The sequence below is a fragment of the Heterodontus francisci genome, chromosome 15 (assembly GCF_036365525.1).
Source record: "Heterodontus francisci isolate sHetFra1 chromosome 15, sHetFra1.hap1, whole genome shotgun sequence".
In the NCBI taxonomy this organism is placed as follows: Eukaryota; Metazoa; Chordata; class Chondrichthyes; order Heterodontiformes; family Heterodontidae; genus Heterodontus; species Heterodontus francisci.
The window spans coordinates 96,451,864-96,523,952 of record NC_090385.1 but is presented as its reverse complement, the minus strand read 5'-3'; the positions used below and the strand labels follow the sequence as shown (position 1 = coordinate 96,523,952).

At 46.5% G+C, this 72,089-nt stretch overlaps 1 long non-coding RNA gene across 1 annotated transcript; it reads right to left on the bottom strand.

Annotated features, from left to right (window-relative positions):
• Window positions 1-15,429: 15,429 nt before the first annotated feature.
• Window positions 15,430-69,279, bottom strand: LOC137377947 (uncharacterized). Its single transcript, XR_010976530.1, has 3 exons — window positions 69,125-69,279; window positions 67,117-67,430; window positions 15,430-16,905 (listed from the first exon to the last, which is right to left on the bottom strand). It is a non-coding gene; the product is annotated as an uncharacterized lncRNA (long non-coding RNA).
• Window positions 69,280-72,089: the final 2,810 nt, after the last annotated feature.

Sequence of the window (72,089 nt, the reverse complement as noted above, 5' to 3'; positions counted from 1 at the left end):
TAGTGCAGATAGGTGGTAGGAGAATGGTGGGGATGTGGTAGGGAATATGGGATTAATGTAGGATTAGTATAAATGGGTGGTTGTTGGTCGGCACAGACTCAGTGGGCTGAAGGGCCTATTTCAGTGCTGTATTTCTAAATAAAATAAAAGATGAAATAATAAAATAAACTGCACTACCCTCATCAAACCTCATGTTCTTCAAAAGATTCAATCAATTTAGTCAGACAAGATCTTCCCTTAACAAATCCATGCTGACTATCCTTGATTAATTCAGGCCCTTCTAAGTGACGGTTTATTCCGTCTGTCAGAATTGATTCCAATAATTTGCCCACTACTGATGTTAGACTGACTGGCCTGTAATTATTTGGTCTATCCCTCGCACCCTTTTTAAACAAAGTTACATCGTTAGCAGTCCACCAATCCTCCGGCACCACACCTGTATCCAGTTCGGACTGGAAAATGGTGGACAGACTCTTCACTATTTCCTCCCTGGCTTCTTTGAACAGCCTGGGGTACATTTCATCCTTCCCTGCAGATTTATCCACTTTCAAGGATGCTAATCCCATTAATACTTCCTCACTCCTCATGGTTATCACATCCAGTACTTCATACTCCTCTTCCTTAACTACAATATCTGCATCATTCCCCCTCTTTTATGAAGACAGATGCAAAGTATTCATTAAGAACCATACTAACATCCTATGCCCCTACACATAGGTTATCTTTTTGGTCTTTTATGGGCCCTACTCTTTCCTTAGTTATCCTCTTTCTCTTAACATATTGATAAAACATCTTTGGGATCACTTTGATTCTGCTTGCCAATATTCTTTGATGCCCTCTCTTTCTTTCCTAATGTACTTTTTGATGTCACCCCTCCACTTTCTATGCTCCTCTCGGCTTTCTGTAGTATTGAGTTCTCGGTGTCAGACATTAACTTTCCATTTCTGCCTTATTTTACCCTGTAAGCTCCTTGGCATCCATGGGGCTCCAGGTTTGGCCGCCTTTTTCTAAACATGTTGCAGCATGTTTACTCTGAACCCCTTGAATCTCCCCTTTGAATGCCGCCCACTGCTCTGAGGCTGATTTACCTTCAAGTAGCTGTTTCCAGTCCACTTTCACTAAATCACTCCTCAGTTTAGTAAAATTGGCCTTGCCCCAATTGAGAACTCTAACTCCTGTTCTATCTCTGTCCTTTTCCATAATTATGTTAAAACTAACCGAATTATGATCACTACCACCAAAATACTCTCCCACTACCACTTCTTCTACCAGCCCAGCCTAAAACTAAGTTCAAAACTGTATCCCCTTTTGTGACATACTGACCAAAAAAGTTTTCCTGAATGGACCTCAAGAATCAATGGATTTACGAAAGGGAAATCATGCTTGACAAATCTACTGGAATTTTTTGATGGTAAGAGCCCATGGGATCCAGGGCAATTTGGCAAATTGGATCCAAAATTGGCTTAGTGGTAGGAAACAGAGGGTAATGGTCGAGGGTTGTTTTTGCGAGTGGAAGCCTGTGACCAGTGGTGTACCACAAGGATCGGTGCTGGAACCCTTGCTGTTTGTAGTCTACATTAATGATTTAGACATGAATATAGGAGGTATGATCAGTAAGTTTGCAGATGACATGAAAATTGGTGGTGTCGTAAATAATGAGGAGGAAAGCCTTAGATTACAGGACGATATCGATGAGCTGGTAAGATGGGCGGAACAGTGACAAATGGAATTTTATCCTGAGAAATGTGAGGTGATGCAATTTGGGAGGACTAACAAGGCAAGGGAATATGCAATGGATGGTAGGACCCTAGGAAGTACAGAGTGTCAGAAGGACCTTGGTGTACTTGTCCATAGATCACTGAAGGCAGCAGCACAGGTAGATAAGGTGGTTAGGAAGGCAAATGGGATACTTGCCTTTATTAGCTGAGGCATAGACTTTAAGAGCAGGGAGGTTATGATGGAGCTGTATAAAACGCTAGTTAGGCCACAGCTGGAGTACTGTGTACAGTTCTGGACATCACACTATAGGAAGGATGTGATTGCACTGGAGAGGTGCAGAGGAGATTCACCAGGATGTTGCCTGGGCTGGAGCATTTCAGCTATGAAGAGAGACTGAAAAGGCTAGGGTTGTTTTCCTTAGAACAGAGAAGGATGAGGGGGGACATGAGTGAGGGATACAAAATTATGAGAGGCATTGATAGGTTAGATAGGAAGAGACTTTTTCCCTTAGTGGAGGGGTCAATAACCAGGGCCATAGATTTAAGGTAAGGGGTAGGAGGTTTAGAGGGGATTTGAGGAAAAACCTTTTTACCCAGAGGGTGCTGGAATCTGGAATACACTGCCTAAAGGCACGGATCCTCACAACATTTAAGAAGTAATTAGATGAGCACTTGAAACATACAAGGCTACGGGCCAAGTGCTGGAAATGGGACTAGAATAGTTAGGTGCTTAATGGCCAGCACAGACACGATGGGCCGAAGGGCCTGTTTCTGTGCTGTATAACTCTATGACTCTATGGATAGAGAACTGGTTGGCAGACAGAAAACAAAGAATAGGAATAAACGGGTATTTTTCTGAGTGGCAGGCAGTGACCAGTGGGGTACTGCAGGGATCAGTGCTAGGATCCCAGCTATTCATGACATATATTGATATAGATGAGGGAATTAAATGTAATATGTCCTAGTTTGCAGATGACACAAAGCTGGGTGGGAGTGTAAGCTGTGAGGAGGATGCAGAGAAGCTCTAGTGTGATTTGGACAGGTTGAGTTCTTCTTCTTCTTCTTTGGCCTCCTTGTCTCGAGAGACAATGGTTAAGCACCTGGAGGTGGTCAGTGGTTTGTGGAGCAGCACCTGGAGTGGCTATAAAGGCCAATTCTAGAGTGACAGACAGGTTGAGTGAGTGGGTAAATACATGGCAGATGCAGTATAATGTGGATAAGTGTGAGGTTATCCACTTTGGTGGCAAAAACAGAAAGGCAGATTATTATCTGAATGGCGATAGATTGGGAAAGGAGGAGGTGCAGCGAGACCTGGGTGTCCTTGTGCACCAGTTGCTAAAAGTAAGCATGCAGGTGCAGCAGGCAATTAAGAAGGCAAATGGCATGTTGGCCTTCATAGCGAGAGGATTCGAGTACAGGAACAAGGATGTCTTGCTGCAGTTATACAAGACCTTGGTGAGACGACATCAGTATTGTGTGCAGTTTTGGTCTCCTTATCTGTGGAAGGATGTTCACTAGACTGATTCCTGGGATGGCAGGACTGACATATGAAGAGAGATTGGGTCGATTAGGCTTGTATTCGCTAGAGTTTAGAAGGATGAGAAGGGATCTCATAGAAACCTAAAAAATTCTAACAGGACTGGACAGACTAAATGCCGGAAGGATGTTCCCGATGGCGGGGGAGTCCAGGACCAAGGGTCACAGTCTAAGGATAAGGGGTAAGCTGGTTCGGACTGAGATGAGGAGGGATTTCTTCACCCAGAGAGTGGTGAACCTGTGGAATTCTCTACCACAGAAAGCAGTTGAGGTCAAATCATTAAGTATATTCAAGAGAGAGTTAGATGTAGTTCTTAGGGCTCAAGGGATCAAGGGATACGGGAGGAAAGCGGGAACCAGGTACTGTGTTTGGATGATCAGCCATGATCGTATTGAATTGTGGTGCAGTCTCGAAGGGCCAAATGGCCTACTCCTGCTCCTATTTTTCTATGTTTCTAATTCTGCTCCTTCAGTTCCTTTCGCACTAAAGCTATCCCAGTTAATATTGGGGTAGCTAAAATATCCTACTGTTACAGCCCTATTGTTCTTGCACTTCTCAGAGATTTGCCTACATATCTGCTCTTCTATCTCCCTCTGATTGTTTGAGAGTCTATAGTACAGTCCCAGCAGTGTGATTGCTCCTTTTTTGTTCGTTAGCTCAATCCATAGGGCCTTATTTAATGAATCTTATAACATATCATCCCTCTTTACAATTATAATTGTTTTTTTGACCAAAATTGCCAGCCCCCTCCTTTTTCATCCCTGTCCCTATTGCATGTGAAAACCCTGTAACCAGGAATGTTGAGCTGCTCTTCCTGTCCCTCTTTAAGCCAGGTTTCTGTAATAGCTTAGGCAATCCCTCAAGACTCAGGATAACTTGTTTCCGCTGCAGTTCAATGAGTTCCAACATAGCTAATGAGTGCAATGCATGAACCGTAGAGTCTGTCCCATGTGGGGCACATGGTGTTTGAAGAGTTGGATAGGTGAGTTGCTTGGGGTTTTTTTTTGTCCTCCTTCCGCTGCCTGGACCTGGCTTCCATGTGCTCCCATCGAAATCTCACAAGGTGCTCAGTACCTTCCCGAATGCACCTTCTCCACTTTGAGGGACAGGGACTCCCATGAGTCAGTGGGTATGCTGGATTTCTTCAGGGATGCCTTGAGAACATCCCTAAAGTGTTTCCTCTGCACTCCGGAAAGTTTTTTGTCATGGAAAAGCTCAGAGTAGTTGTTTCAGGAGCCGGGTGACAGGCATGCAAGTGACGTGGTCCACCCGTTGAAGCTAGTTTTGGGTAATTAGCTCCTCGATGCTGGGAACGTTGGCTTGGGACAGGATGCTGACATTAGACCGCCTATCCTGACAATGAATGTGAAGAATTTTGCAGAGACAACATTGGTGCCTGCTGTAGATTATCCAAGTCTTTGAAGCATATAGGAGCACTGCTGTCTGGTAAACCATGACCTTAGTCCTGGGTTCAGTGAGGGAATGAACAATGACTTGGAGCTCAGTTTCCGAGTGAGCTCATACACAAGCTTCACCCGCATATTGAAGCTCAATGATTGAAGTTGGAGTAACCTTTATTTTGGAGTGGAGGTGACGGAGGTTGAATAATTTTCATCCCATAGGTTATCTCCACTCCTCTGGGGAGCTTGCTGGAGGTGAGGGGCAAAATTGCAGTGAGGAAGACGGAGAAGTGGGTTGGTGCGATGTCACAGCCTTGTTTGATGCCAGTCTTCACTGAGATACTTGATCCTTTGACCTGTGAGCTATTGTAAGATTCACAGAACTACAAGTAATATCCAAAGAAAACGTGAGTTTTATTATAACTAAACTGGAGCGTATATAATCAGACAGTTATTGCACAAGCACATCGAAACACATCTCACTCTGTCACACTCCACCCACAACTCCTTGGTCATGTGTGACATGAAATCTTAGGGTCGTCTGCTCTTATGCTGGTTCATCCAAAGATAAAAACATGTGTATAATATACAATGATGTTGCGGTTCAGACTAACTGTACATGATAAAAACAAAACGTTATTTACAGGGAAGCAAATTTAACACTCTCTAAAACTAGTTGATTGATAGTACAGAACTTGAGAATTGCTGAAAATAGAGACATGAATTTCAATGCCAGTGTGATGCTAGGTATATAGGCCGTACGTCCCAAAGACTGGCGGATCGTATCAAACAGCATGTCCCTTCTGCTCTTCGCAAAGTACAGGCCGTACCCAACCAGCCCATGCTTGCAAAATTCAAAACACAGTGTCCAACATTAGATGTGATTCAGCGATTGGACAACATTTGCTAAATAATCCGCAGTGTGCTGAAAATTATGCTGACAACCAAATTAAAGATTGCCGGTAGAGCTCGCATTGTGGCACATTTGCACCTACTGGAAGCTACATATATTAATACACAGGGCCCTGTTCTTTGCAGACAGAAAGAACATGTACACACATTGTGCCTGTTTCAGCTGAACAAAATAAGTGACAGCCGTTCGCTGGTTCATTCTTTACCAATCAGCGTCAAGCTGCCTGGTTTAAATTTCAAACAAAGCTTGGCAGTTAACTAAAATCCCGTCGGAGCCGAAGAAGGGTCACTGACCCGAAAGGTTAACTCTGCTTCTCTTTCCACAGATGCTGCCAGACCTGCTGAGTGATTCCAGCATTTCTTGTTTTTGCTTGGCAGTTAACTGTCAGTCACCATAAACTTGTGCATTCTCCATGGCAATGCCTCTACCAATCAGAGTTCACTTGCCAACCAATCAGCACTGTCTTCTCATGCAGTATAAGTTGTTGTTTTCCCTTACATTGGTTATTCTTGCGTATTGTCCTGGTGAGTGCAAGATGAAAAGCTTCTATTTTCAGCAATACTCTCTAAAACATAGAGGAGCTTTGCTTATTTGTCCTGATTTTGTCATCGTGAACCTTTTCCCAGAGCTGAGCTCGTCTTGATGACTCATCTGAGATTCTGGTGACTCAGAACTCTGGTTAGCATGTTCTTCCTCTTTGCTCGTAGCCTCTGTACATTCATCTTAAGCATTTGTTTTTTAACGTGTCTGCAATGTCACAGGGTTGTCACATGTAGTGGGGGCGGCACAGTGACGTAGTGGTTAGCACCGCAGCCTCACAGCTCCAGCGACCCAGGTTCAATTCTGGGTACTGCCTGTGTGGAGTTTGCAAGTTCTCCCTGTGTCTGTGTGGGTTTCCTCCGGGTGCTCCGGTTTCCTCCCACAGCCAAAGACTTGCAGGTTGATCGGTAAATTGGCCATTATAAATTGCCCCTAGTATAGGTAGGTGGTAGGGGAATATAGGGACAGATGAGGATGTGGTAGGAATATGGGATTAGTGTAGGATTAGTATAAATGGGTATAAATGGTATATTATATTAGTATAAATGGTCGGCACAGAGTCGGTGGGCCGAAGGGCCTGTTTCAGTGCTGTATCTCTAAATAAATAAATAAATAAAAAAGCTCTGTGAGTTGACATCGGTTCCGTCTGAGAATCGTACCATTGCGTGTCTGGACCACATATGATCTGGGCTGGTCGCATATCCTAGCAATCTCTGCAGGATACCAAGTTCCCAACGCATGAGTGAGGACTCTGACCTTCTGTGCTACTCACAGTCGAGATAATTCTGGTCCTGCTTGCCTGTCATACAGTGCCTTCATCTTCCCTTGTTTAGAAAACTTAGGAAAATGATGACTGGCAACATCAGCAATCCCTCTGACCTCTGGGTACTTGCTGCAATGAACTAAAGCCTGAGGAGAGACTCCCAGTCATATCGCCTCTTCGTGTCAAGCCTCCCAACCTTTGTGTTGTCCTTTACATAGACCGAGGCGATACACTCAACCTGGATATTTTCTATCAATTTTGGTGTATTACTGACCTTATGTATCGTGATAATTCATAGACCTTGTCATACCAGAAGTCCTGTGACAGCTGGTCCAGCTGTGTTTACAATATAAAATATTTGTGGTCATCATTCGGAGCTTCCATAGCTGCACTGCAAGGTTATCCTTCCAATGCACTTGATTGGAGAACCATTGAAGGTTGTACCATATATTCCCATTTCTTTAAGAACACAAGAAATAGGAGCAGAAGTAGACCATATGGTCCATCGAGCCTGCTCCGCCATTCAATACGATCATGGAATCATAGAAAGTTTAAGGCACAGGAAGAGGCCACTTGGCCCATTGTGTCTGTACTGGCCGAAAAACGATCCACCTATTCTAATCCCACCTTCCAGCATTTGGTCCGTATCCCTGCAGATTACGGCACTTGAGGTGCACATCCAGACCCCTTCTGAATGAGTTGAGGGTCTCTGCCTCAATTACCCTTTCAGGCAGCGAGTTCCAGACCCCCACCACCCTCTGGGTGAAAAGGTTTTTCCTCATCTCCCCTCTACTTTTTCTACCAATCACTTTAAGTCTATGCCCCCTCATCACTGACCTCTCTGCTAAGGTGAATAGACCCTTCACCTCCACTCTATCCAGGCCCCTCAAAGTTTTGTACATTTCAATCAGATCTCCCCTCAGCCTTCTCTGTTCCAAGGAGAACAACCCCAGCCTATACAATCTTCCCTCATAGCTGCATTTTTCCAGTCCTGCCAACTTCCTCGTAAATCTCCTCTGTACCCTCTCTAGTGCAATTACATCCTTTCTGTACTGAGGTGACCAGAACTGTACACAGTACTCAAATTGTGGCCTAACCAATGAGTTATTCAGTTCTAGCATAACCTCCCTGCTCTTGTATTCTATACCTCAGCTAATGAAGGAAAGGATTCCATATTCATTAACCACCCTATCGACCTGCCCTGCAACCTTCAGGGATCTGTGGACATTCACTCCAAGGTCTCTCACTTCCTCTACACTTCTCAGTATTTTCCCATTTATCGTGTATTCCTTTGCCTTGTTTGACCTCCCCAAATGCATCACTCATGGCTGACCTTTGGCTTCACTTCCACTTTCCTGCCCAATCCCCATGTCCCTTGATTCCCTGTGAGACCAAAAATCTGTCTATCCCAGCCTTAAATGTATTCCATGATGGAGCATCCACAACCCTCTGGGGCAGAGAATTCCAAAGATTCACAACTCTTTGAATGAAGTAATTTCTCCTCATCTCAGATGTAAATGATTGGCCCCTTATCCTGAGACTGTGTCCCCATGTTCTAGATTCCCCGACTAGCGGGAATAATCTCTTAGCTTCTACATTATCAATCCCTTGCAGAATCTTGTATGTCTCAATTAGATCACCTCTCATTCTTCTAAGTTCCAGAGAATATGGGCCCAATTTACTCAGCCTCTCATCATAGGACAACCCCCTCATCCCAGAGACCGTTATAGAAAATCTTCACTGCACTGCCTCCAGTGCAAGTGTATCCTTCCTAAATGTGGAGGCCAAAATTGCACACATTCCAGGTGCAGTCTCACCAAAGCCCTGTACAATTTTCGTAAGACATCTTTATTCCTGTACTCCAATCCCCTTGCAATAAAGGCCAAGATGCCATTGCCTTCCTAATAGCCTGCTGCACCTGCATGTTAGCTTTGTGCGTTCCTTGTACGAGTACCCCCAAGTCTCTCTGAATATCAACACTTACCAGTTTCACACCTTTTAAAAAATATTTTGCTTTTCTATTTTTGCGACCAAAGTGAACAATTTCACACTTCTCTACATTGTACTCCATTTGCCTGTCTATATCTTTTTGTGCAGCCTCTCTACATCCTCCCCGCAGCTTACCTTTCCACTGAGCTTTGTATCACCAGCAAACTTAGATACATTACTCTCTGTCTCTTCATCCAAGTCATTAATATAGAATGTAAATAGCTGAGGCCCAGCTTTGATCCTTGCAGCACCCCACTATTAACTGCCTGCCAACTTGAAAATGCCCCATTTTTGCCCGCTCTCTGCTTCCGGTCTGTTAACCAATCCTCTATCCACGCTAATATATTACCCCCAACACCACGAGCCATTATCTTGCCTATTAATCTTTTATGTGACATCTTATCGAATGCCTTTTGAAAATCCAGGTATACCACATCTACTAGTTCCCCTTTATCTACCCTACTAGTTACATCCTCAAAAAACTCAAATAAATTTGTCAAACAGGATTTCCCTTTAGTAAAACCATGATGACTTATTCTAATCATATGATGCTTTTCCAAGTGCAATGTTAAGACCTTTTTAATAATAGTTTCCAGCATCTTCCCAATGACTGATGTTAGGCTAACTGGCCTGTAGTTCCCCATTTTCTCTCTACCTCCTTTCTTGACAAGCAGTGTAACATTTGCCAACTTCCAATCTGATGGGACCATTCCTGAATCTAAGCAATTCTAGAAAATCGTAGTCAGCTCATCCACTATCTCTGCAGCTATTTCTTTTAGAACATTAGGTTGTAGGCCATCTGGTCCCGGGGACTTGTCAGATTTTAGTCCCTCAAGTTTCTCCAATACTTTTTCTTTTTAAGTACATGCCCTTCAGTATACGGGTTGGCAGAATATTTGCACTTACTCCAAGCTTATGTTTGCTACTCTTTTGCGGACATATATCATAGTGAATGCCTCAGACTGTGTAATAGCATTGACATGTTGATCCAAATTAACTGTGTGAAATACTTGCTCGCTGTTCACATGAGTGCATTCTTTACCTGTGTCCTCCTAGCAATCTGTCTCTCTGCTCACCTGATGTATCTACTTGGGCTTTTGTTGTGTGTTGACATACCTTTTACTGCTTTTGCCATTCTGTCTTGCAGACGTTCTCTCTACATGTGACCTGCCACCTATGTGCAGTATCTGAGCTCAGCCTTCTGCACTGCCTTGCCCAATGTCCTCACATGCCACAAGCTTTGCACTGAGCCTGGTATGCCAGACAATTGTGACTTGGGTGAGCCAGGCCACATTTGCCATATGACTTAGCATGACTTCTTGGTTACCGTACCGATTGTTGTAGCCGCCCCAACGCTTGTAACTGTTGGCGCTCAGCCATGATGACTTCAAATCTCCTTCCATCATTAAGAATGCATGTATAGTGTGCCCTTCCTTCTTTTCTAGCAGATCTTTATGAAAGGGCTGTATTGGAGTAGCTACGATTACTAGCTCTATAATCCATTCTGACAAGTCGATATCTGTGAAGTTATAAAATTGAGCTTTGTCTTGGCACCTTGCAACAAACTGGTCAATGAACTCATCTTGCCTTTGCAGTCAGTCATAAACTCATGCCTATGTACTCAGAAATTTACCTTCAACTTGAGTTGTTGCTCCAGGAATGTTCATAGTTTGCTAGGGTCATTCTGATCCTCAGCTGCCAATCCTGATGTATTGATCCATTGGAGGCCCAGTGTGATCTTAATTTTGGTAGCTTGTTTCTCTGGTTCGCTTACTTCTTGATCCAGGAAACACAGCTCCATTCATTGTCGGAACAGCTTAAATTCAGATGCTAATCCCAATGTCTTGCATTCTACAACTGGATATCCGAAATCCATTGTCTTAATGTCCTGCTTTTTTATAAGATTTTTTACAGGTTTTCTTTTCACAGGCACACTTTTTTTCTTGTTTATACAGATTCATTTTCTGAAGGCATGCCCTTTTAAGAGTAGATTACAGGATTTTTTAAACAGAGAGTCAGCTGTGTTCACACAGACTGCTTCTTTCTTTGAACTCAGAGAACTGTTTCTTTTTAAGCAGAGGGAGAGTTTTTTTTTAAGAGGGCTGCAGCTTGCAGTAACAGCAGCTGCCATAGCCAGCCTTTTACTTTGTGCTGGACCACCAGTGGCACTGCTGGGTTGTTCCCACTCTTTTCAGCTTAGACCATGCCCATGAAGAAAAAAAAAACATGAAAACTAAAACAGTAATGGTTTCAGCTACTGCTTTTCAAGTTTTCAGACCCACTGCCAGATATGTGAAACCTCTGATCTCCTGGCAAATTGCCTACTGTACTCAGAGTTTCAATGCCTCCTGGGGCCCTATCTGTAGCCTAGCTAACTGCATTGTTGTGGGGATTCCTGCTGGATCTTCAGCCATTCCAGGTAGGCAATCAGCTGTTCCTTGTTCTCTTTTAGTGTAAGGATCAAACCTTACCACAATGTAATATTTGGTGGCCTTCAGAAAAAATATATCACAAATGTTGCCACCATGTAATATTACTTGATCCTTTGATGTGTAAACTATTGTAAGGTTCACAGGACTGCTAGTAATATTCAAAGAAAATTTGAGTTTTAGTATAACTTAACTAGAACGTATATATATATATACAAACAATTACTGCACATGCACATCTAAACACTTTGTCAGGTCCACCCACAACTCCCTGGTCAGAAGTGACATGACATCATTTCCTCTGGTAATCTGCACTTACAGCTCTTAATTTGGTTCGCTCTTAAGGTGGTCCTTTTTTAAAGTCATTCCACAACAGGATCTGCGGTGGTACCATTGGTAAGCATTACGGCTTGCATGTCATCATATAGTAAGCAAAGAATGCTGACAAATTTCTGAGGGCAGCCATCTCCCCTTGATGTTCAATGGCTGTTCCATTGCTGAATCCCACACTATCAACATCATGGGGGGTTACCATTGGCCAGAAACTGAACTGGACCAGCCATATACGTATTGTGGCTACAAGAGCATGTCAGAGGCTGGGAATTCTGCAGCGAGTAGCTCACCTCCTGACTCTCCAAATCCTGTCCACCATCTACATGGCACAAGTTAGGAGTGTGATGGAATACTCTCCACTTGCCTGGTTGGATGCAGCTCCAACAACACTCAAGAAGCTCAACACCATCCAGGACAAAGCAACCCGCTTGATTGGCACCCCATTCACAACTTTCAACATTCACTCCCTTCACCACAAATGCAGTGTGTACCATCTACAAGATGCACTGCAGCAATTCACTAAGACTCCTTTGACAGCACCTTCCAAACACATGACCTCTGCCACCTAGAAGGTTAAGGGCAGCAGTTGCACTGGGACACCATCATCTGCAAGTTGCCCTTCAAGTCACACACCATCCTGACTTGGACCTACATCACCGTTCCTTCACTGTCGCTGGGTCAAAATCCTGGAATTCCCTTCCTAACAGCACTGTGGGTGTACCTACACCCCAAGGACTGCAGCAGTTCAAGAAGGCGGTTCATCATCACCTTCTCAAGGACAATTAGTGATGGACAATAAATGCTGGGCTAGCCAGCGATGCTCACATTCCATGAAAGAATTTAAAAAAGCCAAACTTGTGGAGGACTTTCTATAACCCCTCACAATTGATGGACTCAAAGGCTTTCGTGAGATCAAAGAAGGGATTGAATAGGCCACAGTTAGCACCTCATGTGCAGTTTGGAAGCCCTGTAATAGAGAGTGTGTTAAAGTATAGAGTGCTTCGACAGAAGGTTCATCAGGTTTAGGCCAGAGATGGGAAACAATGAAGACAGGCTTGAAAATGTTTTTAAAAGGAAATTGAATAGGTGCAGAATAAATACAGCACCTAGAAATCGGTTTGCAATTCGAGAATGGTGGGAGGGGGGCTACGAATGGGGGAGGAGCCTGCGATCAAGGGATTGGGCTGCAATCTGAGGGCAGGCTGTGAATGGAGTGGATGGGTCTGTAATTCGAGAGAAGGGTTGCAATTGGGAGGGCGGCTATGATTTGGGGAGGAGCTACAATTGGGGAGGGGTACTAGGATTGTTGCAGTCGGCAGTTTTGATTGGGGGAGGATGATGTGATCGGCGGAGGGGGCTGCAGTCGGAGAGAGGGGGCTAGGATTGCAGCGGTAGGTGGCTTTGATTGGGGGAGGGGACTGTGATCTGGGGTATGGTGCTTCGATCAGGGGGAGGGTGTTGTGATCTGGGGAGGGGGCTGCAATTGATGGGGAGTGGGCTGCAAATGGTAGGGTGACAGTTGTGATCAGGGTTTCAATCGGGAACTGAAGAGGAAATTGAGATTGGGTGTAGGGGAGTGAGATTGGGAGGAGAAGAGGAGGTTGAGATTGCAGGATGGTAGTCTGCAATCGGTGGTGAAGACAAAGAGGAGGGGAGGGGGCAAGTGGTGTTTGGCAGTGGCCCATGGTTTCAATGTGGGGTCAGAAGGAGTGCTCCTCCACCTCTTCCCTCCACTTACAACTGTGGAATGTTTAATACTGTGCCTTTATGGTGCGGCCCTGCAGTGGGCAAATGATACAAAACTTGGCAATGTAATAAACAGTAAGGAGGATAGTAGCAGGCTTCAAGAAAGCATAGACAGACTAGTGGAATGGGCAGACACATGTCAGAAACAATTTAATGCAGATAAATGTGAAGTGATTCCCTTTGGGAGGAACAAGATGGAAGGGCAGTATAATTGCAATGGTACTATTGTGCAAGAACAGAGGGACCTGGGGGTGATTATTCACAAATCTTTGAATGTGACAGGACAAGTTAAGAAGGTGATTAGGAAAATGTATGGCACTATTTCGAAGAAGGGCAGGGGAGTTCTCCCCGGTATTCTGGGCAATATCCATCCCTCAATCAACATCAAAGAAACAGATATCTGATCATTATCACATTTCTGTTTGTGGGAGCTTGCTGTGTGCAAATTGGCTGCCGCATTTATGACACTACAATAGTGACTACACTTCAAAAGTACTTCATTGGCTGTAAAACATTTTGGGACGTCCTGTGGTCATGAAAGGCGCTCTAGAAATGTAAGTCTTTCTTTTCTTTCTTCTGGGAAATATGCCATAATAGGATTCGGATATTGGGTAACTGGGTGTGTCTTTGTGCCTTTTCCCCAGGAGGCTCCAGCCCATTGCTTTGTGACAAATATTCTCCTGCCTCTGATAGCCTGTGTCTTGCTGGCATGACAAGCTTTGGCATGCCTGTCTCAGCAGCAACTGCTGGCAGATCCGCTCCCTCTCACAAGGGCCTGCTGCAATCAAGAAATACTCAGAGTCAGTGTGATGGCATCATTATCTGGCCTCTGTCCTGCCCCTTTTCACATTAACATAAATTAGATGAGAGGCCAAGGCTCATATTCAGAGCACCAAGGTTGAACAGTGTAGGAGAAAAGATAAGGTCATTCAAAAAATGGTGCTGGATGCTGTGGTGAGATTTAAAAGCAAGTAACATTGCAGATCGAGGGAGGTAAGGAGTTCCACAGTTTTGAGACATTGGAAAGAATGAGTTAGCACTTGTCCGGTTACTGTCGTTTTTTTAAACGGTATTGGGCCTGCCTGTTGCTACTTGTTAAGTCTGGGTTACATAGTTGTAGTGATCTGTGACAGAGAGCATGAAACTGCTCGTCCTTAGTGCAATATATCAACAATGAACCGTGTCTTCTTGGCTGGCTAGCAGAGGTAGATAAATCCAGACATGATTTAAAGGAGTGAAAGCCCAGTGGGTATGTGTACGAGTCCCAGCCAGAACTCGGTTCATAATCACATTTCAGAGCAGGGATGGGCAGGCAGCAGCTGGAGAGATATTGATCAGCATTCCCACTAATGGCACTGGGCCAAAGATAAAACCACCGACTGACATTCCCATCAATGGCACTGGGCCAGATATACAACCACTGATCAACATCCCATCAATGGAATGGCCAGAGATAGAGCCATTGACCAACATCCCATCAATGGCTCTGGGTAAAATTCCTGTGTCAAAATGCAAGCTGTTTGTCATTTTGTGGATTAGGGCAAAGTGTGAATCACGTCCTCCTGATACTGCTCTCTGACGAGCACACCTTCCAATCCTTCCTTTGGATGACTGGTTTCCAGAGAGATTTCATCCCAGATTATGCTGAACTAACAGCTAGTCTTTTTGCCATGGGTGTGGACACACTGAATTTATTTATTTATATACATGACTCCATATTAAAAGTCCGATTCAAATTGGAGTCAGAATGACAGGGCCCAATCACTTGCAATATTTAAACTTTTACATATAAATCCTGTGATAGGATTTTTTTATGTTGGGCCAGGTGACATGTTTCTGAAGCCTCCACAATCTAAGTGTCACAACACCGAGTGTGAGAGGCAGTTCCTGACCTGGTTCCAGTCCCTCATTTAGCTCCGATATATCATCGGCAGAGGTTCCAGTTGAAATGTACATTCATCACATTCTTCTCGATCCCATAACACTCCACCTATCTCCACCACATCCCCTCTATCCCATAACACTCCCCCTATCTCCATCAAACTCCCTCTATCCCATCACATTCCTCTCTATCCCATCACACTCCTTTACAGTTTGCTAATATTCCTCTTCCTATCACGTGCACTGAACTACCTGCCCAGACAGGGTATGTGCAGCTCTGAACCGTGGGGATTTGTTCAGATTCCAATTTCTTGCACTGACTCAATATCTGCTCTTCTAACAGATGAAAGATTGGACCTGTGCAACTGGGAAACACATCCAATATGCGGCACTGTTTCAGGTTATTTCTGCACTTGCGAAGAAACATCAAACTCTCACTTTCCATTTCCTTAAAGTCAAGACATTAAGAAAGGTGAATTAGAATGCTGAACGATTAGGTTGATGAAGCCACCAAACATGTATTTATTCCAGGTACCCTGTGTGAGCTCCTAGCAGCAGCTGAGTAGTGCTTTGCCACAACCAGGAATCAGACTAATTTTTTCAACTTCCCAGAGGTCAGTCTGCTGACCCTCAGCTTGCTGACTGGAAGATACAGATACAGGAGGATCAGACTGCCAGTGTAAAAGTGTCCCCTTGTCCTGTATTCAGGATCACAACATCCTTTCACTTACCCTGACCCTGTTTATTTACAGAATTACACATTACAAGCCTACATCTCCTAAACCCACAACCACAGTTTTACTCTATGCCTATTTATAGGCAATCAAGTGACTGCCCTGTTAATGCCCACCACTTACATACAAACAAACACAATTAATATACAATTAACACTCCTTTTCCATAAACCCATGACAAAATTGCAGAAAGAGGCAGGAGTTACGGAACAATGGGCAAAGTAGTTAGTACAACAGGTAGGGAAACATATGGGCAGGTGGCAGGAGTGAGTGGTTGGAATAAGGAAAAGATGAATCCCTACTTAAATAAGGGCTCAGTGTTCACAGAGTATGAAGTCGGAGATTGAATGATGATTTGACAGATTTGTGGAAAGAAGCCTTTTCCCAAGTCTACATCGGAAGGCCTTGTGTTGCTGTCCAGAAAGTCTCAGTTTATCAAGTGGAATTGAAAGACAGCAAGTCAGGCACTGATAAGTGGCTGCACAGCATACAGCTGGAAACATTTAAAGTTTTCCTGGATTAAACTCATCGGGACTCTTGGAACCATCAATGGTATTGTTCTTTTACTTTTCCTGTTATCCATGGGAACACTGCTCGGCATTTTCTGGTAGATACCCGTCTATCTCTTCAGTAACCTGGACCCGCGAGGTCAGTATCTAAGTCTCCTGCAGCACCGTGGATGTGTGATCTCACCTGCCAGTGAGCTGGCACCAGCGGCGTCCAATCTCCCTGCCCTCGCTCCTGCACAGTTCTACCCAGTGAGTGACTACGTAAAGATTCTTCCCCTAGCCCAACCTCTCAGGTCCGTGTGGAGCCAGTCTCTGAGCTGGTGGATGTGCGAGTGAGATTGAGTGACAGTACATCTTCAGGAAAACTGGCCTCCTCTTCCTCCACGAGTGACGTGCGTCGACATTCTTAGGAGCTGGAAGAGAGGGACAAGGGTTAGCTTGCAGTGTGAGGAGTGAAGAAGGAAAGCAATGGGTGTAGGAAGGACCTGCAGCATGTTGTGCAGAATGGGTGGTGTGAGAAAACAGTAAGAAGAGACAAAGTGAATTAGATGTAAATAACTTATACAGTGTTTCTTCCAGTGTCACCATTGGCCATGGCCTCCACTCTGCCCTGATACACAATCGTCAGGACATTCTCTTCAAGGGTACGCAGGTAGGCTCAGCCTCCTGCAGCCTGCTGACTCTGAGGCGAGATTGTCACTACTGAACCATACCTGACATACAATCCTGCCAGATATGTAACCAAACATATTTTTGAAGTATTAGCCGGCCAATATTTATCTGTCAAACCACATCAATAAACAAATGATCTTGTCATTATTTCATTGCTATTTGGGATCTTGCTGTGTACAAATTGGCTGCCATGTTACAACTTTACAAAAGTGACTACACTTCCAAACTACTTTATTAGCTGTGACATGCTTTGGAACATCCTTTGGTTGTGGATGGTGCTTTACAGATGGGCATTTGTTCTTTCTTTAGAAGGATAAGTATTGATAAAATGTGAAATGCATTGATCTCAGAGTCACTTAGAACAAAGAAATATCACATGAAGCAAGGCAATCGATTTAAGATGCTTAATGCAGAATGTCAGTTTGGAATGATTAGTTTGGAACTTTAGCCTGGGGGTGGGTGGGCAGGATGAGGTTTGTTGAACCATTGCGTTTTTCAGTCTGCACTCCAAAGTTGACTAAATCCATTGTTTCATTTTAAAACAGAATGAAGTGCATTGATCTCAGAGTTACTCAGGCCAACAGAATATCACATGAAGCAGGATATTAATTTAGGGTGCATAATGCAAATCTACTTATGTAAAATTGGCAAGCAGCCAACCTTAGCACAAAAGGTTGTACATGGGCAATGGAAGGGGCTGGCAGGGTTGAATGGCCTTGTCCCCGGTACAATTTATTCCAAGGTTATATTGCAAGAGCTGCTTTGTTTACAGTGCAGGGTGAGTCCTGGCAAATACGGAATGTTTTTCTCACGTCTACTAATAAGATTTAAGTTCCACCTGTTCAGCTCAACAAGAGGTGAAATGCAGTAAGCTGCCTCCGGTTTCACAATGACCTTTAGTCTTGGTCGATTCAACACATGCCCTGTTTCCATAGTGATCGGTATCTTGGGAAAAGTTGTTCCTCTGTATTTACATGAACAAATAAAATAAGGTTATTGCCAGCGGTGTATGTTTTTTTCCATTAAGTGAGTAGAGTAGATTTTCAGATCCCAAATGTGCTGGCACTTCTTAAGGTGTTGGAAAACATATGACAATGTATGGCCTGGGTGATGCTGGATCACAGCAATCTTTATAGAGGCTGAAATAATAGACTGTGAGCTTTGGTATGCAAACTTTCAACACCTTCAATAAAGGAACTACTTGCATTTATATCACGCCTTTGATGTAAAACATCCCAAGGTACTTCACAGGAGCAAAGTATCAAACACAATCTGACAGCGAGTCCCAATATAAGGAGCTATTAGACCAAAAGTTTGGTCAAAGATAGGTTTTAAAAAGGGCCTTAAAAGGAGGAGAGCGAGCTGAGAGACAGGAGAGGTTTTAAGAGGGAATTCTGGAGCTTAGGCCCCAGGCAGCTGAATGAACGGCCGCTAATGGTGGAGTGATGGAAATCAGGGATGCATGGGAGCCCAGAATTGGAGAAACAAAAAGATTATGGAGGGTTGTAGGATTGGAGGAGGTGACCAAGATAGGGAGGGGCAAGGCCACGGAATGATTTGAACACAAAGATAAGAACTTTACATAGTGTTTACAGCACAGACACTGGCATTCAGCCCAACTGGTCTTATTTTTTGCTCAACCTGAATCTCACCTCACCCTGCTTCAGCTAACTCTATCAACATAACCTTCTATTCCTTTCATATGTACTTGTCAAGCTTCCCCTTAAATGTATTAATGCTGTTCACCTCAATTATTCCATGTGGTAGGAGGTTTCTCATTCTCACCACTCTCTGAGTGAAGAAGTTTCTCCTGAATTCCCTATTGGATTTAGTAGTGACTAGCTTAGATTCATGGCATCAAGCTTTGGATTCCTCCATAAGTGGAAACACATTCTCTACATCTACTCTATCAAAGCCCTTCATAATTTTAAAGACTTCTGTTCGGTCAACCTTAAGTCTTCTCTTCTAGAGAAAAGAGCTTCAACCTGTTCAGTCCTTCCTGATAATTATAATCTCTCAGTTCTAGTATCATTCATGTCATTTTTTTCATTTCTCCAATGCCTCTATATCCATTTTAAATCATGGTGTTTCTGGACTGGGAGTAAACTTAGGTCAGCGGGTACAGAGGTGATGGATGAACAAGACTTGGTACGAGCTAGGATACAGGCAGCAGACTACAGCACTATATTGTGTCGTAGTTACACCACACATTCAGCTTTCATTCCCTTGTAGTCCATCATTGTACTCGTTTACAAGGCTGTGATGTAATGAATGCTACAAGGTAATACTTTCATTCCAAAGTGACCATGTGATCTTGTCCTTGTGGAAATTCCTTTGCTGGGTGCACATGTCTACGATGATGAACAGTCCACTCATCCCACTCAGGAAGCTGCTGTGCAGTTACAGTGTCTCCTTGTGTCCTCGCTCCTGTCTTTGTTGTTGACTCATTTGCTCCCTTCACCCCACCACCAGTGGCCATTTGTTTAGCCTCGATGCTCCCACCCTCTGGACCTCCTCACATAGATCGCCAACCCTAATTTCAAAAACCGCCTTAAGAAGAGATGTTCTTCTGTCCCCTTCACTATCCCAACCCTTGTCACTTTTCCTCCTGCTTTGTATCTGTCAGTTTGTCTTCCTTAACATTTGGCATTGAGACATGTTGCTGTGTGTCAGAAGTGCTATAAGGATGGAAATTGTTGCCATTGTATCTCTAACCTAAATTTGAAATGATCTTATAATGCATAGCGCTTTCCATCTCTTCCCAACATTTTAAAGTCTATTACAAGGTTAATAAAGACCATTAGCTGCCTTTGTGGGAGAGCAATTAGTGGTTAAGAACTTGTGACTACTACCTAATGTTTCCCCTCTTTGCTTTCTTGCAATGCTCCGACTTGTCCTTGTTCAACCTTTAAATATGATTTCTCCAGCCTGCCCATGAATTATCCAGCCATTCCCTCTGTTTCACATCATTGCTCCACTGTGCCATTTTATTTCTCCTTCTTGCCACTTCTATATCTTTGGTATTTTTGTAGAAGGGAGGGAGAGAGTGAGAGCAGGAGGCTGAGGGAGAAGTGAGAGAGGAGAGCGGGAATGAGAGAGGGAGCGAGAGAAGAAGGGAGTGAGAGAGGAGGGAGGGATGGAAAGAGAAATAGAGAGAGGGAGGGCAGGTAGAAAGTAAGGGGGTGGTAGAGATGAAGTGAACAAGGGAGGGGGAGAGAGGGAGGAATGGATGGGAACAAGGGAGAGAGGGAAGGTGAGCACGAGTGAGAAAGGCCTTTTCTATAATAAAATAAGAAATAGGTGCAGGAGTCGGCCATACATCTCCTCGAGTCTGCTCCGCCATTCAATAAAATCATGCTTGATCTCCTACCAAACTCCATCTTCCCACACTATCTTCATAACCCTTGATTCCCATAGAGTCCAAAAATCTTTCTATCCCAACCTTGAATGTACTCAACGACTGTGCATCCATAACCTTCTGGAGTACAGAATTCCAAAGATTTACAACCCTCTGTATGAAGACATTTCTCCTGATCTCATTCTGAAATGGTCTTCTCCTTATCTGAGACTGTGCCCCCAACTTCGAGACTCTCCAGCCAGCGAAAACAACCTCTCAGCATCTAGCCTGTCATACCCTCCCAGAATTTTATATTTCAATGAGATCACCTTGCATTCTTCCAAATTCCAGAGTATATAGACTCATTCTGCTCCATGTCTCCTCAGAGGATAACCCTCTCATCCCAGGAATCGATCTAGTGACCCTTTGTTGCAGTGGTTGTAGAGCAAGTATACCATTCCTTAGGTAGAGACAAAATCTGTACACAATACTCCAGGTGTGGTCTCACCAAATCCCTGTATAATTGTAGCAAGACTTCCTTACTCTTGTACTCCAACCCCTTGCAAATAAAGGACAGCACATAATTTGCCTTCCTGAATGTTTGCTGCACCTGTACATTCGCATTCCGTGTTTCATGTACAAGCACACCTAAATCCCTCCGAACACCACTTTAAAAAATTCTGTTTTTCTATTCTCCCTACCAAAGTGAGTAACCTCACATTTCCCACATTATATTCTACCTGCAACATCCTTGTCCACTCAATTAACCAGTCTATATTCCTTTGCAGACTCTTTGTTTCCTCCTCAAAGCTTACTTTCCCACCTAGCTTTGTATCATCAGCAAAATTGGAAGCATTGCACTCAGTCCCTTCATCTCGTCAGTAATATAGATTGTAATTGGCTGAGCCCCAGCACTGATCCTTGCAGTACCCCAAGAGTAACAGATAGCCAACCTGAAAATGTTTATTCCTATTCTCTGTTTTTTGTCCTTTAACCAATCCTCAATCCATACTAATATATTACCACCAATCTCATGGGCCTTTATCTTGTGTCAGAACATTTCTTGTGTCACAACATTTCATGTTGCACTTCATTAAATGTCTTTTGAAAATCCAAATATACTGCATCTACTTATTCCCTTTATCTACCCTGGTATTAGCATCCTCAAAAAACTCAAATAGATTTGTCAAACATGATTTTCCACAAAGCCATGTTGACCCTGCCGAATCATATTGAAGGAAATACTTGAATTTATATAGTACTTTCATGACTATAAGACATCACAACACACTTTACAGCCAATGAAATGCTTTTGAAGTGTAGTCATTGTTGCAATGTAGAAAATGCAGTCGCAAATTTGTGCACAACAAGCTCTCACAAGCAACAATATAATAATGACCAGCTCATTTGTTTTGTGATGTTGATTGAGGCATGCATATTAATCATGACACCAAAGAGAACTCCCAAGCTCTTTTTTGAATTCGTGCTGTGAGATCTTTTACATCCACCTGAGAGAGTAGACGGGCCTGAGCTTAACATCTTATTCAAGATATCGCACCTCCAATAGTGCAATATTGTTCTGGAGTGTCAGCTTTGATTAGTGTGCTCAAGTACTCAGAGGAGTATTTAAACCCATAATCTTCTGATGCAGAGGCAAGATGCGACCAGCTGAGCCACAACTGGCACTAGCTTATATTGTGACTTTTCTAAGTGCCCTGTTACCGCTTTCTTAATAATGGATTACATGATGTCAGGCCAACTGGCCTATAGTTCTCTGTTTTCAGTCCCTCCTTTCTTAAATACAGGGGTTACATTTGCAAACTTCCAATTCACTGGAATCATTCCAGAATTTATTGAATTTTGGAAGATCACAACCAAGCCCTGCTCCATCACATTAACCTTTTGAACATGCTTCAGCCTTTGGGTAGTGTCTCACTCTACCACACATGAAGATCTTTTGCTGAGAAGAGCACTTTAATAGATGAAGGATCCCTTCTGTTTACAGTTATCAGTTTGGAATTGAGTTCATATCGAGGGAACAATGCATATCCTACAGCCATTACAATTTTTCAATCAGAATGGCTGAGGACATTGAGTTAGAGGACTATGAGTTGGAGCGGAAAACTGATTTAGAGGACGTAAGGTAGTGGGCAACGATGTGGGGGATAATAAGTTGGGAAAGGCAATGAGTTGGGAAAGGCAATGAGTTGGGAAAGACAATGAGTTGGTAGGAACAACAAATTGGGGGGAACAATGAGGTTCTCTTGATGCAGTGGGTTGAGGTGAGCAGTATTGGTGGGGCATTCAGTATGAATTTTAGTGAGATATAACTCCAGTCACTCATTTATTTGTTCATGGGACATGAGCATTGCTGGAAAGGCCAGCATTATGCATCCGTAAATGCCTGTGAGAAGGTGTGATGACCTTCTTGAACCACTGCAGTCCATGTGGTGTAGATACACCCATAGTGCTGTTCCAGGATTTTGACCCAGTGACAGTGAAGGAACAGCAATATAGTTCCAAGTCAGGATGGTGAATGACTTAGAAGGGACTTGCAGGTGTTGGTGTTCCCATATGCCTACTGCCCTTGTCATTCTAGGTGATAGAGGTTGTGGGTTTGGAAGGTGCTGTCTAAGGAGCCTTGGTGAGTTGCTGCAGGGCATCTTGTAGATGGTACACACTGCTGCCACTGTGCACCAGTGTGGGAGGGATGAATGTTTAAGGTGCTGGATGGAGTGCCAATCAAGTGGGCTGCTTTGTCCTGGATGGTGATAAGTTTCTTGCGTGTTGTTGGAGCTGCACTCAGCCAGGCAAGTGGAGAGTATTCCATCACACTCCTGACAGGGTAGATGGTGAGAGGATGTTTCCTCTCATGGGGGAATCTAGAACCTGGAAGCAGTTTCAGAATAAGAGATCTCTCACATAAAATGGAGGTGAGGAGGAATATATTCTCTCAGAGGGTCGTTAATCTTTGAAATTCTCTACCCCAGAGACCAGCGGAAGCTGGGTCTTTGAATATATTCGAGGCTGAGTTTGGGGAATCAGGGTTACGGGGGGGCAGGCAGGAAAGTGGAGTTGAGGTCATGATCAGATCAACCATGATCTTATGGAATGGTGGAGCAGGCTCGAGATGCCAAATGGCCTACTTCTGCTCCAATTTGTTATGTTCTTATGTTGTGCCTTGTAGATGGTGGATAACATTTGGGGAATTAGGAAGTGAGTTACTCTCTGCAGAATTCCCAGCCTCTGACCTGCTCTTGTAGCCACGGTATTTATATGGCTGCCCAGTTAAGTTTCTGGTCAATGGTAACTCCCAGGATGTTGATGGTGGGAGATTCTAATGCTGTTGAATCTCAAGGGGAGATGGTTGGATTCTCTCTTGTTGGAGATGGCCATTGCCTGGCATTTGTGTGGCATGAATGTTACTTGCCACTTATCAGCCCAAGCCAGTTCTTGCTGCATGCAGGCACGGACCACTTGATTGTCTGAGGAGTCACATCTGAGGAGTTGCGAATGGTACTAAACATTGTACAATCATCAACGAACATCCCCACTTCTGAAATTATGTTGAAGGGAAGGTCATTGATGAAGCAGCTGAAGATGATTCAGCCTAGGACACTACCCCGAGGAACTCCTGTAACAATGCCCTGGGGTTGAGATGATTGACCTCCAACAACCACAACCATCTTTCTTTGTACTAGGTATGACAACCAGTGAAGAGTTCTTCCCCTGATTCCCATTGACTTCAATTTTACTAGCGCTCCTTAATGCCATACTCGGTCAAATGCTGTCTTGATATCCAGGGCAATCACTCTCACCTCACCTCTTTAGTCCATGTTTGGAACAAGGCTGTAATGAGGTCAGGAGCTGAGTGGCTTTGGCGGAACCCAACTGAGCATCAGTAAGCAAGTTATTGCTGAGTGAGTTCCACTTGATAGCACTGTTGAAAACACCTTCCATCACTTTGAGAGTAGACTGATGGTGCGATAATTGGCCAGATTGGATTACTGTGAATAGAGAATTGAACTAAGTTGTGTGAATCATACAAATGAGGTGGTGCAGGACATAGTCCAGACAAGCAAAACTGGAAACAAAGTCAAGAACTTAGCTAAGCAGGTGTGGTTCACTGTGTACACAGCTCACCAATGTCACAGCAAGTAACTGATATAAAAACAACACATTGCTTTAACCCAGGAATCCTCCAACCTCACAATATGCCCCCTCCCCAGGTGAAACGGACAGACACTCCCACCTCCCCAGGTAATACTGACACACTCCCTCCTCCCAAGGTAATACAGACACTTTGTCCCCCTCCCCAGTTAATTACAATCAGAAAGTAGTGTGACCCAGTCATACACCATTCATTTGAGCTATGGTGCATGTATCCAAATATGTTCATAAACCCAAAAGTCAGTGAAGCAGTACTGAGAGAGAACTATACTGTTCGTGGAGCAGTACTGGGAGAGAACAGGAATAGTGAGGCAGTACTGAGGGACAACTGTAATAGGGGCAGTATAGAAAGTGTAGGGGGGTACTTAAAAATGTAATTAGGAGAGCGAAGAGGGGACTTGAAAAAACACTGGCGGGCAAGGTAAAGGAAAATCCTAAGGCACTTTATAAGTATGTTAAGGGCAAGAGGATAACAAGGAAAAGAGTAGGGCCCATTAGCTACCAAAGTGACAATCTGTGTGTGGAGCCGGAGGACATAGGTGAGGTTTTAAATGATTACTTTTCATTAGTGTTCACTATGGAGAAGGACGATGTAGGTGTAGAGATCAGGGAGGGAGATTGTGAGATGCTTTAACAAATTAGCATTGAAAGGGAGGAAGTATCAGCTGTTTTAGCAGGCTTAAAATGGATAAATCCCCAGGCCCAGATGAGATGTATCCCAGGCTGTTATGTGAGGCAAGGGAGGAAATAGCAGGGGTTCTGACACAAATTTTCAAATCCGCTCTGGCCACAGGAGAGGTACCAGAGGACTGGAGGACAGCGAATGTGGTGCCATTATTCAAGAAGGGTAGCAAGGATAAAACCGGTAATTACAGGCCAGTGAATCTAACATCAGTGGTAGGGAACTTTTGGAAAAAATTCTGAGGGACAGGATTAATCTCCACTAGGAGAGGCAGGGATTAATCAGGAATAGTCAGCATGGCTTTGTCAGGGGGAGATCGTGTCTATCAAATTTGATTGAATTTTCGAGGCGGTGACTCGAGGTGTAGATGAGGGTAAAGCAGTTGATGTAGTCTACACGGTCTTCAGTAAGGCTTTTGATAAGGTCCCGCATGCGAGATTGGTTAAGAAGGTAAGAGCTCATGAGATCCAGGGCGATTTGGATCCAAAAATTGGCTCAGTGGCAGGAGGCAGAGGGTGATGGTCAAGGGTTGTTTTTGCGAGTGGAAGCCTGTGACCAGTGATGTACCGCAGGGATCGGTGCTGGGACCCTTGCTGTTTGTAGTCTACATTAATGATTTAGACATGAATACAGGAGGTATGATCCGTAAGTTTGCAGATGACATGAAAATTGGTGGTGTCGTAAATAGTGAGGAGGAAAGCCATAGATTACAGGACGATATTGATGGGCTGGTAAGATGGGCAGAGCAATGGCAAATAGAGTTTAATCCTGAGAAATGTGAGGTGATGCATTTTGGGAGGACTAACAAGGCAAGGGAATATACGATGAATGGTAGGACCCTAGGAAGTACAGAGGGTCAGAGGGACCTTGGTGTACTTGTCCATAGATCACTGAAGGCAGAAGCACAGGTAGATAAGGTGGTTAGGAAGGCATATGGGATACTTGCCTTTATCAGCTGAGGCATAGAATATAAGAGCAGGGAGGTTATGATGGAGCTGTATAAAATGCTAGATAGGCCACAGCTGGAGTACTGTGTACAGTTCTGGGCATCACACTATAGAAAGGATGTGATTGCACTGGAGAGGGTGCAGAGGAGATTCACCAGGATGTTGCCTGGGCTGGTGCATTTCAGCCACGAAGCAAGCCTGCATAAGAGCAAAGAATAGTACAGCACAGGAACAGGACATTCGGCCCTCCAAGCCTGCGCCGATCTTGATGCCTGCCGAAACTAAAACCTTCTGCACTTCCGGGGACCGTATCCCTCTATTCCCATCCTATTCATGTATTTGTCAAGATGCCTCTTAAACGTCGCTATCGTACCTGCTTCCACCACCTCCCCCGGCAGCAAGTTCCAGGCACTCACCACCCTCTGTGTAAAGAACCTGTCTCGCACATCCCCTCTAAACTTTGCCCCTCGCACCTTTAACCTATGTCCCCTAGTAACTGACTCTTCCACCCTGAGAAAAAGCTTCTGACTATCCACTCTGTCTATGCCACTCATAACTTTGTAAACCTCTATCATGTCGCCCCTCCACCTCCGTCGTTCCAGTGAAAACAATCTGAGTTTATCCAACCTCTCCTCATAGCTAATGCCCTCCAGACCAGACAACATCCTGGTAAACCTCTTCTGTACCCTCTCCAAAGCTTCCACGTCCTTCTGGTAGTGTGGCGACCAGAATTGCACGCAATATTCTAAGTGTGGCCTAACTAAAGTTCTGTACAGCTGCAGCATGACTTGTCAATTTTAATATTATATGCCCCGACCGATGAAGGCAAGCATGCCATATGCCTTCTTGACTACCTTATCCACCTGTGTTGCCACTTTCAGTGACCTGTGGACCTGTCCGCCCAGATCTGTCAGCCTGTCAATACTCCTAAGGGTTCTGCAATTTACTGTATACTTCCCACCTGTATTAGACCTTCCAAAATGCATTACCTCACATTTGTCCAGATTAAACTCCATCTGCCATTTATCCGCCCATGTCTCCAACCGATCTATATCCTACTGTATCCTCTGACAATCCTCATCACTATCCGCAACTCCACCAAATTTTGTGTCGTCCGCAAACTTACTAATCAGACCAGCTACATTTTCCTCCAAATCATTTATATGTACTACAAACAGCAAAGGTCCCAGCACTGATCCCTGTGGAACACCACTAGTCACATCCCTCCATTCAGAAAAGCACCCTTCCACTGATACCCTCTGTCTTCTATGAACATGCCAGTTCTGTATCCATCTTGCCAGCTCACCTCTGATCCCGTGTGACTTCACCTTTTGTACCAGTCTGCCATGAGGGACCATGTCAAAGGCTTTACTGAAGTCCACATCGACAACATCCACTGCCCTTCCTTCATTAATCATCTTCGTCACTTCCTCAAAAATCTCAATCAAGTTAGTGAGACACAACCTCCCCTTCACAAAACCATGCTGCCTCTCGCTAATAAGTTTGTTTGTTTCCAAATGGGAGTAAATCCTGTCCCGAAGAATCCTCTCTAATAATTTCCCTACCACTGACGTAAGGCTCACCGGCCTACAATTTCCTGGATTACCCTTGCTATAGGGCTGTTAAGAAGGCATATGGTGTGGTAGCTTTTATTAGTAGGGGGATCGAGTTTCGGAGCCACGAGGTCATGATGCAGCTGTACAAAACTCTGGTGAGGCCGCACCTCGAGTATTGCGTGCAGTTCTGGTCACCGCATTATAGGAAGGATGTGGAAGCTTTGGAAAGGGTGCAGAGGAGATTTACTAGGATGTTGCCTGATATGGAGGGAAGGTCTTACGAGGAAAGGCTGAGGGACTTGGGGTTGTTTTCGTTAGAGAGAAGGAGGAGGAGAGGTGACTTAATAGAGACATACAAGATAATCAGAGGGTTAGATAGGGTGGATAGTGAGAGTCTTTTTCCTCGGATGATGATGGCAAACACGAGGGGACATAGCTTTAAGTTGAGGGGTGAAAGATATAGGACAGATGTCAGAGGTAGTTTCTTTACGCAGAGAGTAATAGGGGCGTGGAACGCCCTACCTGCAACAGTAGTAGACTCGCCAACTTTAAGGGCATTTAAGTGGTCATTGGATAGACATATGGATGAAAATGGAATAGTGTAGGTCAGATGGTCGGCGCAACATCGAGGGCCGAAGGGCCTGTACTGCGCTGTAATGTTCTAAAAAAAATCCTTCTTAAACAAAGGAACAACATTGGCTATTCTCCAGTCCTCTGGGACCTCACCTGTAGCCAATGAGGATACAAAGATTTCTTTCAAGGCCCCAACAATTTCTTCCCTTCCCTCCCTCAGTATTCTGGGTTGGATCCCATCAGGCCCTGGGGACTTATCTACCTTTATGCTTTGCAAGACACCCAACACCTCCTCCTTTTTGATAACGACATTACACAGACTATCTATACTCCCTTCCCTCGACTCATCATCCACTAAGCCCTTCTCTTTGGTGAATACTGATGCAAAGTACTCATTTAGTACCTCGCCCATTTCCTAAGGTTGTTTTCCTTAGAGCAGAGAAGGCTGAGGGGGGACCTGATTGAGGTATACAAAATTATGAGATATGGTATAGATATGATAGATAGGAAGAAACTTTTTCCCATAGTGGATGTGTCAATAACCAGGGGGCATAGATTTAAGGTAAGGGGCAGGAGGTTTAGAGGGGATTTGAGGAAAACAATTTTCACCCAGAGGGTGGTTGGAATCTGGAACACACTGCCTGAAGTGGTGCTAGAGGCAGGAACCCTCACAACATTTAAGAAGTATTTAGATGAGCACATGAAACGCCATAGCATACAAGGCTACGGCCAAGTGCTGGAAAATGGGATTCGAATAGATGGGTGCTTGATGGCTGTCATGGATACGATGGGCTGAAGTGACTGTTTCTGTGCTGTATAACTCTATGACTCTATGACTCTATGGGTACAGTGGGAAAACTGTAATCGTGCAGCAGTACTGAGATGGAACTGTAATAGTGGGGCAGTACTGAGAGAGAAATGTAATAGTGGGGCAGTACTGAGAGAGAACTGTAAAAGTGGGGCAATACTTTTTTTTTCATTCACGGGATGTGGGTGTGGCTGGTCAGGCCGGCATTTATGGCCCATCCCTAATTGCCCTTGAGAAGGTGGTGGTGAGCTGCCTTCTTGAACCGCTGCAGTCCATGTGGGGTAGGTACACCCACAGTGCTGTTAGGAAGGGAGTTCCAGGATTTTGACCCAGTGACAGTGAAGGAACGGCGATTATAGTTCCAAGTCAGGATGGTGTGTGACTTGGAGGGGAACTTGCAGATGGTGGTGTTCCCATGTATTTGCTGCCCTTGTCCTTCTAGTTGGTAGAGGTCGCGGGTTTGGAAGGGTTTGTCAAAGGAGCCTTGGTGCATTTCTGCAGTGCATCTTGTAGGTGGTACACACTGCTGCCACTGTGCGTCGGTGGTGCCAATCAAGCGGGCTGCTTTGTCCTGGATGGTGTCGAGCTTCTTGAGTGTTGTTGGAGCTGCACCCATCCAGGCAAGTGGAGAGTATTCCATCACACTCCTGACTTGTGCCTTGTAGATTGTGGATAGGCTTTGGGGAGTCAGGAGGTGAGTTACTCGCCTCAGGATTCCTAGCCTCTGACCTGCTCTTGTAGCCACGGTATGGATATGGCTACTCCAGTTCAGTTTTCGGTCAATGGTAGCCCCTAGGATGTTGATAGTGTGGGATTCAGCAATGGTAATGCTGTTGAATGTCAAGGGGAGATGGTTAGATTCTCTCTTGTTGGAGATGGACATTGTCTGGCACGAATGTTACTTGCCACTTATCAGCCCAAGCCTGGATGTTGTCCAGGTCTTGCTGCATTTCTACACAGGCTGCTTCAGTATCTGAGGAGTTGCGAATGGTGCTGAACACTGTGCAATCATCAGCGAACATCCCCACTTCTGACCTTATGGTTGAAGGAAGGTCATTGATGAAGCAGCTGAAGATGGTTTGGCCAAGGACACTACCCTGAGGAACTCCTGCAGCGATGTCCTGGAGCTCAGATGACTGACCTCCAACAACCACAACCATCTTCCTTTGCGCTAGGGATGACTCCAGCCAGCAGAGAGTTTTCCCCCTGATTCCCATTGACCTCAGTTTTGCTGGGCTCCTTGATGCCATAGACGGTCAAATGCTGCCTTGATGTCAAGGGCAGTCACTCTCACCTCACCTCTTGAGTTCAGCTCTTTTCTCCATGTTTGAACCAAGGCTGTAATGAGGTCAGGAGCTGAGTGGCCCTGGGGGAACCCAAACTGAGCATCACTGAGCAGGTTTTATTTATGTTATTTAGAGATACAGCACAGAAACAGGCCCTTCGGCCCACCGAGTCTGTGCCGACCATTAACCACCCCATTTATACTAATCCTACACTAATCCCATATTCCTACCACATCCTCACCTGTCCCTATATTCCCCTGCCACCTACCTATACTAGGAGCAATTTATAATGGCCAATTTACCTATCAACCTGCAAGTCTTTTGGCTGTGGAAGGAAACCAGAGCACCCGGAGGAAACCCACGCAGACACAGGGAGAAGTTGCAAACTCCACACAGGCAGTACCCAGAATTGAACCCGGGTCGCTGGAGCTGTGAGGCTGCGGTGCTAACCACTGCGCCACTGTGCTAAGCAAGTGCCACTTGATGGCACTGTTGATGATCCCTTCCATCACTTTACTGATGATTGGGAATAGACTGATGGGGCGGTAGTTGGCCGGGTTGGATTTGTCCTGCTTTTTGTGTACAGGATATGCCTGGGCAATTTTCCACATTGCAGGGTAGATGCCAGTGTTGTAGCTGTACTGGAACAGCTTGGCTAGAGGCACGGCAAGTTCTGGAGCACAGGTCTTCAGTACTATTGCCGGAATATTGTCAGGCCCCATAGCTTTTGCAGTATCCAGTGCCTTCAGTCGTTTCTTGATATCACGTGGAGTGAATCGAATTGGCTGAAGTTTGGCATCTGTGATGCTGGGGTCTTCAGATGGAGGCCGAGATGGATCATCAACTCGACACTGCTGGCTGAAGATTGTTGCAAATGCTTCAGCCTTATCTTTCGCACTGCTGTGCTGGGCTCCCCCATCATTGAGGATGGGGATATTTGTGGAGCCACCTCCTCCAGTTAGTTGTTTAATTGTCCACCACCATTCACGGCTGGATGTGGCAGGACTGCAGAGCTTAGATCTGATCCGTTGGTTATGGGATCGCTTAGTCTGTCTATCGCATGCTGCTTACGCAGTTTGGCCTGAAAGTAGTCCTGGGTTGTAGCTTCACCAGGTTGACACCTCATTTTGAGGTATGCCTGGTGCTGCTCCTGGCATGCCCTCCTGCACTCTTCATTGAACCAGGGTTGGTCTCCTGGATTGATGGTAATGGTAGAGTGGGGGATATGCCGGGCCATGAGGTTACAGATTGTGGTTGAGTACAATTCTGCTGCGCATCATGGATGCCAAGTTTTGCATTGCGAGATCTGTTCGAAATCTATCCCATTCAGGACGGTGATAGTGCCACACAAAACGATGGACGGTAGCCTCAATGTGAAGGCAGGACCTCGTCTCCACAAGTACTGAGAGAGAACTGTAATAGTGGGCAGTACTGAGGGAAAACGGTAATGGTGGGGCAGTACTAAGAGGGAACTGTAATAGTGGGGCAGTACTGAGAGAGAACTGTAATAGTGGGCAGTACTGAGGGAAAACTGTAATAGTGCAGCAGTACTGAGAGAGAACTGTAGTAGTGCACAGAACTGTGGGAGAACTGTAATAGTGGGGCAGTATTGAGAGAGGACTGTAATAGTGGGGCAGTACTGAGAGAGAACTGAAATAGTGGGGAGTACTGAGGGAGAACTGTAATAGTGGACAGTACTGAGGGAGAACTGTAATAGTGGGGCAGTATTGAGAGAGGACTGTAAAAGTGGGGCAGCACTGAAGGAGAAATGTAATAGTGGTGAAGTACTGAGGGAGAATTGTAATAGTGGGGCAGTACTGAGGGAGAACTGTCAGAGTGGGGTAGGACTGAGGGAGAACTGTAATAGTGGGGCAGTACTGAGAGAGAACAGTAATAATGGAGCAGTACTGAGGGAGAACTGTAATAGTGGGGTAGGACTGAGGGAGAACTATAATCGTGGGGTGGGACTGAGGGAGAACTGCAATAGTGGGGTAAGACTGAGGGAGAACTGTAATAGTGGGCCAGTACTGAGAGAGAACTGTAAAGTGGACAGTACTGAGGGAGAAATGTAATAGTGGGGCAGTATTGAGAGAGGACTGTAATAGTGGGGTAAGACTGAGGGAGAACTGAGATAGTGGGGTAGGACTGAGGGAGAACTGTAGTAGTGGGGTAGGACTGAGGGAGAACTGTAATAGTGGGATGGGACTGAGGGAAAACTGTAATAGTGGGGCAGTACTGAGGGAGAACTGTAATAGTGGGATAAGACTGAGGGAGAACTGCAATAGTGGGGTGGGATTCAGGGAGAACTGTAATAGTGGGGAAAGACTGAGGAAGAACTGTAATAGTGGGGTGGCACTGAGGGAGAACTGTCATAGTGGGTTAGGACTGAGGGAGCACTGTAATAGTGGGGTAACACTGAGGGAGAACTGAGATAGTGGGGTAGGGCTAAGGGAGAATTCTAATAGTGGGGTGGGACTGAGGGAGAACTGTAATAGTGGGGTAGGACTGAGGGAGAACTGTAATAGTGGGGTGGGACTGAGGGAGAACTGTAATAGTGGGGCAGTACTGAGGGAGAACTGTAATAGTGGGATAAGACTGAGGGAGAACTGTAATAGTGGGGTGGGACTGAGGGAGAACTGTAGTCGTGGGGTGGGACTGAGGGAGAAATGTAATAGTGGGGTAAAACTGAGGGAGAACTGTAATAGTGGGGTAGGACTGAGGGAGAACTGGAATAGTGGGATGGAACTGAGGGAGAACTGTAATAGTGGGGTGAGACTGAGGGAAAACTATAATAGTGGGGTAGGACTGAGGGAGAACTGTAATAGTGGGGGAAGACTGAAGGATAACTGTAATAGTGGGGTAGGACTGAGGGAGAACTGTATAAGTGGGGTAGGACTGAGGGAGAACTGTAATAGTGGGGGAAGACTGAGGGATAACTGTAATAGTTTAGTTTAGAGATACAGCACTGAAACAGGCCCACCGAGTCTGTGCCGACCATCAACCACCCATTTATACTAATCCTACACTAATCCCATATTCCGACCACATCCCCACCTGTCCCTATATTTCCCTACCACCTACCTATACTAGGGGCAATTTATAATGGCCAATTTACCTACCAACCTGCAAGTCTTTTGGCTTGTGGGAGGAAACCGGAGCACCCGGAGAAAACCCACACAGACACAGGGAGAACTTGCAAACTCCACACAGGCAGTGCCCAGAATTGAACCCGGGTCGCTGGAGCTGTGAGGCGGCGGTGCTAACCACTGCGCCACTGTGCCGCCCTATAATGCTGGAGAGTACTGAGGGAGAACTGTAATAGTGGGGCAGCATTGAGAGAGGACTGTAATAGTGCGGCAGTACTGAGAGAGAACTGAAATGGTGGAGAGCACTGAGGGAGAACTGTAATAGTGGGCCAGTACTGAAGGAGAAATGTAAAAGTGGTGAAGTACTGAGGGAGAATTGTAACAGTGGGGCAGTACTGAGGGAGAACTGTAATAGTGGGTCAGTACTGAGGGAGAACTGTAATAGTGGGTTAGGACTGAGGGAGAACTGTAATAGTGGGGCAGTACTGAGAGAGAACAGTAATAGTGGAGCAGTACAGTGGGGTAAGACTGAGATGGCTCCTGGGCTGGAAGCTCCCTCGCTCCCTTGCTGTTCAACTCTATCCATGGTCATCTGCTCCCATCCCTAACGTTTTCTCCCCCAATCTGCTCTCTTAAACTGTTTAAATTCCCCTGGCTCTTTAAATAAGTTCATTTTAGCCCTATCTAAAGGCTAACAGTTAGTTTAGTGTATGTTACCTGGGCCCACTGCCCTCCCCCAGCCACACCTGCTCTTTGTTTTCTCAATGAAATTGATCCGGATGAAACTGACGAGAACAGCTGCCGATACTTCAATCTCCGATCCTGCTGTCTTCACAGTCCAGAGTGTCTGCAGCCACGGCGTGCGGTAAGTCCATTGAGGTGAAGAAGGAGCAGCGGGACCCGAGAGAAGTCCTGTGAAAAGGTGCCCCGAACACCCAAAAAATCCACAAACGGCCCCCCCGGCCGCAACTTCAAAGCGCCGGCGGGAGATGGCTCGAAGAGCATCTGCAGCGCACTGTCGGCAATGCTGCATGCCTTTATTTAAACCACTGCAAAAAAAATCCCTGAGCAAATGTAATCACCTCTAAGTCTGCCAAAAGATGCTTCACCTCCCGAAGGACGTGGATGAACTTTCCAGACGTCGATGGTGGGCACTGAGGAAATGGCTTATTACCTGCACCAGCTTCCCCCCCCCCCCCTCCCCCCCTTTACCCCCCTTCCACCTCCCCCCCCGTCCCCTTCCCTGCTCACCCCCCCACAACCCCGTCCCAGCCCGCCCCCCCTTCGCACCATCTTCACCCCGCACCCCCTTCCCCTGCACCCCCCCCACCCCCTCCCTCTACCCCTCCCCCTTGCATCCCCTCCTCCCACCGGCACCATCCTACACCTGTGTAGGGGCCCCAACAACCCCACTGCCTTGTGGGCGTCTCGGGAGAGACCAAGGCTAAGGGAGTAAACCCTAACAGATAATCCGGAGCGGAACCCCGTAGGCGGTCATGTGTCACCTTTGTTTTCGGCGGTTTCTGCAGCCATACTGGTGCCAAACGTCGTGTCCTGCACTCCTTTGGACCCCACCAGGAAAGCCGAGAGGGGGGTTTTGACGACTGGGCAACTCTCAACCTCCATAAATTTTCCCAGGGATGCGCCATGGAGAGGTCACTCCATAGTTGCCTCACAGCGACTAAAACAACACGGAAGGCAGCAGTTACGGGTTATAAGTCCAGATAAATTGGCATAGAAACTGGGCGCCACGGGTTGCCTTTGTCGGTGGGAGAGGTCATTGCACCTCACTGGACAGCTACCGCCCGCCTCAAACCAGGCAGCCCCCGGTCAATAAGGTTCTGTCCCGCCACAGTCTGCCTGCTTCAATGGGTGCTTGGAGCTCAGGGTCATTGCCCAAAAGGTGGACTGATACACCGCACCAAACAACATGAAAAAAGGAAAGAAGGTACCAGCCCTTCGCTTTGCAAGCTGGAACGTCAGAACTATGTGTCCTGGCCTGTCGGAAGACCTTACACAAATCAACGATTCTCGGAAGACCGCCATCATTAACAACGAGCTCAGTAGATTCAATGTGGACATTGCAGCACTTCAGGAGACTCGCCTCCCCGCGAGTGGCTCTCTAGCAGAGCAAGACTACACCTTCTTCTGGGAGGGCAGGGATCCTGAAGAACCAAGACAGCATGGAGTGGGCTTCGCCATCAGAAACTCCTTGATCAGCATGATAGAGCCTCCCTCAAATGGCTCGGAACGCATACTGTCCATCCGACTGCTCACCACCTCTGGTCCAGTACACCTACTCAGCATCTATGCTCCAACACTCTGCTCCCCACCTGAAGCTAAAGACCAGTTCTATGAACAACTCCATAACATCATTAGCAGCATCCCCAACACCGAACACCTATTCCTGCTGGGGGACTTTAATGCCAGGGTTGGGGCCGACCATGACTCATGGCCCTCCTGCCTTGGGCGCTATGGCGTTGGAAGGATGAATGAGAACGGGCAGAGACTGCTTGAGTTGTGTACCTATCATAACCTCTGCATCACCAACTCGTTCTTTCACACTAAACCCTGTCACCAGGTTTCATGGAGGCACCCAAGATCGCGTCGTTGGCACCAGCTAGACCTCATTGTCACAAGGCGAGCCGCCTTAAACAGTGTTCAAATCACACGCAGCTTCCACAGTGCGGACTGCGACACCGACCACTCCCTGGTGTGCAGCAAGGTTCGACTGAGACCAAAGAAGTTGCATCATTCCAAGCAGAAGGGCCACCCGCGCATCAACACGAGCAGAATTTCTCATCCACAGCTGTTACAAAAATTTCTAAATTCACTTGAAACAGCCCTTCAAAACACTCCCACAGGGGATGCTGAGACCAAGTGGGCCCACATCAGAGACGCCATCTATGAGTCAGCTTTGACCACCTACGGCAAAAGTGCGAAGAGAAATGCAGACTGGTTTCAATCTCATAATGAAGAGCTGGAACCTGTCATAGCCGCTAAGCGCATTGCACTGTTGAACTACAAGAAAGCCCCCAGAGATTAAACATCCGCAGCACTTAAAGCAGCCAGAAGTACTGCACAAAGAACAGCTAGGCGTTGCGCAAACGACTACTGGCAACACCTATGCAGTCATATTCAGCTGGTCTCAGACACCGGAAACATCAGAGGAATGTATGATGGCATGAAGAGAGCTCTTGGGCCAACCATCAAGAAGATCGCCCCCCTCAAATCTAAATCGGGGGACATAATCACTGACCAATGCAAACAGATGGACCGCTGGGTTGAGCACTACCTAGAACTGTACTCCAGGGAGAATGCTGTCACTGAGACTGCCCTCAATGCAGCCCAGCCTCGACCAGTCATGGATGAGCTGGACATACAGCCAACCAAATCGGAACTCAGTGATGCCATTGATTCTCTAGCCAGCGGAAAAGCCCCTGGGAAGGACAGCATTACCCCTGAAATAATCAAGAGTGCCAAGCCTGCTATACTCTCAGCACTACATGAACTGCTATGCCTGTGCTGGGACGAGGGAGCAGTACCCCAGGACATGCGGGATGCGAACATCATCACCCTCTATAAAAACAAAGGTGACCGCGGTGACTGCAACAACGACCGTGGAATCCCCCTGCTCAGCATAGTGGGGAAAGTCTTTGCTCGAGTCGCTCTGAACAGGCTCCAGAAGCTGGCCGAGCGCGTCTACCCTGAGGCTTTCGTGCAGAGAGATCGACCATTGACATGCTGTTCTCCCTTCGTCAGATACAGGAGAAATGCCGTGAACAACAGATGCCCCTCTACATTGCTTTCATTGATCTCACCAAAGCCTTTGACCTCGTCAGCAGACGTGGTCTCTTCAGACTACTAGAAAAGATTGGATGTCCACCAAAGCTACTAAGTATCATCACCTCATTCCATGACAATATGAAAGGCACAATTCAACATGGTGGCTCCTCATCAGAGCCCTTTCCTATCCTGAGTGGTGTGAAACAGGGCTGTGTTCTCGCACCCACACTTTTTGGGATTTTCTTCTCCCTGCTGCTTTCACATGCGTTCAAATCCTCTGAAGAAGGAATTTTCCTCCACACAAGATCAGGGGGCAGGTTGTTCAACCTTGCCCGTCTAAGAGCGAAGTCCAAAGTACGGAAAGTCCTCATCAGAGAACTCCTCTTTGCTGACGATGCTGCTTTAACATCTCACACTGAAGAGTGCCTGCAGAGTCTCATCGACAGGTTTGCGGCTGCCTGCAATGAATTTGGCCTAACCATCAGCCTCAAGAAAATGAACATCATGGGGCAGGACGTCAGAAATGCTCCATCCATCAATATTGGTGACCACGCTCTGGAAGTGGTTCAAGAGTTCACCTACCTAGGCTCAACTATCACCAGTAACCTGTCTCTAGATGCAGAAATCAACAAGCGCATGGGTAAGGCTTCCACTGCTATGTCCAGACTGGCCAAGAGAGTGTGGGAAAATGGCGCACTGACACGGAACACAAAAGTCCGAGTGTATCAGGCCTGTGTCCTCAGTACCTTGCTCTACGGCAGCGAGGCCTGGACAACGTATGCCAGCCAAGAGCGACGTCTCAATTCATTCCATCTTCGCTGCCTTCGGAGAATACTTGGCATCAGGTGGCAGGACTATATCTCCAACACAGAAGTCCTTGAAGCGGCCAACACCCCCAGCTTATACACACTACTGAGTCAGCGGCGCTTGAGATGGCTTGGCCATGTGAGCCGCATGGAAGATGGCGGGATCCCCAAAGACACATTGTACAGCGAGCACACCACTGGTATCAGACCCACCGGCCGTCCATGTCTCCGCTTTAAAGACGTCTGCAAACGCGACATGAAATCCTGTGACATTGATCACAAATCGTGGGAGTCAGTTGCCAGCATTCGCCAGAGCTGGCGGCAGCCATAAAGACAGGGCTAAATTGTGGCGAGTCGAAGAGACTTAGTAGTTGGCAGGAAAAAAGACAGAGGCGCAAGGGGAGAGCCAACTGTGCAACAGCCCCGACAAACAAATTTCTCTGCAGCACCTGTGGAATAGCCTGTCACTCCAGCCTTTATAGCCACTCCAGGCGCTGCTTCACAAACCACTGACCACCTCCAGGCGCGTATCCATTGTCTCTCGAGATAAGGAGGCCCAAAAGAAAAAAAAAAGAAACAGTGGGAGAACTGTAATAGTGGGGTAGGACTGAGGGAGAACTGTAATAGTGGGATAAGACTGAAGGAGAACTGTAATAGTGGGGTAAGACAGAGGGAGAACTGCAATAGAGTGGTGGGACTGAGGGAGAACTGTAATAGTGGGGTGGGACTGAGGGAGAACAGCAGTAGTGGGGTAAAACTGAGGGAGAACTGTAATAGTGGGGTAGGACTGAGGGAGAACTGTAATAGTGGGGTAGGACTAAGGGAGAATTCTAATAGTGGGGTGGGACTGAGGGAGAACTGTAATAGTGGGGTAGGACTGAGGGAGAACTGTAATAGTGGGATAAGACTGAAGGAGAACTGTAATAGTGGGGTAAGACTGAGGGTCAACTGTAATAGTGGGGTAAGACTGAGGGAGAACTGCAATAGTGGGGTAAGACTGAGGGAGAACTGCAATAGTGGGGTGGGACTGAGGGAGAACTGTAATAGTGGGGTAAGACAGAGGGAGAACTGCAATAGAGTGGACGGTACATAGGGAGATCTGTAATAGCGGGGCAGTATTGAGAGAGCACTGTAATAGTGGAGAGTACTGAGGGAGAACTGTAAAAGTGGGTCAGTACTGAAGAAGAAATGTAATAGTGTTGAAGTACTGAGGGAGAATTGTAATAGTTGGGCAGTACTGAGGGAGAACTGTAAGAGTGGGCTAGGACTGCGAGAGAACAGTAATAATGAAGCAGTACAGAGGGAGAACTGTAATCGTGGGGTAGGACTGAGGAAGAACTATAATCGTGGGGTGGGACTGAGGGAGAACTGTAAAAGTGGGGGAAGACTGAGGGAGAACTGTAATAGTGGGCCAGTACTGAGAGAGAACTGTAATAGTGGACAGTACTGAGGGAGAACTGTAATAGTGGGGCAGTATTGAGAGAGGACTGTAATAGTGGGGTAAGACTGAGGGAGAACTGCAATAGTGGGGTGGACTGAGGGAGAACTGTAATAGTGGGGTAAGACTTTAGGAGAATTGCAATAGTGGGGTGGGACTGAGAGAGAACTGTAATAGTGGGGTAAGACTGAGGGAGAACTGCAATAGTGGGGTGGGACTGAGGGAGAACTGTAATAGTGGGGTAAGACAGAGGGAGAAATGCAATGGAGTGGTGGGACTGAGGGAGAACTGTAATAGTGGGGTGGGACTGAGGGAGAACAGCAGTAGTGGGGTAAAACTGAGGGAGAACTGTAATAGTGGGGTAGGACTGAGGGAGAACTGTAATAGTGGGGTAGGACTAAGGGATAATTCTAATAGTGGGGTGGGACTGAGGGAGAACTGTAATAGTGGGGTAGGACTGAGGGAGAACTGTAATAGTGGGATAAGACTGAAGGAGAACTGAAATAGTGGGGTAAGACTGAGGGAGAACTGCAATAGTGGGGTGGGACTGAGGGAGAACTGTAATAGTGGGGTAAGACAGAGGGAGAACTGCAATAGAGTGGACGGTACATAGGGAGATCTGTAATAGTGGGGCAGTATTGAGAGAGCACTGTAATAGTGGAGAGTACTGAGGGAGAACTGTAAAAGTGGGCCAGTACTGAAGGAGAAATGTAATAGTGTTGAAGTACTGAGGGAGAATTGTAATAGTTGGGCAGTACTGAGGGAGAACTGTAAGAGTGGGGTAGGACTGCGAGAGAACAGTAATAATGAAGCAGTACAGAGGGAGAACTGTAATCGTGGGGTAGGACTGAGGAAGAACTATAATCGTGGGGTGGGACTGAGGGAGAACTGTAAAAGTGGGGGAAGACTGAGGGAGAACTGAAATAGTGGGCCAGTACTGAGAGAGAACTGTAATAGTGGACAGTACTGAGGGAGAACTGTAATAGTGGGGCAGTATTGAGAGAGGACTGTAATAGTGGGGTAAGACTGAGGCAGAACTGAGATAGTGGGGTAGGACTGAGGCAGAACTGTAATAGTGGGGTAGGACTGAGGGAGAACTGCAATAGTGGGGTGGGACTGAGGGAGAACTGTAATAGTGGGGTAAGACAGAGGGAGAACTGCAATAGTGGGGTGGAACTGAGGGAGAACTGTAACAGTGGGGTAAGACTGAGGGAGAACTGTAATCGTGGGCTGGGTCTGACGGAGAACGGTAATATTGGGGTAAGACTGAGGGAGAACTGTCATGGTGGGGTGGGACTGAGGGAGAACTGTCATAGTGGGTTAGGACTGAGGGAGCACAGTAATAGTGGGGTAAGACTGAGGGAGAACTGAGATAGTGGGGTATGACTGAGGGAGAACTGTAATACTGGGGTAGGAAAAAGGGAGAATTCTAATAGTGGGTTGGGACTGAGGGAGAACTGTAATAGTGGGGTAGGACTGAGGGAGAACTGTAATAGTGGGATAAGACTGAAGGAGAACTGTAATAGTGGGGGAAGACTGAGGGTCAACTGTAATAGTGGGGTAAGACTGAGGGAGAACTGCAATAGTGGGGTAAGACTGAGGGAGAACTGCAATAGTGGGGTGGGACTGAGGGAGAACTGTAATAGTGGGGTAAGACTGAGGGAGAACTGCAATAGTGGGGTGGGACTGAGAGAGAACTGTAATAGTGGGGTCAGACTGAGGGAGAACTGCAACAGTGGGGTGGGAATGAGGGAGAACTGTAATAGTGGGGTAAGACAGAGGGAGAACTGCAATAGAGTGGTGGGACTGAGGGAGAACTGTAATAGTGGGGTGGGACTGAGGGAGAACTGCAGTAGTGGGGTAAAACTGAGGGAGAACTGTAATAGTGGGGTAGGACTGAGGGAGAACTGTAATAGAGGGGTGGGACTGAGGGAGAACTGTAATAGTGGGGTGGGACTGAGGGAAAACTATAATAGTGGGGTAGGACTGAGGGAGATCTGTAATAGTGGGTCAGTACTGAAGGAGAAATGTAATAGTGTTGAAGTACTGAGGGAGAATTGTAATAGTTGGGCAGTACTGAGGGAGAACTGTCAGAGTGGGGTAGGGCTGAGGGAGAACTGTAATAGTGGGGCAGTACTGAGGGAGAACAGTAATAATGAAGCAGTACTGAGGGAGAACTGTAATAGTGGGGTAGGACTGAGGAAGAACTATAATCGTGGGCCAGTACTGAGAAAGAACTGTAATAGTGGACAGTACTGAGGGAGAACTGTAATAGTGGGGCAGTATTGAGAGAGGACTGTAATAGTGGGGTAAGACTGAGGCAGAACTGAGATATTGGCGTCGGACTGAGGGAGAACTGTAATAGTGGGGTAGGACTGAGGGAGAACTGCAATAGTGGGGTGGGACTGAGGGAGAACTGTAATAGTGGGGTATGACAGAGGGAGAACTGCAATAGTGGGGTGGGACTGAGGGAGAACAGTAATAGTGGGGTAAGACTGAGGGAGAAATGTAATCGTGGGCTGGGACTGACGGAGAACTGTAATAGTGGGGTAAGACTGAGGGAGAACTGTAATAGTGGGGTGGGACTGAGGGAGAACTGTCATAGTGGGTTAGGACTGAGGAAGCACAGTAATAGTGGGGTAAGACTGAGGGAGAACTGAGATAGTGGGGTATGACTGAGGGAGAACTGTAATAGTGGGCCAGTACTGAAGGAGAAATGTAATAGTGGTGAAGTACTGAGGGAGAATTGTAATAGTGGGGCAGTACTGAGGGAGAACTGTAATAGAGGGGTGGGACTGAGGGAGAACTGAAATAAAAGGGTGGGACTGAGGGAAAACTATAATAGTGGGGTAGGACTGAGGGAGAACTGTAATAGTGGACAGTACTGAGGGAGATCTGTAATAGTGGGGCAGTACTGAAGGAGAAATGTAATAGTGTTGAAGTACTGAGGGAGAATTGTAATAGTTGGGCAGTACTGAGGGAGAACTGTAAGAGTGGGGTAGGACTGAGGGAGAACTGTAATAGTGGGGCAGTACTGAGAGAGAACAGTAATAATGAAGCAGTACTGAGGGAGAACTGTAATAGTGGGGTAGGACTGAGGAAGAACTATAATCGTGGGCCAGTACTGAGAAAGAACTGTAATAGTGGACAGTACTCAGGGAGAACTGTAATAGTGGGGCAGTATTGAGAGAGGACTGTAATAGTGGGGTAAGACTGAGGCAGAACTGAGATAGTGGGGTAGGACTGAGGGAGAACTGTCATAGTGGGGTAGGACTGAGGGAGAACTGCAATAGTGGGGTGGGACTGAGGGAGAACTGTAATAGTGCGGTAAGACTGAGGGAGAAATGTAATCGTGGGCTGGGACTGACGGAGAACTGTAATAGTGGGGTAAGACTGAGGGAGAACTGTAATAGTGGGGTGGGACTGAGGGAGAACTGTCATAGTGTATTCGGACAAAGGGAGAACTGTAATAGTGGGGTGGGACTGAGGGAGAACTGTCATAGTGGGTTAGGACTGAGGAAGCACAGTAATAGTGGGGTAAGACTGAGGGAGAACTGAGATAGTGGGGTATAACTGAGGGAGAACTGTAATAGTGGGCCAGTACTGAAGGAGAAATGTAATAGTGGTGAAGTACTGAGGGAGAATTGTAATAGTGGGGCAGTACTGAGGGAGAACTGTAATAGTGGGGTAGGACTGAGGGAGAACTGTAATAGAGGGGCAGTACTGAGAGAGAAAAGTAATAATGGAGCAGTACTGAGGGAGAACAGTAATAGTGGGAGTGAGAACTATAATCATGGGGTGGGAATGAGGGAGAACTGTAATAGTGGGGTAAGACTGAGGGAGACATGTAATCGTGGGGTAAGACTGTGGGAGAACTGCAATAGTGTGGTGGTGCTGAGGGAGAACTGTAATAGTGGGGTAAGTCTGAGGGAGAACTGTAATAGTGGGGTAAGACTGACGGAGAACTGTAATAATGAGGTAAGACTGAGGGAGAACTGTAATAGTGGGATAAGAATGAGGGAGAACTGTAATAGTGGGTTAAGACTGAGGGAGATCTGTAATAGTGGGGTCAGACTGACGGAGAACTGCAATAGTGAGGAGTACTGAGGGAGAACTGCAATAGTGGGCCAGTACTGAAGGAGAAATGTAATAGTGGTGAAGTACTGAGGGAGAATTGTAATAGTGGGGCAGTACTGAGGGAGAACTGTAATAGTGGGGTAGGACTGAGGGAGAACTGTAATAGTGGGGCAGTACTGAGAGAGAAAAGTAATAATGGAGCAGTACTGAGGGAGAACAGTAATAGTGGGAGTGAGAACTATAATCATGGGGTGGGAATGAGGGAGAACTGTAATAGTGGGGTAAGACTGAGGGAGAACTGTAATAGTGGGGTAGGACTGAGGGAGAACTGTAATAGTGGGGTGGGGCTGAGGGAGAACTGTAATAGTGGGGTAGGACTGAGGGAGAACTGTAATAGAGGGGTGGGACTGAGGGAGAACTGTAATAGTGGGGTGGGACTGAGGGAAAACTAGAATAGTGGGGTAGGACTGAGGGAGAACTGTAACAGTGGACAGTACTGAGGGAGATCTGTAATAGTGGTGAAGTACTGAGGGAGAATTGTAATAGTGGGGCAGTACTGAGGGAGAACAGTAATAGTGGGGTCGGACTGAGGGAGAACTATAATCGTGGGGTGGGACTGAGGGAGAATGTAATAGTGGGGTAAGACTGAGGGAGACATGTAAGAGTGGGGTAAGACTGTGGGAGAACTGCAATCGAGGGGTGGTGCTGAGGGAGAACTGTAATAGTGGGGTAAGACTGAGGGAGAACTGTAATAGTGGGATGGGACTGAGGTAGAACTGTCATAGTGGGTTAGGATTGAGGAAGCACTGTAATAGTGGGGTAAGATTGAGGGAGAACTGAGGTAGTGGGGTGGGACTGAGGGAGAACTGTAATAGTGGGGTGGGACTGAGGGAGAAATGTAATAGTGGGGCAGTACTGAGGGAGAACTGTAATAGTGGCATGAGACTGAGTGAGAACTGTAATCGTGGGGTTAGACTGAGGCAGAACTGTAATAGTGAGGTAGGACTGAGGGAGAACTGTAATAATGGGGTAAGACTGAGGGAGAACTGTAATAGTGGGGTAGGACTGAGGGAGAACTGTATTCGTGGGGTGGGACTGAGGGAGAACTGTAGTAGTGAGGTGGGACTGAGGGAGAACTGTCATAGTGGGTAAGGACTGAGGGAGCACTGTAATAGTGGAGTAAGACTGAGGGAGAACTGAGATAGTGGGTTGGGACTGAGTGAGAACTGTAATAGTGGGGTAGGACTGAGGGATAACTGTAATAGTGGGGTGGGACTGAGTGAGAACTGTAATAGTGGGGCAGTACTGAGGGAGAACTGTCATAGTGGGGTAGGACTGAGGGAGAATTCTAAGACTGGGTTGGGACTGAGGGAGAACTGTAATAGTGGGGTGGGACTGAGGGCGAAATGTAATAGTGGGGCAGTACTGAGAGAGAAAAGTAATAATGGAGCAGTACTGAGGGAGAACAGTAATAGTGGGAGTGAGAACTATAATCATGGGGTGGGACTGAGGGAGAACTGTAATTGTGGGATAACACTGGGAGAACTGTAATAGTGGGGTAAGACTGAGGGAGAACTGTAATAGTGGGGTAAGACTGACGGAGAACTGCAATAGTGGGGTGGGACTGAGCGAGAACTGCAATAGTGGGGAAAGACTGAGGGAGAGCTGTAATAGTGAGGAGTACAGAAGGAGAAATGTAATAGTGGTGAAGTACTTAGGGAGAATTGTAATAGTGGGGCAGTACTGAGGGAGAATTGTAATAGTGGGAGTGAGAACTATAATCATGGGGTGGGAATGAGGGAGAACTGTAATAGTGGGGTAAGACTGAGGGAGAATGTAATAGTGGGGTAAGACTGAGGGAGACATGTAAGAGTGGGGTAAGACATTGGGAGAACTGCAATTGAGGGGTGGTGCTGAGGGAGAACTGTAATAGTGGGGTAAGACTGAGGGAGAACTGTAATAGTGGGATGGTACTGAGGTAAAACTGTCATAGTGGGTTAGGATTGAGGAAGCACTGTCATAGTGGGGTAAGATTGAGGGAGAACTGAGGTAGTGGGGTAGGAATGAGGGAGAACTGTGACAGTGGGGTAGGACTAAGGGAGAATTCGAATAGTGGGGTGGGACTGAGGGAGAACAGTAATAGTGGGGTGGGACTGAGGGAGAAATGTAATAGTGGGGCAGTACTGAGGGAGAACTGTAATAGTGGCATGAGACTGAGGGAGAACTGTAATCGTGGGGTTAGACTGAGGGAGAAATGTAATAGTGGGGCAGTACTGAGGGAGAACTGTAATAGTGGCATGAGACTGAGGGAGAACTGTAGTTGTGGTGTTAGACTGAGGCAGAACTGTAATAGTGTGGTAAGACTGAGGGAGAACTGTAATCGTGGGGTAGGACTGAGGGAGTACTGTAATAGTGAGGTAGGACTGAGGGAGAAATGTAATAATGGGGTAACACTGAGGGAGAACTGTAATAGTGGGGTGGGACTGAGGAAGCACAGTAATAGTGGGGTATGACAGAGGGAGAACTGAGATAGTGGGGTATGACTGAGGGAGAACTGTAATAGTGGGCCAGTACTGAAGGAGAAATGTAATAGTGGTGAAGTACTGAGGGAGAATTGTAATAGTGGGGCAGTACTGAGGGAGAACTGTAATAGTGGGGTAGGACTGAGGGAGAACTGTAATAGTGGGGCAGTACTGAGAGAGAAAAGTAATAATGGAGCAGTACTGAGGGAGAACAGTCATAGTGGGAGTGAGAACTATAATCATGGGGTGGGAATGAGGGAGAACTGTAATAGTGGGGTAAGACTGAGGGAGACATGTAATTGTGGGGTAAGACTGTGGGAGAACTGCAATAGTGTGGTGGTGCTGAGGGAGAACTGTAATAGTGGGGTAAGTCTGAGGGAGAACTGTAATAGTGGGGTAAGACTGACGGAGAACTGTAATAGTGCGGTTGGACTGAGGGAGAACTGTAATAATGAGGTAAGACTGAGGGAGAACTGTAATAGTGGGATAAGAATGAGGGAGAACTGTAATAGTGGGTTAAGACTGAGGGAGATCTGTAATAGTGGGGGAAGACTGACGGAGAACTGCAATAGAGGGGTGGGACAGAGGGAGAACTGTAATAGTGGGGTAAGACTGAGGGAGAACTGCAATAGTGAGGAGTACTGTGGGAGAACTGTAATAGTGGGCCAGTACTGAAGGAGAAATGTAATAGTGGTGAAGTACTGAGGGAGAATTGTAACAGTGGGGCAGTACTGAGGGAGAACTGTAATAGTGGGGTAGGACTGAGAGAGAAAAGTAATAATGGAGCAGTACTGAGGGAGAACAGTAATATTGGGGTCGGACTGAGGGAGAACTATAATCGTGGGGTGGGACTGAGGCAGAATGTAATAGTGGGGTAAGACTGAGGGAGACATGTAAGAGTGGGTTAAGACTGTGGGAGAACTGCAATCGAGGGGTGGTGCTGAGGGAGAACTGTAATAGTGGGGTAAGACTGAGGGAGAACTGTAATAGTGGGTTTGGATTGAGGAAGCACTGTCATAGTGGGGTGGGACTGAGGGAAAACTATAATAGTGGGGTAGGACTGAGGGAGAACTGTAATAGTGGACAGTACTGAGGGAGAATTGTAATAGTGGGGCAGTACTGAGGGAGAACAGTAATAGTGGGGTCGGACTGAGGGAGAACTATAATCGTGGGGTGGGACTGAGGGAGAATGTAATAGTGGGGTAAGACTGAGGGAGACATGTAAGAGTGGGGTAAGACTGTGGGAGAACTGCAATCGAGGGGTGGTGCTGAGGGAGAACTGTAATAGTGGGGTAAGACTGAGGGAGAACTGTAATAGTGGGATGGGACTGAGGTAGAACTGTCATAGTGGGTTAGGATTGAGGAAGCACTGTCATAGTGGGGTAAGATTGAGGGAGAACTGAGGTAGTGGGGTAGGACTGAGGGAGAACTGTGACAGTGGGGTAGGACTAAGGGAGAATTCTAATAGTGGGGTGGGACTGAGGGAGAACTGTAATAGTGGGGTGGGACTGAGGGCGAAATGTAATAGTGGGGCAGTACTGAGGGAGAACTGTAATAGTGGCATGAGACTGAGGGAGAACTGTAATCGTGGGGTTAGACTGAGGCAGAACTGTAATAGTGCAGTAAGACTGAGGGAGAACTGTAATCGTGGGGTAGGACTGAGGGAGTACTGTAATAGTGAAGTAGGACTGAGGGAGAACTGTAATAATGGGGTAAGACTGAGGGAGAACTGTAATAGTGGGGTAGGACTGAGGGAGAACTGTATTCGTGGGGTGGAATTGAGGGAGAACTGTAGTAGTGAGGTGGGACTAAGGGAGAACTGTCATAGTGGGTTAGGACTGAGGGAGCACTGTAATAGTGGGGTAAGACTGAGGGAGAACTGAGATAGTGTGTTGGGACTGAGTAGGAACTGTAATAGTGGGGTAGGACTGAGTGAGAACTGTAATAGTGGGGCAGTACTGAGGGAGAACTGTCATAGTGGGGTAGGACTGAGGGAGAACTGTAATAGTGGGGCAGTACTGAGAGAGAAAAGTAATAATGGAGCAGTACTGAGGGAGAACAGTAATAGTGGGAGTGAGAACTATAATCATGGGGTGGGACTGAGGGAGAACTGTAATAGTGGGATAACACAGGGAGAACTGTAATAGTGGGGTAAGACTGAGGGTGAACTGTAATAGTGGGGTAAGACTGACGGAGAACTGCAATAGTGGGGTGGGACTGAGCGAGAACGGCAATAGTGGGGAAAGACTGAGGGAGAACTGTAATAGTGAGGAGTACTGAAGGAGAAATGTAATAGTGGTGAAGTACTTAGGGAGAATTGTAATAGTGGGGTAGTACTGAGGGAGAATTGTAATAGTGGTGTAGGACTGAGGGAGAACTGTAACAGTGGGGCAGTACTGAGAGAGAAAAGTAATAATGGAGCAGTACTGAGGGAGAACAGTAATAGTGGGGTAGGACTGAGGGAGAACTATAATCGTGGGGTGGGACTGAGGGAGAACTGTAATAGTGGGCTAAGACTGAGGGAGACATGTAATAGTGGGGTAAGATTGAGGGAGAACTGAGATAGTGGGGTAGGACTGAGGGAGAACTGTAATAGTGGGATAAGTCTAAGGGAGAACTGTAGCAGTGGGGTAAGACTTAGGGAGAACTGTAATAGTGGGGTAAGACTGAGGGAGAACTGCAATAGCGGGGTGGGACTGAGGGAGAACTGTAATAGTGGGGTGAGACTGAGGGAGCACTGTAATAGTGGGGTAGGATTGAGGAAGAACTGTAATAGTGGGGTAAGACTGAGGGAGAACTGCAATAGCGGGGTGGCACTGAGGAGTACTGTAATAGTGGGGTGAGACTGAGGGAGCACTGTAATAGTGCGGTAAGACTAAGCGAGAACTGAGATAGTGGGGTAGGAATGATGGAGAACTGTAATACTGGGGTGGGACTGAGGGAGAACTGTAATAGTGGGGTGGGACTGAGGGAGAACTGTAATAGTGGGGTTGGACTGAGGGAAAACTATAAAAGTGGGGTAAGACTGAGGGAGAACTGTAATAGTGGGGTAAGACTGAGGGAGAACTGTAATAGTGGGGTAAGACTGAGGGAGAACTGCAATGTTGTGGAGTACTGAGGGAGAACTGTAATAGTGGGCCAGTACTGAAGGAGAAATGTAATCGTGGTGAAGTACTGAGGGAGAATTGTAATAGTGGGGCAGGACAGAGGGAGAATTGTAATAGTGGGGTAGGACTGAGGGAGAACTGTAATAGTCTGGTAAGACTGACGGAGAAATGCAATATTGGGGTTGGACTGAGGGAGAACTGTAATAGTGGGGTAAGACTGAGGGAGAACTGTAATAGTGGGGTCAGACTGAGGGAGAACTGTAACAGTGGGGTAAGACTGACGGAGAACTGCAATAGTTGGGTGGGATTGAGGGAAAACTGTAATAGTTGGGTAAGACTGAGGGAGAACTGCAATAGTGGGGTAAGACTGTGGGAGAACTGCAATAGTGGGGTGGGGCTGAGGGAGAACTGTAATAGTGGGGTAAGACTGAGGGAGAACTGTAATAGTGGGATGGGACTGAGGTAGAACTGTCATAGTGGGTTAGGATTGAGGAAGCACTGTCATAGTGGGGTAAGATTGAGGGAGAACTGAGGTAGTGGGGTAGGACTGAGGGAGAACTGTGACAGTGGGGTAGGACTAAGGGAGAATTCTAATAGTGGGGTGGGACTGAGGGAGAACTGTAATAGTGGGGTGGGACTGAGGGCGAAATGTAATAGTGGGGCAGTACTGAGGGAGAACTGTAATAGTGGCATGAGACTGAGGGAGAACTGTAATCGTGGGGTTAGACTGAGGGAGAAATGTAATAGTGGGGCAGTACTGAGGGAGAACTGTAATAGTGGCATGAGACTGAGGGAGAACTGTAGTCGTGGTGTTAGACTGAGGCAGAACTGTAATAGTGTGGTAAGACTGAGGGAGAACTGTCATAGTGGGTTAGGACTGAGGAAGCACAGTAATAGTGGGGTAAGACTGAGGGAGAACTGAGATAGTGGGGTATGACTGAGGGAGAACTGTAATAGTGAGGAGTACTGAAGGAGAAATGTAATAGTGGTGAAGTACTTCGGGAGAATTGTAATAGTGGGGCAGTACTGAGGGAGAATTGTAATAGTGGGGTAGGACTGAGGGAGAACTGTAACAGTGGGGCAGTTCTGAGAGAGAAAAGTAATAATGGAGCAGTACTGAGGGAGAACAGTAATAGTGGGGTAGGACTGAGGGAGAACTATAATCGTGGGGTGGGACTGAGGGAGAACTGTAATAGTGGGGTAAGACTGAGGGAGACATGTAATAGTGGGGTAAGATTGAGGGAGAACTGAGATAGTGGGGTAGGACTGAGGGAGAACTGTAATAGTGGGATAAGTCTAAGGGAGAACTGTAGCAGTGGGGTAAGACTTAGGGAGAACTGTAATAGTGGGGTAAGACTGAGGGAGAACTGCAATAGCGGGGTGGGACTGAGGGAGAACTGTAATAGTGGGGTGAGACTGAGGGAGCACTGTAATAGTGGGGTAGGATTGAGGAAGAACTGTAATAGTGGGGTAAGACTGAGGGAGAACTGCAATGTTGAGGAGTACTGAGGGAGAACTGTAATAGTGGGCCAGTACTGAAGGAGAAATGTAATCGTGGTGAAGTACTGAGGGAGAATTGTAATAGTGGGGCAGGACAGAGGGAGAATTGTAATAGTGGGGTAGGACTGAGGGAGAACTGTAATAGTCTGGTAAGACTGACGGAGAAATGAAATATTGGGGTTGGACTGAGGGAGAACTGTAATAGTGGGGTAAGACTGAGGGAGAACTGTAATAGTGGGGTAAGACTGAGGGAGAACTGTAATAGTGGGGTAAGACTGACGGAGAACTGCAATAGTTGGGTGGGATTGAGGGAGAACTGTAATAGTTGGGTAAGACTGAGGGAGAACTGCAATAGTGGGGTAAGACTGTGGGAGAACTGCAATAGTGGGGTGGGGCTGAGGGAGAACTGTAATAGTGGGGTAAGACTTAGGGAGAACTGTAATAGTGGGATGGGACTGAGGTAGAACTGTCATCGTGAGTTCGGACTGAGGGAGCACTGTTATAGTGGGGTAAGATTGAGGGAGAACTGAGATAGTGGGGTAGGACTGAGGGAGAACTGTAATAGTGGGATAAGTCTAAGGGAGAACTGTAGCAGTGGGATATGACTTAGGGAGAACTGTAATAGTGGGGTAAGACTGAGGGAGAACTGCAATAGCGGGGTGGGACTGAGGGAGAACTGTAATAGTGGGGTGAGACTGAGGGAACACTGTAATAGTGGTGTAGGATTGAGGAAGAACTGTAATAGTGGGGTAAGACTGAGGGAGAACTGCAAAAGCGGTGTGGCACTGAGGGAGTACTGTAATAGTGGGGTGAGACTGAGGGAGCACTGTAATAGTGCGGTAAGACTAAGGGAGAACTGAGATAGTGGGGTTGGACTGAGGGAAAACTATAAAAGTGGGGTAGGACTGGGGGAGAACTGTAATAGTGGGGTCAGACTGAGGGAGCACTGTAATAGTGGGATAAGACTGAGGGAGAACTGTAATAGTGCGGTAAGACTGAGGGTGAACTGCAATAGTGAGGAGTACTGAGGGAGAACTGTAATAGTGGGCCAGTACTGAAGGAGAAATGTAATAGTGGTGAAGTACTGAGGGAGAATTGTAATAGTGGGGCAGTACTGAGGGAGAACTGTAATAGTGGGGTAGGACTGAGGGAGAACTGTAATAGTGGACAGTACTGAGGGAGATCTGTAATAGTGGTGAAGTACTGAGGGAGAATTGTAATAGTGGGGCAGTACTGAGGGAGAACAGTAATAGTGGGGTCGGACTGAGGGAGAACTATAATCGTGGGGTGGGACTGAGGGAGAATGTAATAGTGGGGTAAGACTGAGGGAGACATGTAAGAGTGGGTTAAGACTGTGGGAGAACTGCAATCGAGGGGTGGTGCTGAGGGAGAACTGTAATAGTGGGGTAAGACTGAGGGAGAACTGTAATAGTGGGATGGGACTGAGGTAGAACTGTCATAGTGGGTTAGGATTGAGGAAGCACTGTAATAGTGGGGTAAGATTGAGGGAGAACTGAGGTAGTAGGGTGGGACTGAGGGAGAACTGTAATAGTGGGGTGGGACTGAGGGAGAAATGTAATAGTGGGGCAGTACTGAGGGAGAACTTTAATAGTGGCATGAGACTGAGTGAGAACTGTAATCGTGGGGTTAGACTGAGGCAGAACTGTAATCGTGGGGTAGGACTGAGGGAGTACTGTAATAGTGAGGTAGGACTGAGGGAGAACTGTAATAATGGGGTAAGACTGAGGGAGAACTGTAATAGTGGGGTAGGACTGAGGGAGAACTGTCATAGTGGGTAAGGACTGAGGGAGCACTGTAATAGTGGGGTAAGACTGAGGGAGAACTGAGATAGTGGGTTGGGACTGAGTGAGAACTGTAATAGTGGGGTAGGACTGAGGGATAACTGTAATAGTGGGGTGGGACTGAGTGAGAACTGTAAAAGTGGGGCAATACTGAGAGAGAAAAGTAATAATGGAGCAGTACTGAGGGAGAACAGTAATAGTGGGAGTGAGAACTATAATCATGGGGTGGGACTGAGGGAGAACGGTAATAGTGGGATAACACTGGGAGAACTGTAATAGTGGGGTAAGACTGAGGGAGAACTGTAATAGTGGGGTAAGACTGACGGAGAACTGCAATAGTGGGGTGGGACTGAGCGAGAACTGCAATAGTGGGGAAAGACTGAGGGAGAGCTGTAATAGTGAGGAGTACTGAAGGAGAAATGTAATAGTGGTGAAGTAATTAGGGAGAATTGTAATAGTGGGGCAGTACTGAGGGAGAATTGTAATAGTGGGAGTGAGAACTATAATCATGGGGTGGGAATGAGGGAGAACTGTAATAGTGGGGTAAGACTGAGGGAGACATGTAATCGTGGGGTAAGACTGTGGGAGAACTGCAATAGTGTGGTGGTGCTGAGGGAGAACTGTTATCGTGGGGTAGGTCTGAGGGAGAATTGTAATAGTGGGGTAAGACTGACGGAGAACTGTAATAGTGGGGTAGGACTGAGGGAGAACTGTAATAATGAGGTAAGACTGAGGGAGAACTGTAATAGTGGGATAAGAATGAGGGAGAAATGTAATAGTGGGTTAAGACTGAGGGAGAACTGTAATAGTGGGGTAAGACTGAGGGAGAACTGCAATAGTGAGGAGTACTGAGGGAGAACTGTAATAGTGGGCCAGTACTGAAGGAGAAATGTAATGGTGGTGAAGTACTGAGGGAGAATTGTAACAGTGGGGCAGTACTGAGGGAGAACTGTAATAGTGGGGTAGGACTGAGAGAGAAAAGTAATAATGGAGCAGTACTGAGGGAGAACAGTAATAGTGGGGTCGGACTGAGGGAGAACTATAATCGTGGGGTGGGACTGAGGGAGAATGTAATAGTGGGGTAAGACTGAGGGAGACATGTAAGAGTGGGGTAAGACTTTGGGAGAACTGCAATCGAGGGGTGGTGCTGAGGGAGAACTGTAATAGTGGGGTAAGACTGAGGGAGAACTGTAATAGTGGGATGGGACTGAGGTAGAACTGTCATAGTGGGTTAGGATTGAGGAAGCACTGTCATAGTGGGGTAAGATTGAGGGAGAACTGAGGTAGTGGGGTAGGACTGAGGGAGAACTGTGACAGTGGGGTAGGACTAAGGGAGAATTCTAATAGTGGGGTGGGACTGAGGGAGAACTGTAATAGTGGGGTGGGACTGAGGGAGAAATGTAATAGTGGGGCAGTACTGAGGGAGAACTGTAATAGTGGCATGAGACTGAGGGAGAACTGTAATCGTGGGGTTAGACTGAGGCAGAACTGTAATAGTGCGGTAAGACTGAGGGAGAACTGTAATCGTGGGGTAGGACTGAGGGAGTACTGTAATAGTGAGGTAGGACTGAGGGAGAACTGTAATAATGGGGTAAGACTGAGGGAGAACTGTAATAGTGGGGTGGGACTGAGGGAGAACTGTCATAGTGGGTTAGGACTGAGGAAGCACAGTAATAGTGGGGTAAGACTGATGGAGAACTGAGATAGTGGGGTATGACTGAGGGAGAACTGTAATAGTGGGCCAGTACTGAAGGAGAAATGTAATAGTGGTGAAGTACTGAGGGAGAATTGTAATAGTGGGGCAATACTGAGGGAGAACTGTAATAGTGGGGTAGGACTGAGGGAGAACTGTAGTAGTGGGGCAGTACTGAGAGAGAAAAGTAATAATGTAGCAGTACTGAGGGAGAACAGTAATAGTGGGAGTGAGAACTATAATCATGGGGTGGGAATGAGGGAGAACTGTAATAGTGGGGTAAGACTGAGGGAGACATGTAATCGTGGGGTAAGACTGTGGGAGAACTGCAATAGTGTGGTGGTGCTGAGGTAGAACTGTAATAGTGGGGTAAGTCTGAGGGAGAACTGTAATAGTGCGGTAAGACTGACGGAGAACTGTAATAGTGCGGTTGGACTGAGGGAGAACTGTAATAATGAGGTAAGACTGAGGGAGAACTGTAATAGTGGGTTAAGACTGAGGGAGATCTGTAATAATGGGGAAAGACTGACGGAGAACTGCAATAGAGGGGTGGGACTGAGGGAGAACTGTAATAGTGGGGTAAGACTGAGGGAGAACTGCAATAGTGAGGAGTACTGAGGGAGAACTGTAATAGTGGGCCAGTACTGAAGGAGAAATGTTATAGTGGTGAAGTACTGAGGGAGAATTGTAATAGTGGGGCAGTACTGAGGGAGAAATGTAATAGTGGGGCAGTACTGAGGGAGAACTATAATCGTGGGGTGGGACTGAGGGAGAATGTAATAGTGGGGTAAGACTGAGGGAGACATGTAAGAGTGGGGTAAGACAGTGGGAGAACTGTAATAGTGGGATGGGACTGAGGTAGAACTGTCATAGTGGGTTAGGATTGAGGAAGCACTGTCATAGTGGGGTGGGACTGAGGGAAAACTATAATAGTGGGGTAGGACTGAGGGAGAACTGTAATAGTGGACAGTACTGAGGGAGATCTGTAATAGTGGTGAAGTACTGAGGGAGAATTGTAATAGTGGGGCAGTACTGAGGGAGAACAGTAATAGTGGGGTCGGACTGAGGGAGAACTATAATCGTGGGGTGGGACTGAGGGAGAATGTAATAGTGGGGTAAGACTGAGGGAGACATGTAAGAGTGGGGTGGGACTGAGGGCGAAATGTAATAGTGGGGCAGTACTGAGGGAGAACTGTAATAGTGGCATGAGACTGAGGGAGAACTGTAATCGTGGGGTTAGACTGAGGCAGAACTGTAATCGTGCAGTAAGACTGAGGGAGAACTGTAATCGTGGGGTAGTACAGAGGGAGTACTGTAATAGTGAGGTAGGACTGAGGGAGAACTGTAATAATGGGCTAAGACTGAGGGAGAACTGTAATAGTGGGGTAGGACTGAGGGAGAACTGTATTCATGGGGTGGAACTGAGGGAGAACTGTAGTAGTGAGGTGGGACTAAGGGAGAACTGTTATAGTGGGTTAGGACTGAGGGAGCACTGTAATAGTGGGGTAAGACTGAGGGAGAACTGAGATAGTGGGTTGGGACTGAGTGAGAACTGTAATAGTGGGGTAGGACTGAGGGATAACTGTAATAGTGGGGTGGGACTGAGTGAGAACTGTAATAGTGGGGCAGTACTGAGGGAGAACTGTAATAGTGGGGTAGGACTGAGGGAGAACTGTAATAGTGGGGCAGTACTGAGAGAGAAAAGTAATAATGGAGCAGTACTGAGGGAGAACAGTAATAGTGGGAGTGAGAACTATAATCATGGGGTGGGACTGAGGGAGAACTGTAATCGTGGGATAACACTGGGAGAACTGTAATAGTGGGGTAAGACTGAGGGTGAACTGTAATAGTGGGGTAAGACTGACGGAGAACTGCAATAGTGGGGTGGGACTGAGCGAGAACTGCAATAGTGGGGAAAGACTGAGGGAGAACTGTAATAGTGAGGAGTACTGAAGGAGAAATGTAATAGTGGTGAAGTACTTAGGGAGAATTGTAATAGTGGGGCAGTACTGAGGGAGAATTGTAATAGTGGGGTAGGACTGAGGGAGAACTGTAACAGTGGGGCAGTACTGAGAGAGAAAAGTAATAATGGAGCAGTACTGAGGGAGAACAGTAATAGTGGGGTAGGACTGAGGGAGAACTATAATCGTGGGGTGGGACTGAGGGAGAACTGTAATAGTGGGGTAAGACTGAGGGAGACATGTAATAGTGGGGTAAGATTGAGGGAGAACTGAGATAGTGGGGTAGGACTGAGGGAGAACTGTAATAGTGGGATAAGTCTAAGGGAGAACTGTAGCAGTGGGGTAAGACTTAGGGAGAACTGTAATAGTGGGGTAAGACTGAGGGAGAACTGCAATAGCGGGGTGGGACTGAGGGAGAACTGTAATAGTGGGGTGAGACTGAGGGAGCACTGTAATAGTGGGGTAGGATTGAGGAAGAACTGTAATAGTGGGGTAAGACTGAGGGAGAACTGCAATAGCGGGGTGGCACTGAGGAGTACTGTAATAGTGGGGTGAGACTGAGGGAGCACTGTAATAGTGCGGTAAGACTAAGGGAGAACTGAGATAGTGGGGTAGGTATGATGGAGAACTGTAATAGTGGGGTGGGACTGAGGGAGAACTGTAATAGTGGGATTGGACTGAGGGAAAACTATAAAAGTGGGGTAGGACTGAGGGAGAACTGTAATAGTGGGGTCAGACTGAGGGAGCACTGTAATAGTGGGATAAGACTGAGGGAGAACCGTAATAGTGGGGTAAGACTGAGGGAGAACTGTAATAGTGGGGTAAGACTGAGGGAGAACTGCAATGTTGAGGAGTACTGAGGGAGAACTGTAATAGTGGGCCAGTACTGAAGGAGAAATGTAATCGTGGTGAAGTACTGAGGGAGAATTGTAATAGTGGGGCAGGACAGAGGGAGAATTGTAATAGTGGGGTAGGACTGAGGGAGAACTGTAATAGTCTGGTAAGACTGACGGAGAAATGCAATATTGGGGTTGGACTGAGGGAGAACTGTAATAGTGGGGTAAGACTGAGGGAGAACTGTAATAGTGGGGTAAGACTGAGGGAGAACTGTAATAGTGGGGTAAGACTGACGGAGAACTGCAATAGTTGGGTGGGATTGAGGGAGAACTGTAATAGTTGGGTAAGACTGAGGGAGAACTGCAATAGTGGGGTAAGACTGTGGGAGAACTGCAATAGTGGGGTGGGGCTGAGGGAGAACTGTAATAGTGGGGTAAGACTTTGGGAGAACTGTAATAGTGGGATGGGACTGAGGTAGAACTGTCATCGTGAGTTCGGACTGAGGGAGCACTGTTATAGTGGGGTAAGATTGAGGGAGAACTGAGATAGTGGGATAAGTCTAAGGGAGAACTGTAGCAGTGGGGTATGACTTAGGGAGAACTGTAATAGTGGGGTAAGACTGAGGGAGAACTGCAATAGCGGGGTGGGACTGAGGGAGAACTGTAATAGTGGGGTAAGACTGAGGGAGAACTGCAAAAGCGGTGTGGCACTGAGGGGGTACTGTAATAGTGGGGTGAGACTGAGGGAGCACTGTAATAGTGCGGTAAGACTAAGGGAGAACTGAGATAGTGGGGTAGGAATGATGGAGAACTGTAATTGGAGGGTGGGACTGAGGGAGAACTGTAATAGTGGGGTGGGACTGAGGAAGAACTGTAATAGTGGGGTTGGACTGAGGGAAAACTATAAAAGTGGAGTAGGACTGGGGGAGAACTGTAATAGTGGGGTCAGACTGAGGGAGCACTGTAATAGTGGGATAAGACTGTGGAGAACTGTAATAGTGGGGTAAGACTTAGGGAGAACTGTAATAATGGGGTAAGACTGAGGGAGAACTGCAATAGTGAGGAGTACTGAGGGAGAACTGTAATAGTGGGCCAGTACTGAAGGAGAAATGTAATCATGGTGAAGTACTGAGGGAGAATTGTAATAGTGGGGCAGGACAGAGGGAGAATTGTAATAGTGGGGTAGGACTGAGGGAGAACTGTAATAGTCTGGTAAGACTGACGGAGAAATGCAATATTGGGGTTGGACTGAGGGAGAACTGTAATAGTGGGGTAAGACTGAGGGAGAACTGTAATAGTGGGGTAAGACTGACGGAGAACTGCAATAGTTGGGTGGGTATGAGGGAGAACTGTAATAGTTGGGTAAGACTGAGGGAGAACTGCAATAGTGAGGAGTACTGAGGGAGAACTGTAATAGTGTGCCAGTACTGAAGGAGAAATGTAATAGTGGTGAAGTACTGAGGGAGAAATGTAATAGTGGGGCAGTACTGAGGGAGAACTGTAATAGTGGGGTAGGACTGAGGGAGAAATATAATAGTGGGGCAGTACTGAGAGAGAAATGTAATCATGGAGCAGTACTGAGGGAGAACAGTAATAGTGGGGTAGGACTGAGGGAGAACGATAATCGTGGGGTGGGACTTAGGGAGAAATGTAGTAGTGGGGTAAGACTGAGGGAGACATGTAATAGTGGGGTAAGACTGTGGGAGAACTGCAATAGAGGGGTGGTGCTGAGTGAGAACTGTAATAGTGGGGTAAGACTGAGGGAGAACTGTAATAGTGGGATGGGACTGAGGTAGAACTGTAATAGTGGGTTACGACTGAGGGAGCACTGTAATAGTGGGGTAAGATTGAGGGAGAACTGAGATAGTGGGGAAGGACTGAGGGAGAAATATAATAGTGGGGCAGTACTGAGAGAGAAAAGTAATCATGGAGCAGTACTGAGGGAGAACAGTAATAGTGGGGTAGGACTGAGGGAGAACTATAATCGTGGGGTGGGACTGAGGGAGAACTGTAGTAGTGGGGTAAGACGGAGGGAGACATGTAATAGTGGGGTAAGACTGTGGGAGAACTGCAATAGAGGGGTGGTGCTGAGGGAGAACTGTAATAGTTGGGTAAGACTGAGGTAGAACTGTAATAGTGCGGTAAGACTGAGGGAGCACTGTAATAGTGGGGTAAGATTGAGGGAGAACTGAGATAGTGGGGAAGGACTGAGGGAGAACTGTGATAGTGGGGTAGGACTAAGGGAGAATTCTAATAGTGGGGTGGGACTGAGGGATAACTGTAATAGTGGGATAAGACTGAGGGAGAACTGTAATCGTGGGGTAAGATTGAGGGAGAACTGAGATAGTGGGGAAGGACTGAGGGAGAACTGTGATAGTGGGGTAGGACTAAGGGAGAACTGTAATAGAGGGGCGGTACTGAGGGATAACTGTAATAGTGGGATAAGACTGAGGGAGAACTGTAATAGTGGGGTAAGACTGAGGGAGAACTGCAATAGTGAGGAGTACTGAAGGAGAAATGTAATAGTGGTGAAGTACTGAGTGAGAATTGTAATAGTGGGGCAGTACTGAGGGAGAACTGTAATAGTGGGGTCGGACTGAGGGAGAACTGTAATAGTGGGGCAGTACTGAGAGAGAAAAGTAATAATGGAGCAGTACTGAGGGAGAACAGTAATAGTGGGGCAGGTCTGAGGGAGAACTATAATCGTGGGGTGGGACTGAGGGAGAACTGTAATAGTGGCGTAAGACTGAGGGAGACATGTAATAGTGGGGTAAGGCTGTGGGAGAACTGCAATAACGGGGTGGGACTGAGGGAGAACTGTAATAGTGAGGTGAGACTGAGGGAGCACTGTAAAAGTGCGGTAAGACTAAGGGAGAACTGAGATAGTGGGGTAGGAATGATGGAGAACTGTAATAGTGGGGTAGGATTGAGGGACAACTGTCATTGTGGGTTCGGACTGAGGGAGAACTGTAATAGTGGGGTAAGAATGAGGGAGATGTGTAATATTGGGGTAAGACTGAGGGAGAACTGCAATAGTGGGGTGGGACTGAGGGAGAACTGTAATAGTATGGTGAGACTGAGGGAGAACTGTAATTGTGGGGTGGGACTGAGGGAGAACTGTCATATTGGGTTAGGACTGAGGGAGCACTGTAATAGTCGGGTAAGACTAAGGGAGAACTGCAATAGTGGGGTGGGGCTGAGGGAGAACTGTAATAGTGGGGTAAGACTCAGGGAGATCTGTAATAGTGGGATGGGACTGTGGTAGAACTGTCATGGTGGGTTAGGACTGAGGGAGCACTGTAATAGTGGGGTAAGATTGAGGGAGAACTGAGATAGTGGGGTCGGACTGAGGGTGAACTGTGATAGTGGGGTAGGACTAAGGGAGAACTGTAACAGTAGGATAAGACTAAGGGAGAACTGTTCTTTTCTTTTGGGCCTCCTTATCTCGAGAGACAATGGATACGCGCCTGGAGGTGGTCAGTGGTTTGTGAAGCAGCGCCTGGAGTGGCTATAAAGGCCAATTCTGGAGTGACAGGCTCTTCCACAGGTGCTGCAGAGAAATTTGTTTGTTGGGGCTGTTGCACAGTTGGCTCTCCCCTTGCGCCTCTGTCTTTTTTCCTGCCAACTACTAAGTCTCTTCGACTCGCCACAATTTAGCCCTGTCTTTATGGCTGCCCGCCAGCTCTGGCGAACGCTGGCAACTGACTCCCACGACTTGTGATCAATGTCACACGATTTCATGTCGCGTTTGCAGACGTCTTTATAACGGAGACATGGACGGCCGGTGGGTCTGATACCAGTGGCGAGCTCGCTGTACAATGTGTCTTTGGGGATCCCGCCATCTTCCATGCGGCTCACATGGCCAAGCCATCTCAAGCGCCGCTGACTCAGTAGTGTGTATAAGCTGGGGGTGTTGGCCGCTTCAAGGACTTCTGTGTTGGAGATATAGTCCTGCCACCTGATGCCAAGTATTCTCCGAAGGCAGCGAAGATGGAATGAATTGAGACGTCGCTCTTGGCTGGCATACGTTGTCCAGGCCTCGCTGCCGTAGAGCAAGGTACTGAGGTACTGAGAACTGTAATAGTGGGGTGGGACTGAGGGAAAACTATAATAGTGGGGTACTGAGTAGTAGTAGGGTAAGACTGAGGGAGAACTGTAATAGTGGGGTAAGACTGAGGGAGAACTGCAATAGCGGGGTGGGACTGAGGGAGAACTGTAATAGTATGGTAAGACTGAGGGAGAGCTGTAATAGTGGGGTGGGACTGAGGGAGAACTGTCATAGTGGGTTAGGACTGAGGGAGCACTGTAATAGTGGGGTAAGACTAAGGGAGAACTGTAATAGTGGGGTAGGACTAAGGGAGAATTCTAATCGTGGTGTAGGTCTGAGGGAGAACTGTAGTAGTGGGGTGGGACTAAGGGAGAACTGTAATAGTGGGGTAAAACTGAGGGAGAACTCTAATAGTGGGGTAGGACTGAGGGAGAACTGTAATAGTGGGGTAAGACTAAGGGAGAACTGTAATAGTGGGGTAGGGCTAAGGGAGAATTCTAATCGTGGTGTAGGTCTGAGGGAGAACTGTAGTAGTGGGGTGGGACTAAGGGAGAACTGTAATAGTGGGGTAAAACTGAGGGAGAACTCTAATAGTGGGGTAGGACTGAGGGAGAACTGTAATAGTGGGGTGGGACTGAGGGAGAACTGTAATAGTGGGGTGGGACTGAGGGAAAACTATAATAGTGGGGTAGGACTGAGGGAGAACTGTATTAGTGGGGTGGGACTGAGGGAGAACTGTAGTAGTGAGGTGGGACTGAGGGAGAACTGAGATAGTGGGGTGGGACTGAGTGAGAACTGTAATAGTGGGGTAGGACTGAGGGTGAACTGTAATAGTGGGTTGGGACTGAGGGAGAACTGTAATAGAGGGGCGGTACTGAGGGATAACTGTAATAGTGGGATAAGACTGAGGGAGAACTGTAATAGTGGGGTAAGACTGAGGGAGAACTGCAATAGTGAGGAGTACTGAGGGAGAACTGTAATAGTGTGCCAGTACTGAAGGAGAAATGTAATAGTGGTGAAGTACTGAGTGAGAATTGTAATAGTGGGGCAGTACTGAGGGAGAACTATAATAGTGGGGTCGGACTGAGGGAGAACTGTAATGGTGGGGCAGTACTGAGAGAGAAAAGTAATAATGGAGCAGTACTGAGGGAGAACAGTAATAGTGGGGCAGGTCTGAGGGAGAACTATAATCGTGGGGTGGGACTGAGGGAGAACTGTAATAGTGGCGTAAGACTGAGGGAGACATGTAATAGTGGGGTAAGGCTGTGGGAGAACTGCAACAGTGGGGTGGGGCTGAGGGAGAACTGTAATAGTGGGGTAAGACTTAGGGAGAACTGTAATAGTGGGATGGGACTGAGGTAGAACTGTCATAGTGGGTTAGGACTGAGGGAGCACTGTAATAGTGGGGTAAGATTGAGGGAGAACTGAGAAAGTGGGGTAGGACTGAGGGAGAACTGTGATAGTGGGGTAGGACTAAGGGAGAACTGCAATAGCGGGGTGGGACTGAGGGAGAACTGTAATAGTGGGGTGAGACTGAGGGAGCACTGTAAAAGTGCGGTAAGACTAAGGGAGAACTGAGATAGTGGGGTAGGAATGATGGAGAACTGTAATAGTGGGGTAGGATTGAGGGACAACTGTCATTGTGGGTTCGGACTGAGGGAGAACTGTAATAGTGGGGTAAGAATGAGGGAGATGTGTAATATTGGGGTAAGACTGAGGGAGAACTGCAATAGTGGGGTGGGACTGAGGGAGAACTGTAATAGTATGGTGAGACTGAGGGAGAACTGTAATTGTGGGGTGGGACTGAGGGAGAACTGTCATATTGGGTTAGGACTGAGGGAGCACTGTAATAGTCGGGTAAGACTAAGGGAGAACTGCAATAGTGGGGTGGGGCTGTGGGAGAACTGTAATAGTGGGGTAAGACTCAGGGAGATCTGTAATAGTGGGATGGGACTGTGGTAGAACTGTCATAGTGGGTTAGGACTGAGGGTGCACTGTAATAGTGGGGTAAGATTGAGGGAGAACTGAGATAGTGGGGTCGGACTGAGGGAGAACTGTGGTAGTGGGGTAGGACTAAGGGAGAACTGTAACAGTAGGATAAGACTAAGGGAGAACTGTAGTAGTAGGGTAAGACTGAGGGAGAACTGTAATAGTGGGGTAAGACTGAGGGAGAACTGCAATAGCGGGGTGGGACTGAGGGAGAACTGTAATAGTATGGTAAGACTGAGGGAGAGCTGTAATAGTGGGGTGGGACTGAGGGAGAACTGTCATAGTGGGTTAGGACTGAGGGAGCACTGTAATAGTGGGGTAAGACTAAGGGAGAACTGTAATAGTGGGGTAGGACTAAGGGAGAATTCTAATCGTGGTGTAGGTCTGAGAGAGAACTGTATCAGTGGGGTGGGACTGAGGGAGAACTGTAGTAGTGGGGTGGGACTGAGTGAAAACTATAATAGTGGGGTAGGACTGAGGGAGAACTGTAATAGTGGGGTTAGACTGAGGAGAACTGTAATAGTGTGGTAGGAGTGAGGGAGAACTGTTATAGTGTGTTAGGATTGGGGGAGAACTGTAATAGTGGGGTAGGACTAAGGGAGAATTCTAATAGTGGTGTAGGACTGTGGGAGAACTTTAATAGTGGGGTGGGACTGAGGGAGAACTGTAGTAGTGGGGTAGTGGGGTGGGACTGAGGGAGAACTGTAATAGTGGGGTAAAACTGAGGGAGAACTGTAATAGTGGGGTAAGACTGAGGGAGAACTGTCATAGTGGGGTGGGACTTCGGGAGAACTGTAATAGTGGGGTAAGACTGAGGGAAAACTATAATAGTGGGGTAGGACTTAGGGAGAACTGTAATAGTGGGGTAAGACTGAGGGAGAACTGTAATAGTGGGGTAGGACTGAGGGAGAAGTGTAATAGTGGGGTAGGACTGAGAGAGAACTGTATTAGTGGGGTGGGACTGAGGGAGAACTGTAGTAGTGGGGTAGGACTGAGGGAGAACTGTAATAGTGGGGTGGGACTGAGGGAGAACTATAATAGTGGGGTAGGACTGAGGGAGAACTGTAATAGTGGCGTTAGACTGAGGAGAACTGTAATAGTGTTGTAGGACTGAGGGAGAACTGTAATAGTGGGTTAGGATTGGGGGAGAACTTTAATAGTGGGGTGGGACTGAGGGAGAACTGTAATAGTGGTTTGGGACTGACGGAGAACTGTATTAGTGGGGTGGGACTGAGGGCGAACTGTAAAAGTGGAGTAAGACTGAGGGAGAACTGTAATAGTGGGATAAGACTGAGCATGACCTGTAATAGTGGGGTAGGACTAAGGGAGAATTCTAATAGTGGTGTAGGACTGTGGGAGAACTGTAATAGTGGGGTGGGACTGAGGGAGAACTGTAGTAGTGGGGTGGGACTGAGGGAGAACTGTAATAGTGGGGTAAAACTGAGGGAGAACTGTAATAGTGGGATAAGACTGAGGGAGAACTGTCATAGTGGGGTGGGACTGAGTGAGAACTGTAATAGTGGGGCGGGACTGAGGGAAAACTATAATAGTGGGGTCGGACTTCGGGAGAACTGTAATAGTGGGGTGGGACTGAGGGAGAACTGTAATAGTGGGGTAGGACTGAGAGAGAACTGTATCAGTGGGGTGGGACTGAGGGAGAACTGTAGTAGTGGGGTGGGACTGAGTGAAAACTATAATAGTGGGGTAGGACTGAGGGAGAACTGTAATAGTGGGGTTAGACTGAGGAGAACTGTAATAGTGTGGTAGGAGTGAGGGAGAACTGTTATAGTGTGTTAGGATTGGGGGAGAACTGTAATAGTGGGGTAGGGCTAAGGGAGAATTCTAATAGTGGTGTAGGACTGTGGGAGAACTTTAATAGTGGGGTGGGACTGAGGGAGAACTGTAGTAGTGGGGTAGTGGAGTGGGACTGAGGGAGAACTGTAATAGTGGGGTAAAACTGAGGGAGAACTGTAATAGTGGGGTAAGACTGAGGGAGAACTGTCATAGTGGGGTGGGACTTCGGGAGAACTGTAATAGTGGGGTAAGACTGAGGGAAAACTATAATAGTGGGGTAGGACTTAGGGAGAACTGTAATAGTGGGGTAAGACTGAGGGAGAACTGTAATAGTGGGGTAGGACTGAGGGAGAAGTGTAATAGTGGGGTAGGACTGAGAGAGAACTGTATTAGTGGGGTGGGACTGAGGGAGAACTGTAGTAGTGGGGTAGGACTGAGGGAGAACTGTAATAGTGGGGTGGGACTGAGGGAGAACTATAATAGTGGGGTAGGACTGAGGGAGAACTGTAATAGTGGCGTTAAACTGAGGAGAACTGTAATAGTGTTGTAGGACTGAGGGAGAACTGTAATAGTGGGTTAGGATTGGGGGAGAACTGTAATAGTGGGGTGGGACTGAGGGAGAACTGTAATAGTGGTTTGGGACTGACGGAGAACTGTATTAGTGGGGTGGGACTGAGGGCGAACTGTAATAGTGGAGTAAGACTGAGGGAGAACTGTAATAGTGGGATAAGACTGAGCGAGACCTGTAATAGTGGGGTGGGACTGTGCGAGAACTGTAATAGTGGGGTGGGACTGAGGGAGAACTGTAATAGTGGGGAGGGACTGAGGGAGAACTGTAATCGTGGGGTAAGACTGATGGAGAACTGTAATAGCGGGGTAAGACTGAGGGAGAACTGTAATAGTGGGGTAGGATTGGGGGAGAACTGTAATAGTATGGTGGGACTGAGGGAGAACTCTAATAGTGTGGTGGGACTGAGGGAGAACTGTAATAGTGGGGTAGGACTAAGGGAGAACTGTAATAGTGGGGTGGGACTGAGGGAGAACTGTAATAGTGGGGCAGTACTGAGGGAGAACTGTAATTGCGGGGTGGGACTGAGGGAGAACTGTAATAGTGGGGCAGTACTGTTGGAGAACTGTAATAGCGGGCAGTATTGAGGGAGAACTGTACTGTTGGAACGGGAGTACTGAGAGAGTGCTGCTCTGTTGAAGACATAGTACTGGGGGAGTACAATTCTGTTGGAGGGGCCATCTTTATAATGCAATGTTAAATGAGGCCCTCTTCCAGTGATTGAGCTTTGTATTAAGGAATCCATGACAACAGATGAAGTAGAGAAGCAAGCTTTCCTATTGACCTGACCATCATTGAATTAACACCATTCCTAACAGGCCATTCATCTCATTGACACTCGTGGGATCCTGTTGGGTAAAAACTGGCTGAGTTTCACCAATAGTAACAGTGACTGCCCCTCAAGAATTAATTTGGATGTTGTCCTCTGAGATATGCTCTAGCCTGCTCTAAATCATTTGATCTCAGAACTGGCAGTGCCTCCGATACTTAATATTATTCCACTTGGGAGGAGTTTGAATGTTGTCCTGAATTGCTCTTCCCAGGTACCTCAGTCTGTGTCGTGTGGCTGCCTTGCCTGCTGCTGAATAAAATGGGGTTAATTTTGAGCTGCCCACACTGAGATTAGCAGAGTGGCACTGCCTCAAATTGGGGTCGATTGCCGTACTGCCCAGTTACGACCGGAAATGCAGCCAGTGCCATTATGAAGGGGGCCTATATCTGGGTGTCCCAAGCAGCTGCCTGTTTCAGATGATCGGCCACTTTTAATATGGAACTTTAGTGTTGTGACATGAATAGGGCCCCAATCATCATTATCGTCAGGACTAGTCGCAGCTGTGCCATGCAGGCTTTGATGAGCTCCAGTGGAGATGGAGGAGGAGAGGCCTGGTGAAGGTCACTGTTAAATTATATTTGTGGGCCTAGAGGAGCAGCAGTGAACCTCCTCATACCTGAGCCCACAAAAAATAATTTGGGCTGCTATCACCACGTTATCCCCACTCTCCATGATCATGACGTGTTTCCACTGCCCCCACCCCACCCTCCCTTACAACCCCACCGCCCCCCCCCCCCCCTCAACTTACCTTCCTGACAACAGCTCCAGCTCCATTTTCTTATTAGTACTCCATTTTCAGGCCTCTATCCAGTGAGTTGTGTTGTGATACCTGATGGGTGGCTGCAGCCCACCTGGTCAATGTAAATGAGGCCGAGGCTTCCACCTGACTTGGGCGGGGGGGGTGTCCTCTTCACCACCGAGCTGGCACCGACCAGCTCTCTCCCCCTGGTCAGTCGTTCAACAGTCAATACCTACCCCAGTAGATCTAGCTCAGGTATCGGCTTGCTGCAGATAGAATCTGCATATGCAGCAGTGCAGGCTTTGAATTGACCTCCCATGTGCCTGCAGGAGAACAGAGGTAGCTAACAGTACATGAACCTAGGAGGGCAGTGCACGAAGCAGTTTTAGCCATGTCCTGGGCTAAGAATTACATCATCTTTGTCAGATAGTTTGGGTCAGTCATCTCAATATAGCCCGGCCACAAACTCAATTCCTCTTTTCACCTGCTGCATTGTATCTTTACTTCCCTGTTCTGAGATTCTCTCTGAGCTTCTGTAACTTCTGAAGCAAGCTCCCGCCATGAAGATTCCAGGGGTTGCTACCCGCAGACAGCAGTACAAACCTATTCCCAATAAACTGTTGAACACCCAACATCCCTTCCCATGTTAGCTGACATTGCAAGTAGTTCTTTTTGTCAAGTACTGTCCCAATCCCTTTCAAATCTAGCATCATCACCCTCCTCCTCAGAAACCAATCCTCTATCTTTACATACTACAGTCCCATCTCCAACCTTCCTTTCCTCTCCAAAGCCCTTTGAACATGTTGTTGCTCCCCATCTCTAAATTTGAAATGCTCCACTACTGAAAGGATGGCAAAGGCAAAAACACTCATTGCATTTAAAAAGTCCTTGGATATGTACTTGAAGTGCTATAACCCACGGGGCTACAGACCTAGAGCTGGATGAGGCTCAATAATTATCTCAGCTAGCACAGATACAATGGGCCAAATGGCCGACTTCTGTGCCGTCAATTTCTATGATTCTCTGATTCTTAAAGGTACTACATAAAAGCAAATTGTTATTGATTTCTACAATGCCAAGTCCTTCTGTACAGAACTTCTTCATTCTCTGCGAGGGGATCCGCTGTAACAGTTGTCAACAAATATCTGAATAGTTTGAGGGCTAGATGCTCCTTTAGTATTAGCCATAATCCTATTTGCTGCAGTTCAATCTCAAATCTTATACAGTACTACGTTTGTGGCAGCATGGCAGGGTCAGGATGTGTGTTAATTTACTGATGGCTTAACCAACAACTGGCACAGAACTGTCCAAATGAGGATTAACAATTGAAATCCTGAGTTGCATAAGTTGCAATATTGCACTTTCCTGAGTCCTGTACTGGAGCCCTATTCCAGGAATTTTCTATCTCCAAGAAACTCTATTAACATTTAGAAAAGATCCACAAATCAAAGACAGCTGGCTTTTTCCATCCAGCCAGAAACTATTTATGGTGTAATGCTTAAGAACCAGAACTTCAAATATTGCCTCTGTATTTTTGAGCTTTGTGCCTGTTACAGTTCAAAATCTTTTATGGCTTGCTTCACATTGTTCACCAGTATAACATCTGCTCCTATGACCACTGGGGACCATGTCTTCAACTGCTGAGGCTCCAAGCTGTGTAATTCCCTCACTAAATCTTTCTGCCTCTCTGTCTCTCCCTCCTCCTTTAAAACACTCCTTCAAACCTACCCCTTAGACCAAGCTTTTGGTCACCTATCTTAATATCTCCTTCTGTGGCTCGGTATCAATTTTTTGTCTGATTACGATCCTGTCAAGGGCTTTGGGATGTTTTAATAAATTAAAGATGCTCGATAAATGCAAGTTTTTGTTGCATAATCAAGGAATCAGCAATCATTTTTTGGATTCAAAATGGAGAATATTTATTTACAGATAAATAATAATATGAAGCTGAATAATTGACAAATATCAATTCTACAATATATACATACAATAAGAAAGTCTATAATCAATCAGTTACCTCGCATAAGAATGGCTTCAGATTGACATCAGGAGTCTCTGTAAATTTAACAAGTGAAAGTTCCAGTTTGTCCAAAGTTTAGTTTAGTTTAGTTTAGAGATACAGCACTGAAAGTGAATGCAGCTGGTTTCCCATCCTCTCCATTGTGCACGTTAGTTGCTCAAACAGGGAGTGATTAATGAGCTCCTGATTCCGATCCCACAACACTTCAACAACTGTACTCATCATTCTGATGACCAGGGAGATTCCAGTTCAGGCAATGGTAGTGGAAGTTCCCTGGTTGGCTGTGTAAATATGCGGAGACATTGTCATGTAGGGTCATTGGAGTAGGCCAGTCAATAAACTGCAGAAGCGTAAGGTTTGAGATGGCCTCTCATGCATCTTTAGGAGGGCAGAGATAGCTAACCGTATATAATTGTGTCCAGTTCTGGGCACCACACTTTTGGAAGGATGTCAAACCCTTGGCGAGCATGCAGAGGAGATTTATTAGAATGATCCCAACGATGAAGGGCTTCAGTTACATAAAGAGGCCAGTTGTTCTTAAAGCAGAGAAGGTTAAGGAGAGATTTAATAGAGGTGATCAAAATTATAAAGGGTTTTGATAGAGTAGATAAGGAGAAACAAATTCCAATGGTAGAAAGGTCAGTAATCAGAAGATACAGATTTAAGATAATTGGCAAAAAGAAAAGCTAGTGGGGAGATGAGGAGCTTTTTTTATGCAGTGAGTTGTTATTATCTGGAATGTATTGGCTGAAGAATGTGGAAGCTGATGCAATAGTCACGTTCAAACAGGAATTGGATAAATACTTGCAGAGCTATGGAAAAAGTGTAATGCAGTTGGCACAGGCATGATGGGCCGAATGATCTTCTTTCGTGCTGCATTATTCTATAATTCTATGTTTCTGTAAACACAGGAGGGCAATGCACAGAGGTAGGTCTGCTTCAGTCTCCCTAACTTGGACTAAGTATTATACCATCTTGGAGAATGGCATATTGTTTCAAACTTCTGCTTTTAGCTTTTAACCCACTCAATGTAAAAACTATCATTTCTTGTTAACTTTTTCAGCAATCACAATACGTCATCCAAATAAATGATCAACAATTGTGAACAGATGATACAAATGCATGGACAAATATTCAGGAAGATTTTCAGCACTGTCTACACTGAACAGACAAAACTTTCCCCAGTGTTTCAAAGAAACAATGCTTGATAATTTACTCAAGGAAAGAAACCAATTGATCTTTTGTCCAAAGATGCAGTCTGATCTTTGACTAAATGGAAGAATCAATTCAAATATTGCTGCTTTGCCTTTTGGAATATATTGTACCATTAACTTGATGCCACCATAAAGAGCTTGCAATCAGACAGAGGCCTATTGCTATTGTAGTTTTCACCACCCATAGGCAGATGGGACCTCGGTTTTATGTCTCAGCCCGAAAACAGCATCTCCGTCAGTGCAGCTTTCCCTCAGTATTGCCCTGGAGTGTCAGCCTGGATTATGTACTCAATTCTCTGGAATGGGACTTAAACTCACGACTTCCTGATTTAGTGATGAGAGTTCTATGATTGAGCCATGGCTGAGCCACCTCATGCGTCCCCCCTAGCTTCCACAATCACTAATAAAAAAGCTAAGTACTGCAAATGCTGGAAATCTGAAATAAAGCCAAAAAATGCTGGAAATACTCAGAAGGTCTGGCAGCTTCTTGGAGAGAGAAACAGAGTTAACGTTTCAGGTCTGTGATCTTTCATCAGAGCAATCACTGTTCCCTTAACATGTGAAAATGAGAGCAGCTTCAGTTTAATTCATGGAGAACTGACAGGCCTTGAATTCAGAGCCTCATGTTGTCTTAATTAAATTCCGAAATATCGTGCCTTATCAGGGCTACAGTTCCAATGGTTTTCACAATCCTTCCGTTTGAACGAAAGTGCAAAATGGGAACTTTGGCAGCAGAATTAACAGAACAAAACTATTGTGAAAGGGTTTGGCAACACAATGAGGTGATCCCTTTAAACTGTGTACAAGAGCAGCTCAGTTGGACTTGCAATGCTGTTTTAGTTGACTTTAGTGTTCAATTTGGAAGCAATTAACTTAACATCTGGAGGTAAACTAAACTTGCGTAATTATATGATACACAACCACACAAATGTGCCAAGAAATGCTGGCAGTGTCCAAGATTTCTCAAAGACCGGGTGAGGGGATGGGGAGGGTGGGGAGAAGTTCAGTATATTCGGCCAAGATGTGCTGCTGCAGGGGCAGGCCCCAACCCACACCACCATTTACTGTGGTTCTCTGCCTCAAACTCTTTCTGTGCACTGCTTTTATTGGTTTTAAACGTGTTGCAGCTGAACCAACAGGATGACTTGCTGGTTTAGCAGATGTGAGCAAATCCTTTATTCTCAGCACATAACTGCAATTTGTTACAAAAATGTTGTAACATGATCCAATTTGGATCAAATTCGTGTGTAACAGAATGTGGTGAGAAAAGATAGAAAGAAAGCCTTGCATTTAGATAGCGCCATTGACGACTACAGGAAGTCACAGAGCACTTTACAACGAATGAAGTACAGTATCTGTTGTAATGTAGGAAATGCAGTAGCCAATTTGCACACAACAAGCTCCTACAAGCAGCAATAATATAAAAGACCAGATCATTTGTTTTTGTGATGCTGCTTGAGGGATAAATTTAGGCCAGAACACCAGGGAGAACTCCACTGCTCTTCTTTGAAATAGTAACATGGGATCATTTACGTCCACCTGAAAGAGCAGACGGGCCTCAGTTTAACATCTCATCTGAAAGATGGTACCTGCAACCATGCAGCACTCCCTCAGGATTGCACTGGAGTGCCAGCCTGGATTTTTGTGCTCAAGCATAAAACTGTGAACCCACGACCTTTGAATATAGAAGAGAAAGTGCCAACAACTGAGTCACAGCTGACACTGGAGGGAAGAAATAAAACCCTGAT